General features: G+C 33.2%; 1 protein-coding gene across 3 annotated transcripts; it reads right to left on the reverse strand.

The window, feature by feature from the left end:
• Positions 1–24,728: 24,728 nt before the first annotated feature.
• Positions 24,729–32,162, reverse strand: LOC149565784 (sugar transporter ERD6-like 5). 3 transcript variants are annotated; one of them, XM_089819268.1, is made up of 19 exons: positions 32,031–32,162; positions 30,886–31,028; positions 30,702–30,764; positions 29,546–29,635; positions 29,407–29,466; positions 29,137–29,202; positions 28,913–28,978; positions 28,636–28,711; positions 28,385–28,449; positions 27,724–27,816; positions 27,449–27,529; positions 27,185–27,269; positions 26,891–26,937; positions 26,725–26,787; positions 26,581–26,640; positions 26,163–26,225; positions 25,991–26,050; positions 25,082–25,196; positions 24,729–24,980 (listed from the first exon to the last, which is right to left on the reverse strand). In XM_089819268.1, the coding sequence occupies exons 2-19, from the start codon at positions 31,024–31,026 to the stop codon at positions 24,865–24,867; spliced, it is 1,410 nt and encodes a 469-aa protein (XP_089675394.1). In that variant the 5' UTR covers positions 31,027–31,028; positions 32,031–32,162; the 3' UTR covers positions 24,729–24,864. The 3 variants fall into 3 exon arrangements, with proteins under 3 accessions (XP_089675394.1, XP_089675393.1, XP_089675396.1); XM_089819267.1 differs by lacking the exon at positions 32,031–32,162 and having other exon boundaries at positions 30,886–31,469; XM_089819270.1 differs by lacking the exons at positions 30,702–30,764; positions 30,886–31,028 and having other exon boundaries at positions 32,031–32,152.
• Positions 32,163–72,089: the final 39,927 nt, after the last annotated feature.

The following is a 72,089-nucleotide window of genomic DNA, read 5'->3' on the forward strand; positions in this document are numbered from 1 at the left end:
CTGAATGTCTACAGACTTGCATAACATTTGGAGAGTTGTAGTGTGTAATGCATAATTTTGTGTGTACTACTAGCCCTTACAGATTATTACAAGGCCAACATTAGGATGTTTCTCAAGTGTGCACCGAGACAAACATTCTCAAGGTCTACAAAAAGGCATTTTGGGGGCCCAAAAGGACACCTCGACCTTGAGAAAGACAAAATAGGCCCTTGAAAAGGTATTTTGACCCAAAAAAAGATGTTTTGGGGGCCTAAAAGGGATGCCTTGGGCCTTGAAAAAGGAAAAATAAGGTTTTCAAAAAGACGCTTTGATCCAAAACGAACGCCTTGGGCCTTGAAAAAGGCAAAATAAGGTCTTGAAAAAGGGAAAATAAGGTCTTGAAAAAGGCGCTTTGATCCAAAAAGGATGCCTGGGGCCTTGAAAAAAGGTGCTTGGGCCTAAAAAGGCAATTTATGGGCCTTGAAAAAGGCAATTGGGCCTAAAAAGGCACTTGATGGGCCTTAAAAAAGGTGCTTGGGCCTAAAAAGGTGCTAAAGGGGCCCAAAAAGGACACTTGGGCCTTTGAAAAAGGCACTAAAAGGGTAGCCAAGCTCTTATGCTTACGCCTACTTATCCTATGCCCCTAGTTGTATGAAGATGAAAGAATCCAATGGATATCGAGGCTTTTAAGATAGCATTGATATATTTGTTGAAGGTGGTTAGACTAATCGTGGCCACTGCAACTTAAATAAGACTAAAAATCCATCTTGATTCACATTAATAATGACTGCATGGAAGGAAGGTGACACTCAGCTTTGCAACATCTCTTCCGCTATCTGAGTTGTGCTAGATTTTCCTAAGCTTGGAATTATGTTTCAGGACATTACCACGCTTCTTCTTAATATCAATTTCTTAATATAAAAAATTGAGAGGAATTTTGGGGTGGTAAATGTTTCGAGCTTTTACAACCATGTTTGGCAATTTTTACCCCTTTTGAATGTATTGGGCTTTTTGTGGAATTTTTTAATATTTTTGGGCAATTTTTGATTTTTTTTGGCATTTTTAGGCAATTTTAGAATTTTTTTGATATTTTTGGGCAATTTCTGAATTTTTTTGATATTTTTTAGATCTATAGGGGTGAAATAGAGGATGTGAGTGAGATTTGGTGGAATACAGGGTAATTCGGACCACATAAGGTACCTAAAGAGGCAATGGAGGGAATTTATGATGCCAAGCAGGTTGACTGAGGGCTAAAATAAATATTGGCAATCATTGGCCAAAGTGGATAGCGTAGATGTGCATTGATTTTCCTGTAATTCATGTCTATGGTATCTCAATGCATAATCAGACTCCATATTTCCTCTAAGCCACAACCATTCCTTCTCTCCATCTACCCCTAATGCTGAGCAACCACTGATTGATAGAGTAGAACTTAAAACCCAAAGTGTTTGTCAATTGGGTATCTGTGAAATTAATTCTAGATCAAATACCAGCTTGATAGACTACTCTATTCCAACCTATAAGCTTCTCAGCCCCAGATAAAAAAATACTTTTGCACCAAATACCTCTGAATAATTCAACTGTAAATGCTACGCCTTTCGCTTATTCCTATCTTCTATTAATTGCAATGGAAAGCCACAAAGAACCAAAATTTGTCTCAGAGACAGAAAATCAACCATTCAACTATAGCCCTTTTCAGCATTGAAGGCGTTGTGTTGTTTAGGGAAGTCCAAAAGTGCTATCTCTTGCCCCTTTTTTGAACCAAAGGTGGCGTTCTTACTTCTTTTGTACCATTTTTTTTTTTTTGACTTTTTGCAATTTTTAGGATTTTTTTCAGGATCATAGATATGTACAAGATAGTTGAGCAGTAAGTTGTTAAGCATAGAACTTCTTTAAGTGTAGAACATTAATAGGTTCTGCAAGTTCTTCAGCTGCGAGAGTAGACAATTGATAAGCCCCAGACCCAAATGCTGCTGTGATAATGTATGAGCCTAACCAATTAGGTTCAAAATTCCCTTTTTGCTCCCTATGCTATTGATTTTTTGGATTTTCTCTAAGCACGAGGTCACCAAATTGAAACTCACGTGGATGAACCTTATTGTTATATTGAGTAGACATGCGCTTCTAATAAGCTCTCATGTGATCAAAAGCTGCCTTACGATGCTCATCAAGAGTCTCTAACTCATGTATCTGCATAGCTCTATGGTCTTCATCAGTTATCAACCCATGTAAAGAGACTCAGAAGGAGGGGATTTCTACTTCTAATGGGAGAATAGCCTCAGAGCCATAGACTAAAGAAAAAGGTGTGGCCCCTGTAGGAGTATGGATGGTAGTTCTATAGGGCCAAAGTGCTAGATTTATCTGTAGATGCAAATCTCTCCCAGACCTATGAACTGTACGATGAAAGATTTTTAGCAATGTTTTTTTGGAGGCTTTAGCTTAGCCATTCCCTTGGGGATAGTAAATAAAGGACCAATGTTGTTTGATTCAAAAATTTTTGCACAACTACTTTAGGTCCTTATTCTTGAACTGCCCTCCATTGTCTGTAACAATAGAGGATGGGATACCATATCGGCAAATGATGTGATTTAGTATAAAAGTGCAACATGTTTGCTTGTAGTAGCAGATAATGGTACAACTTCAACCCACTTAGTGAAATACTCTATTGCTGTGATGATGAATTTATGACTGCTGGATGAGTTTGGATGAATCTTTCCTACCAAGTGAAAGGCCCATTGCTGAAATGGCCAATATGTCACAGAAGGGATTAATTCTCACCCAGGAGCATGTATCAAGTTTCCATGGAGTTGACATTTCTGATAGGACTTCACATAGTGAACAACATCAGCTTGCATGGTGGGCCAATAATAACCCATCCTAAGCAGTTTTTGGGCAAGTGCAAGGCCATTAGAATGTGCCCCACAAATGCCTTCATGGACTTCGACAAGTGCCTTTTTAGACTCTTCTAGCTCTAAACACCTAAGAAATGTTCCATCTAGACCCTTTCTATACAAGTCACCAGAGACCAGAGTGTAATGTGAAGCATTACGAAGGAGTTGGAATTTTTGGTTGCGTGTGAGGGTTTTAGGGATAACCTGATCATGTAGGTAGGAGAAGATAGCCGCATAGCAGGAGGAATCGTGACCTACAACAATGTAGATCACCTAGTTATTTGAGGAATCATAGGCAGGATGACATAATTCTTCCACCAGGAACTCAAAGCACAATTCATGTTCTTACAGTTGGAGGATAGATGCTAAGGTGGCCATAGCATCAACAACCTTGTTTTCTGCTCTAGGAGCCTGTTGGAATGTTACAAAGGTAAAATAATTCTTGAGAGAATCTATCAACTTTTTGTAAGGGATCAACTTGTCATCCTTTGTTTGATATTCATTATTTACTTGGTTCACAACAAGTTGAGAATCACCATAGATGTGTAGCTTTTTTATCTGCCATTCAAGAGCCATTTTGATCCCATTGGTTAATGCTTCATATTCTGCCATATTGTTTGTACATGGGAACAAGAGTTTGTAGGACTTTGGGATTGTATAGCCATGAGGGGAAACAAACAAAACCCCTACTCCAGCTCCATTTTATGTATGTGATCCATCAAAAAACATCTTCCATGTTCTCTCTGTAATGTACATGATCGAGGCATCTGAAAGTTCAATTTGCATAGGTGCTATATCTTCAAGTGGAAGGTCAGCCAACTGGTCAGCTATGGCCTACCCTTTGATTGCCTTATGTTTGACATATTGAATGTCAAATTTAGAACGAATCATCATCCATTTAGCGAGACGACCAATAAGTGCAACTTTGTTTAACAGATATTTCAAGGGATCTATCTTAACAATCAAGTGAACTGTATGTGCCAACATATAATGTCAGAGTTTTTGAGAGGTAAATACTATAGCAAGGCATGCCTTCTCTATACTTGTATAGTTTAATTCATAGGCCACCAAAGTTTGACTGATATAGTATATGGATCTTTCTTTACCTGCCTCATCACTTTGGGCTAAGAGTGCTCATAGAGAAGAATTCGTAGCTGAAATATACAAAATCAAAGGTTTTCCCGGGATGGGTGGCATCAAAACTGGAGGTTTTTCCAAGTAGCTTTTGATTTGATCTAAACTCTATTGACAGTCATTGTTCCAAACATGGGTAGATCCTTTATGTAGATTTTTATTGAAAGCTTGAGCCTTATCAGCCAATTGAGAGATAAATCTTCTTATAGATTGGAGACGCCCTTGCAGACTTCTAAGCTGGCTGATATTCTTTGGTGGAGGTATATCCATGATAGCTTGGACTTTTTCAGGATCAACCTCAATGCCTTTTGCTGAAATGATATAACCTAGCAATTTACCAGAAATGACACCAAAGGCACATTTTTTTGGATTTAGCTTGAGCTGAAATTGTTCCATATAGTCCAATATCAGACTAAGGTCTCCAAGATGTGTGTCTCATTTTTTAGATTTAGCTAGTGTGTCATCAACATAGTCTTAAATGTTTTTATGCATCATATCATGAAAGATGGTTGTCATTGCTCTTTGATATGTAGCACCGACATTTTTAAGCCCAAAAGGCATGACATTCTAGCAAAAGGTACCCCATGCACATGTAAAAGTTGTCTTTTCTTGGTCTGTTGGGGCTATCTTGATTTGGTTAGACCTAGAAAATCCATCCATGAGAGAGTACATCTCATAACCCATAGTCATGTCCACTATCATGTCGATGTTTGGTAGTGGAAAGTCATCCTTGGGGCATGCTTTGTTGAGATCTCTGAAATCAGTACAAACTCAGATGGATTTGTCATGTTTAGAGACAGGCACAATGTTCAAAATCCACTCTGCATAATCAATGGCCCTAATGAATTTTGCACTCATAAATTTTTCCAACTCGGCCTTGACCAGTAGGGCCACATGTGGATGCATTTTTCTTAACTTTTGTTTGACAGGCTTGAAATTGGGGGAGATTGATAAGTGATGCATGATGAGATTTGTATCAAGCCCTGGCATATCAGAGTATGTCCATGCAAAGTTGACCTTCTTGTCTTGGAAGAATTGAGAAAACTGCGTCTTTTCTTTGTCTAACAAGGATTGAGCTACATGAATAATTTGAGGACATTCTTTTGTACCCAAGTTGATAGGCTGTGTAGGTTTAATTAGAACTGAGGATCTATCCTAAAAATAGCTTGGCAGACTACCAAGTACCTCATCCACAGGTGCCTCAGGGAGGTTTTCACCCTTAGATACGTCTTTATTTTTATTTTTTTGAGGATCAGACACCGCCACAATGTGTTTTTCGCCATCTGACCGCTTATTTTTTCTTTTAATTTTTTGACTAAGGTACTTGATATCTGATTCTGTCATGTTAAGCACAGGTTCACTAGTGGAAGAAGTGACAGGTTCAATGGCATTTAGGTAACAAGCAATCTCATAGTCATTCTGGAAAGATCGTATTTTAGGTCTTTGACTTTGGAGAGACCGATCTATGAGATCTGGGTGAATTAGTGAGAGTGAGGAGGAAGTTTCAATGTGATTGATACAAAAGGATTCATCTCTGGTGACTTGTGAATTAAAGCCTATAGAGAATGTTGCAAAGGAGTCCAGCTCAAGAATAGACCTAGAGGGACTAGTGTGTTCCATTAAGACATGGTGTGAGTCAAAATCATCCAACCCTATACTAGACCATTCGACTACATTTGGTTGGGTTGTATAGGCATGAATTACATCCACCCCTAACTCACAAGATGCATCTGATAGACTTTCCCACTCATACTCATGAGAATATGTACTCTGATCCCTAGCTATGAGATGAGCAATATTTTATCTGATTCATCCTCTATTCATGTCCTCAGAAGTAGATTCTATTGGTTCCTGTTATTGGGAAGTGGAGGCTTCCTCATCGTTATCAATGGTCAATATTTCTTCTCCCCAAAGGAGGGAAGTGAGAGGTACAAAGTCTTCATCTTGTGAAGTAGTAGCAATCATGGGAGGGTCATCATCCTCTGATTCACTAGATGTGAATAGTCTTTGACCACATGTTAGTATATAATTGTCTAGCCCAAAGCCTAGACTAGTAGTGTCTCGAGTATCATGACCTTGAGCATGACTTAAAGGTTCAACTAGAGCATTCTTATAACCAGTTAAGGACCCATGACCCTGATAGCCCATTTTTGTCAAAAATTTATAGCCTTTTCCATATCTTTTGGGGGAAATAGGAGTAGTCACTATAACTTCCTCATCTTCCTCTTCTTTGTAGATCCAATCTTTAATGGCCTGTTCTTCCTTTTCTACTTCTAGAGGTACTAAAGATTGTACAAAAGTGCCAAAAAGTGTCATAGAAGAAGCATAAGGCTTCTTTGCAGTAGTTGGTTTCCCATAGGATCGAGAGGAAACTGGTAAGGCAGCAATAGAGTCCAAAGTGTACTCACCCATACCAAGGCTCATCATTTTTAGCTTTTGTTCACACTTTGTGAAAGATGATGTTGGCTCCTGAGATGAGTGGTTGTGGGGGACTAATGTTTCAGTAGTGCTCAATGTGTTGATTGACATCGAGTTGTCACCGGGGACAATTATCTCAGTACCATTAAATGGGAATTTGATGCATTGATGGTATGTAGAGGGTACTTCTTGCATGTCGTGAATCCATGGTCGTCCCAAGAACAAGTTATATGTGAGAGGTATGTCTAGGACCTGGAAGACAACATCCTTTTCCACCAGACCCACTCAGATTGGTAGCACAATTAAACCCTTAGAAGGGCATTCAACCTCATCATAGGCTTTGATGGTGATCTTTCGCCTAGGGTCAATGGCAAATTTTGACATGCCCAATGGTTGGATTACCTAGAATGAGATAATATTTAACCTTGCACCATTGTCTATCAGGACTCGGTGGATGCAGGTACGAAAGATTTGAACTTCAATATGGAGAGCCAGGTTATGGGGATGACTGAGAGCTCGATCATCTTTTTCAGAGAATGTAAGGTGGCGAGGTGATGAGATGTGATTTACCATAGCTTGGAATCATTCTGCATCAATGTCTGTGGGTACATTGGCAAAGTGTAAAGCTTTTTCCAGGATATCCTTGTGCAAAGGAGATAACTCTAGTAACTCAAAAATGGAGATTTTTGCTGGTGTGCATTGTAGTTGGCTAATAAGATCATAGTTGGAGATCGTGGAAGTAATAGGTCATTTGGATGATGAAGCATTTTTAGGGTCATGAGAAACTTTTAGGAAAACCTTAGATTGCCCCCTAGTAACAGCGTTAAGTGGTTCACTCTGAAAAGACAAAGACTCAGCCACTCGAAGCACCACCTTGGGTCTAGTATCAATATGGTCTTGAGGAGTAGATCATGTCCTTAAGACCACTTTTGGTTGTTCATCCTTAGCATCATAATTTGGCCAGTTGTCATTGTTGGAGCTTTCCATACATATGTATTCAATGGGCTCAAGCATGCCTATAACATTATTAGTGTTAGTGTAAGCATAACTAATTTTGGCGTCATGATTCTTTTTGGCAACCACTGTTGAGGTCTCACCCTTTTCACATTTAGGTAATGGTTGTTTGAAAGCCTTATGATCAGTATTTTTAACAAGGCCATCTATGAAAACTTTGCCAGCTTCAATGGGGTCTTGAACCACATCTTTGAGCTTGAAGCAATTTTCTGTGTTATGCCCTTTACTTCAGTGATAGCTGCAAGTATGATCTTCTCTCCACCATGGAGGTCTTACTGGTGGATCATAAGGACGTGAGTTGTCTAGCAAGGTAACCAACTTGTTTGCAATTAAAGTTTTTAAATCACTTCATAAGGCTCAACCATAGGTGTGTAAACACGTCGCTTCTTTGCAAATTTAGAGCCTTTGTCAAAGGTTTGTGACTTTGAAACTTCTTGTTGTTTTGTTACATAGATGGCATTGGAAAGATTAAATGTAGGCTCCTTAGTCTTAGGAGTGTCCACTACTATGTCATTGACAACATACTTGTTTTTATTCCAAGGTTTTCCTTTGTCTTTGCCCTTTCCATTGTTAATTTTATCCTTGTTTATGACAATGTCCCCTTTCTTGATAGCAACATCCTCAATGCGATATGCATTCTCAACCATGGTGTTGAAGGATGTGAATAGTTGCTTTCTGAGATCAAAATATAGCTCAGGTACGAGTGTGTTGATAAAAATCTCAATTTTTCAGCTTCAGGAACTTGCCAAGGGTATCGTGAGTATAGAGATCTCCACCATTGGAGGTAGATGGCAAAAGGTTCCCCTGATTTTTTCTTGATTTGGCATAAGTCCAACACAGTCACAGGATGTTGGATGTTGTATGAATATTGTTGGATAAAGCATTGTGAAAGTTCATCAAATGTCTTAAGAGGGGGACTCAATTTAGTAAACCATTCCATGACTAGTCCTCTCAAACTTCTAGGGAACAGACGCATAAGAAAGGTGTCTTCATGCATAAAGTCCATGCTAAGAGCATTAAAATGTCTCACATGATTGTGAGGATCTCCATTTCCATCATATTTATCATACTTTGGAACTTCTATATCCCTAGGAAATGGCTGCATGCATAAACTCCTATCAAATGGTAGAGCACATATCGAATCAATGAAATAAGTCTTAGGTGGCTCTTTTGATGTTTGTAATTGTGCAAAATTTTTCATCATTTCTTGTACTTGTTCTCTCAAGATTTCAGTTTCAGTGGGTTCTCGTTTATGAATTATACGCTCTACATCAAAACCTTGGGGTAGCTTCCATCCCTTTGCTTCCATGTAGTGGAAGTATTGATCTCCATTCTCTTCTAAGGCCCTAAGCATTAGTTTTTGGGAAATTCCATCTTGTTGGAACCTGATCACGTCTTCGCTAGTTATTTCTTCATCACTATCATGATGAGAAGACTTAGACGATGAAGGACATGCACCCATGGTGGCTCTAGGAGTCCTTGGGGGACTATGGTTGCCATCATCATTCCCAAAAGGATTGTTTGGACAATTTCCATTATGTCCTTCACAACGTGCTTGATTGTTAGCACCAACATGTTGGTTTTCTCTTTCGGTAGTGTATATGGCATCCAAGGTTCTTTGTGTTTCATGTGCTTGTTCTTCTAAGCGACGTTTGATTTCATCAGGGTGCACCATAGTGGCTATACTACTAGTATCGTTGGATGTCTCAGAAGATGTACCAAATGGATTCTCAAAACTATAAAGTGGGTTGTGTCGAACGTTGACCATTTGTGTTTGGGTAGATTCAAGATTGTGATCACAAGGTTGCTTGCAAGGTCATTTGGGTGGTGTTTCCAATTGATGGAAAATGAAAGGTGTGTGGTTATCGTTATCAACTTGATGTCTAGTTGTGACCGGCATGTAAAGAGTTGTCTTTGTTTAGTAGGACAAGAAAATTGAGCCGAATTTGAAGCTTTTACAACTAGGACTAGTCACTTGTCAAAGTGTGATAGATGGCTTGTCAAATAGTGCTCAAGATCTTACAGCACTGGTGACTCAAGCCAAGCGGGCGAGCAAGAAGCTCAATGGCGAATAGCTAGAGTAGAACAATAACTGAATTTTGATAGGTGATTCATCAAGGATGTTTCAAGACTTATATTTGACGGACTAAACCCATCTTTTCGACCTAGGAAAAATTCTTCACACACTAATACATAGCTAGGATCAAGGGTGACCGATTTGACACTCCTTAGACCAAAGAAAAATCTAACTGCAGACTTGGTGTTTACCCAAAATACCTTGGGCGATACTTTTCTAGAGGTCATGTGGCAAAAGTTCAGCACAAAGTATTGCGTGATAGAACTTTGCACAAGGTGCAATTTCTCGACAGAAGGGCTACACTTAGTAGCCAAGCAATAGTTTGTAGGATGATATTGTGAACGATCTTTTTTTTTTAGCAGGTTGTTTTGTTTTTATATCAAGACCAAGCATAGCATTGATAGATTCTTTATCATGAACCAAGCACACAAGATAGCAATCAGGGATTTCAAGTAAACAGTCTTCAAACAATGAGCAAGGGGCAAAGCAACCTTGTGCATGAACAAGTATAGTGACTTAGTATTTCTACTCCTTAAAGGTTCTACTTGTGTATGTTCTTGACAATGTTTTAGTAGGCACTTAGAACAAAACAACAGCTTATCAAGTTGTCTACAAGGATATACATGGCTTTCTAAAAGGAGTCCTCGATATATGCAAGGTACATGAGGCCCAAATCCATGGATGAGAAGAATCTGAAATCACATAGCTGGGGGGAGACGACAACCCAAATCTCCTCCTTCACTTCTCAAAGGTATAAAGTTCTTTGAGGCTTAACCAAGAGTGATATCAAACTCAATTCCCAAGAGAGGTGTCATTGGATTCACCTCCTGATATTTATACTCCACTGGAACACAAGAGTTGAGGTCGTCCCAAGGGGTGATGAAATCCCCAAGCAGGCCTCCTAGAAATAAAAACTAAGTAATTCACTATCAAAAATATTTAAAGTACGAAAGGTGGAAGACTTAACTCTTCAAGTAAATGTGAAGTGAGTCCAAAAGTGGAACATTTAACCCTTTAAGATAATGTAAAACGAGTCCAAAAGTGGAACATTTAACCCTTCAGGAGAATGTGAAGTGAGTCCAAAAGTGGAACATTTAACCCTTCACACAAACTCAAAGTGAGTCCAAAAGTGGAACATTTAACTCTTCACACCAACTCAAAGTGAGTCCAAAAGTGAAACATTTAACTTCTCACATCAACTCAAAGTGAGTCCACACCTTAGAAAACAAGTGAGTTCCAAAAAGCACAAAAGGGTTGCCTAGTGGAGCAACTAATGGTTCTTTCATGTAGACCCCTCCCCCTTAACGTGGGGCTGATCTTGCAACCACGAGGCAAAAATGAGGGGCCGACAGATTAGTGAGTCCAATAACCCCAGATAGCAATCTAGATCAATCACAAGTAATCTAAGACTACTAATCAATACTACTCACAAATGAAAAAGGGTCGAACAATGGAATATTTAACTTTCCAAGGAAACATAGAGTGAGTCCCCAAAGTGGTGCATTTAATTCCCTATGTAAACAAGGAATGAATCCATGCCCTCAATCACTTAATGAGATATTTGATATTGGGACCAAGAATTGCTTAAGGTTTAAACACAAGCATTCTCTTACACAAACTTGTATGAAAGCAAATCTATGTTCATTCATTTCCCATTAAGAGCATCAATTGAAATGTGTTCTATGAAAGCATGTAAAACACTCAAGCCAAACAAATGAGGTTTAATTTTAATCCCAAATCTAAATGTTTTAGAATTCAAACAAAATACTTGATAATCCTTGCAACGTGTCTTTTCTTTGTTGTACCTTTCGTTTACGCTTGATCGCTCGCTTGCAACGAACAAAGCAACTAACTCATGAATGCAATTTATGTCAACTCATGCAAAACCAAGGTTAGATCTGAAAATCTAATTTTTAAGAGTGATGATAATCAACAAGTAACCCAAATGAAAGCCCACATTATGCATTGATTTATTGTAAAAATGAAATGCAAACTATTCATTAAATGCCTTTTTATTTCAATTGATTTTTGACTTAGTCATAAAGATTGGATCTACATGATATGAATTTGGATCCAAAACTCAAAATACAAAAAAGTAACCCCTATAAAAAATTAGAGAGCTTTCCAAAAATGCAAAAAAATTGAAAAGATCTTTTAATTTGTGCCCTAGGGAGTCATTTTGTCAAAATAGACTAGTTTTTGTAAATCAAATTATTGACCCCTAATACGACCTCTAAAGTCAAAACAAAAAGAACCAACTCTATTTAAAATTTAGAGAGCTTTCCGAAACTATAAGTTTTTCCAAAACAAATGCTGATTTGTGATCAGAAATGTGTTTTTATTAAAAAAAAAAAAACATCATAACTAACGTAAATCGAGTCAAAAGGATCCAAAAATTAGGCTGAGACCTGTGTGAGGCACCATCGACCTGTAGAAAACATTTTAGATTCAGACTCAAAGTAGTTTGGGAGATATGCTCGAATCTTTCAAAACAAGGTTTTTAGCCTTCAGATGAATCTGTACAAAAGGTTAGCCTTAAAGACAAAGTAAGAAACCTGCAAAACCACTTAGATCCAAGAAGTTTCTGTAAAAGAAAATAAAAAATGATATTTTATTCAAAATACAAGCAAGAAAATGGAGCTAGAAATTTTTTCTAGCCCCACGGTGGGCGCCAAAAATGTACACTAGAAAAAGGCGCACTTCTCTAAACTATTCTATCCAAGGTTCTCCATAGATTGGAAAACTCTAATGTCGACTTAGAGCTCCCTAGTCATGGAGTGCAAGGGGCATACAAATGAGCATATAAGAACTCTCAGCTGAGCCTTACAAACATAGCCCTTGCTAGTAAACCACAAAATGGGAGATTCTTTAGACAAGAGCAAGAGTGCTAGTGTCAAAGAACTCTTGGATAATGCAATGCAAAAATAAAACTATATTAGGATGAGATGTGCAATGCAAACTATGCTAGAATGAGATGGGAATGTTACAAATCCAACTATTAAGCTATGTGATCTAACTATTTGCAAAGAAACTACACTAACATGCAATATGATCTTAAGACTAATATGAAGTGGATGAAAGAATGAGACAAGAAATGAGTTCTCCAAAAGCTCCAAGAAAACTTGCAGCATAACAATATTCAAGAGTGTGTCCTCATATGAGGGGAGATCCCTCTTTTTAAAGAAAATTGGATGGTTGAGATCAAAAGACAAGAAAAGGTTAATCAAGGGTGGAGAATAATCCTTGCCTAATTTTTGACATTAAAATGTCCTTAGTCAAAATAAAAGGCTCCACTCATAGAAAATTATGCATTTTTGTAGAAAATGATTTTATTTTGTCACAATGGGAGGCTTCTCAACACATGCAAAATTACACTTTCATGTGTAGACAAAATATTTTGTCAAAATAGAAGGTTCTACACATGGAAAATTACACTTTCATGTGTAGACAAAATATTTTGTCAAAATAGAAGGCTCTACACATGGAAAATTATACCTTCATGTGTAGACAAAATATTTTGTCAAAATAGGGGGCTCATTTGTAGACAAAAAATGCATTTATTTTATTTATGAAATAAGAAATGTGTGGATGGATTTTTGAGAATTATATTTGAAATAAAAGGGAGCAAATTATTTTAATCAAATATGTTTTTAGAATATGATAGTCAAATTATAGGTTAAAATCAAATAAATTGATTTTACTTTATTTTTGTGATCAAACACTTGATAACATTAGCAATAAATGCTAGAAGGGGGTTTATGGTCTAGGTAACCATTTTTAGGTGATTACATCCAATACATTCCCTCTGATGATGAGCCTCTGATATAAAAGAACGAGTTGAGAGGTAAGAAAGTGCTATCTCAAGGGAATGTTGATGACATAGGTATCAAGGAGGCAGATATTGAAAGAGAAACTATGGATATGGACAAGGAACACTTGAATTAGAGAAAGGATTGTGGCAAACAAGGGTTATGAAGGGCATCCTTGGAAACCTGGGTGTGATGAAAAGGGATATCAACAGTATGAAGGAACAAATGCATGATATTAAAAGGGATTTTGATCAACTAAGCAAGACTATCAGAGGTGAGAGGACTCTTTGTCAAGATCTAGATATAATCTTTGATGCTATTGGAAGTGCGAATAAAGTCAAGAATTTAATGAAGAGAATCCCACCATTGGAAGCAAAGGATAGAGCTATGGAAAAAATCATGAAGGATATACAGAGAAAGATGGATGTCATGTGAAATAGAGTTGCTAACATGGAGAATGCAGTTAAAAAACTTGTTGACCAAAGTTGCTTCATCTTGAAGACTGTTGTAGATAACATTAAAACTCTACTGGACAAACTAGAACTGGGGAGAATTCAAAGGTCTCAAGGACATGAAAGAGGTCAAGTCGCACCAGGGCTAATTCAAAGAAGACATATGTTATGGAAGACAAAGAAATTGATGAGCTAAAGGCCTCTGCTATGAACATGAATATCCTTGCATACCAGGCTATTGATTTACTGAAGACTTTGTAGTTGTCCTGGTGTTGTCCTTTTGCTATATTTTCCAATTTGTTGTATTAAGGCTTCTTGTCGTAGTTTTTTTAGTTTTTTGGTGTAGATGCACAGTTCCTTGTGGGCTTTCTATGATAAGTCTATTTGATACTATGTAAAAGGTTTCAGGTCCTTCAAAACCTATTTTTACTTAATCAAAATAATGGAAGAAAAAGGGTATCATATCAAATTCTTGGATGGAAAAGTCCTTACTTGGCCTCAAAACTCTAACATCAAGAATGTATATACAATATGAGTTCATGATGAATGTTTGTATGAACTATGCAATGTTTAGAACCAAGCCTTGACCCATGATGTTTCCAATACAAATGAAATATGACATAGAAGGTTAGTCATCTCCACTTCCATGCCCTACCTTTCATAGAAAAACTTGTTACAAGACTACCTAAATTAAACCCTGATCATGGTGAAATATGTAAGGGTTGTGCATGAGGTAAGAATTCTACATGAACTTTTCATTCTAGTGAACATAAATCTAAAAAATGAACTTGAACTTATTTTGAATGAATTATGGGGACCAACGATAGTACCCTCCTTAAGGGGGATTTTTATACTATGTTATTTTTGTTGATGATTACTCTAGGAAAGACTAGATTTATTTTTTATAAATTAAAGAACTAAATGAAGTACTAGCAAATTTTAAAGAATTTAAAGCCTTAGTTGAAAACATGACTAGGAAAAGAATTCAAAAACTTTATAGGAAATTGTAATACTACTAGGATTAATAGGGAGTACAATGATCCATTTAACCATCAACAAAATGTAGTAGAAATAAGGAAGACCGTGACCATAGTAGAATTTTCTAAAGCTATGATGCATGATCAAAACCTTCATACCTCATTTTGGGAAGAAGTCTCTAATACTACAGTTTAAATGTAAAATAGATGTCCCCACTCTAGTCTTGACAAAACAACCCTTGAAGAAGCTTTGACTAGAAATAAGCCCAACTTAAGTCACTTAAGACTATTTTATTTCCCAATCTATATTCACATTCCTAAGGAGAAAAAAATAAAACTAGAACCATTAGGAAAGAAAGGGATATTTTTTGGATATAGTGGATCATCCAACTCCTACAAGACATATGTTCCTGGTCAAAAAATAATTGAACTAAATAGAGATGTAATTTTTGAAGGGGATGTAACATTTAAAAGATCTATAAACATTAGTGAGACAGCTGACGAGTCACCTCAAGAAATGGAAGAGGATATTAACACTAAACTTCAGGAGGAGATACTTGTAGAAAATAATGAGCCTATGAATTCTATTTCATAACCTTTTGAACTTGCTAATAATAGAAAAATACCAATCTAGGAAAGGAAAGTTAGTGAAGTAGCAAAAAACTATGTTGCACTCAAGGATACATTTAGAGAAAGCAAGAAGCAAAGAGGTTACTCAAATTACATCTCTCTTATGAATGAACTTATTAAGCCTAAGTGCCCAAATGTTGAAGAAGCATTAAAACATCAAGTTTGGAAGGCTTCTATGATCGAAGAGTACCTATCCATTTTGAAGAACAATGTCTGGGACATTGTACCTAGACCTAAAGGAAAAATAATTGTCTCATCCAGATGACCGTTTAAAGGCAAACACAAAAGAGATGGAAGTATTGAAAAACACAAAGCTATATTTGTTACTAGAGGCTTCTCTCAAATGGTGAGAGTTGATTAAGAAGAAAAATTTACCCCAGTTGCTAGGTACACTTCATTAAGGACCATAATTTCTATTGTCACCTCAAAAGGATAAAAGATACACTAGATGGATGTAAAGACTACATTTCTGAAGGGTATTTTAAAAGAGGAAGTATACCTTGAGGAAACTTGAAGGGCTTATTATTCATGATAGCACTTATCATGTTTATAGACTGAAGAAGTTTCTCTATGGCCTTAAACAAGCCTCAAGAGCCCAGTATGAAAGGTGGTCAATTATCTCACCAAGTTGGAATTCTACAAATTGAAGCAGATCCTAACCTCTACTTCAAGGTAACAAATGAAATCCTCATTCTTTATGTTGATATATGTCTACATGGATATATCAACTCAGTTTGGGCTAGAAATTTTGATTATAAAAGCACCCCAAGGTGCTATTTCAGCTTAGGATATGCCATAATGTCCTAGTTCAATAGAAAGAAATCTTGAGTTGCACAAATTTATATAGAAGCTGAATACATCACAACATCCATGAGAGCTTGAGAAGCTATATGTTTGAGGAAACTAATGTTATGGTTATTTGGACAATCCTTGGACCCCACTATTATACATTGCGATAATCAAGGTTGTATAAACCTTTCTATGGCTCCAATATTTCACAACAAATTAAAGCAACAACAAATCAAAGCACATTGAGATCCCCTATCATTACATCAGGGACATGGTGGAAATAAATGTCATATAGTTGAGATATATTAGCACTAATGAGAAAACTGCTAACATTCTGAATAAAACCCTCTCAAAATTAAAAATGAAACACTTTAGAGGTAAACTTGGTATGATAAAAATATAATTATATTTTCTAAGGTTGAGTCTCAGTCTTAGTTTTAATTTTTAAAGATATATGTCTATATTCTTTTCTTATCATGTCTACATGATTATACAAAATAATTATGAAAGGTGACGATCTTTATTAATGTTTGATTATGACTACTGTTGTAAGGTGATGATCTTAACGATAGTTAAACCTAGTATCATGGTAAATGCCATTTGATTGATCTCTATGAAGACCATGATATTACATATCTCTTATGTAACTAAGTTTTGTTGCCGAGACATGACATGGTGCATACTATGAGATGTACTATCATTTGAAACACCATGTGCATATATTTTCTTTGGTGGGATTCATGAGATTTGATGTTTATGCACATACCAAAGGAAATATTTAAGTATGGTGAATATCTTATGGATGACATTCTTGGATGTACTGTACTTGATGATACCACAAGGTACCATATAAATTATGAATCTATGTTTTTATCCTTAATTTAGAATATCATAAATTGAGATTATATTTCTTTCTCACTCCTTGAGAGTACAGTGTGTTGATCTTACAAATAATCCTCCCTAGCTAAGTAGGAGTATTAATGTTGTAGCTTGAGTGAAATTAGTTTGATCAAGAGATTCAATTTTTTTTAGTAATCATGTTTATTAGGTAAACATTATTACCGCAAGCTAATAATTATTAGATGAGTCACACACACATACTACACACACAAACTCATATAATGTTATTGACATTTAATAATAAAAATAAAAACATTTACAATGTTTGCAGGTTTGCGATGAAAGGTTATGCACAACTCGGGTACTACGTTGTGCATGATAAAGACTGACAGCGACATGGACCTCAAAGATGCTCAAAAGAGGAAGGACATCTTCAAATTCCTTACAAAAGACTAGGATTTAATGATATTGACTAGTGAATGGATGAAGACAAAGAGATAAGGAAGAGTCCCTCTATTTTTTGGTTTTCGGCTAGTTTTGACCTTCTCAGCCTCGTTACTATTTCTAGTTTTTATTATTTTAGTTGGGTCTAATACTTTCTTTAATGGTGGTGACCCTACAAAGTGTATGTTAAAAACTTTATTAGATCATGTCCTTGACACTATGGTGGAGTATTCTAATTTTTTGATCGATTTGTTATGGTTGCTACTACTCTTGTTAATATGTACCACACTAGTTTTAGATTCAAGTATGTTGTTTAGTTTTTTTTGGGCTGATTTTTAATGATTATTGATGTTAGGGTGCTTGTTGTTATTCACCTCTTATGGATAATATGTAGGTTCTTACTAAACTGTTGAGGTTGTTTGTGTGCTAATAATGTTAATCTATTATTAGTACCCTTGTTTTACTACATTAATCATCAATTTTTTAATATTTAAATAATATTATCAAATAAGATTTTATCACAATAAAGAAAAATAATAGAATTTTCCTATATATTAAAGTTTTAAAGTTTTTTTCAATATTGTTATTATTTAATATTTTTATTAAAAAATATAAATGATTAAGAATTTAAGATAAATCAATGAATTAAATGCAGTAATAATATTCCTTATATTAAAATATAACTTAAAAAAAAAACATCATAAAACAATTAAAAATAACCTTCTTTGGAGCTTTTAAAGTTTTATGTTATTTATTAAAAATGAATATATTAATTTTTTTATTACAAATTAAAATATAGCTAAAAATGAGCTTAGAATATGTGTAAAATACCCAAATTAATTTAACAAAATAACATATTTATAACTCATTGCAATAGTACTATGCTTAAATACAACTACGACCTAACATATTTTATATTACTTAATATTTATAGTTAATTTACAAGTATAATTTAATGATAATATATCATTTTTAAATTTTTTTAAAGCAAGAGACTACAACACAATGGCAACTTGTTCTGTTGATGTGCAAGGTAATTTTAGTGGCTAATATTCATTAATTGACTATTTTTAGAAGCTTTTAATTAAAAAATTAAAAAACTTGCTAATACAAATAATTTTATTTTTCAAAATAATGAAAGATTTTCAATAAATTGGAGGACTATTGGTTTTCCACTGTAGGCTTTATTGATCTATTAGTCCACACAAAGTTAGAAGATACCAAGGCTTTGGTGAATGTTCATTTAAATAAAATAAAAAATAATATAGCATAATATAACAATAACAAATTTTGATAATTAAGCCGATAGGCTTATGTGTGGGAGCTTTGCTCCCAGATTTTACAATTTTCCGACGAAAAATTGTTAGCCTTTATCGGATTACATATTTTTTTGACAATGGATCTTTCCTTTAGCAATTTCTATTTTCGAGTCCTAAAAACTATCACTTTTATTTCTAATTTAGTCTCTAATTTCTATTTTTTATTCAACTCTTCATTTATTAAGCCGATACGCTTATATGTGGGAGCTTTGCTCCCGAATTTTACAATTTTCCATCGGAAAATTGTCAACTTTTATCGGATTTCATATTTTTCTGACAATGGATCTTTCCTTTATCAATTTCTATTTTCGACTCCTAAAAACTATCACTTTTATTTCTAATTTAGTCTCTAATTTCTATTTTCTATTCAACTCTTCATTTAATATATTTTGTTTAACATTTGTTTATAAAAACAAACTTTTCAATCAAAGTAGAATAGTTAAATTTTGTGTGTGAAAGTTTTTCTATGGTGTGAGGAGGGTTTCACCTATTTTCAACTATTTGGATTTATAGGTGCAATAATGTTCAAAAATCCTTATAGCCTCATTTATTAGTTTAATAGTGCTGATTTTTCTTGGTTTTCTAATAGATTTTTGAGTTTTACACTGTGATAAATTATGTGAATCAATTAATCATTTTCTTTACACCATATTTTTAAAAATATGTTGTACATAAAAATTAGTCAATCATTGAATCATTGGTGCTGGAAAGAAGGTAAAAGAATGTCTGAGGATTGTATATTATTTTTGTGATAGATTATTCATTTTCAATTAGGCAAGAATCTTTTTTATGTTAATTGTTTAAATCAAGAGAGCTATATTTCCACACTCTATTCTATTTGGATACCATTATTTGATTCAAGTCTATTGAGAATCTACTTTTATTGATTACTTGTGATTATATATATAACAACAATTAAAATTGGGGTGTGTTACTTATATATGCAAGCAATAAGATTTAACAATAAGAGCTTTACTAAAATACATATTACATAGATTTGATATTGAAGACCTTGAATAGGAAAAATCATTTAAACATCTTCACAAGAGAGAAGTTCAAAAATAAAATGATAAATATAGAAAATAAGAAAAATATACATTTTTTAAAATAAAGAATGACTTGAATTAAAATAGAAAAAAATATAAAAAGTATTTATGCATCTAAATTTTACTTTACTATTTCTTGAAATTAAAATTTAATTTAATTTTTGAATATACATTGATTTGCATGAGGTTTATATTGACATTTTAGAAATAATTTAATTTAGATTAACTTTCTAATATGAAGTGATTTAAAGTTAAAAAGATGAATAAAATAGAAAGATTGCTATATTGTTCATATATCTAAATATTAATTTCTATTCTATTTTAAAATTATAATTAAAATATATTTATAAATATAATATAATTTATTTCTATTTGATAACTATTATAATTAAATTGATAATTTAACATTACATAATAAATATTTTCCAAATTTAAAAAGCTTAATTTTAATTTAATGAGGATTACATTTTATAAATTTAAAAAGTTTGATTTTAATTTAATGAGGATTCACCTTAGTTCAATTAGAAATAGATAAAATGAACAACTATGAAAATTTATAATTAAACAAATAAAAATTTATACAAATTATATTTTGAAATATTTTTAATTATGCTTTAGTAAAAATAAATATATAGAAATGTTTAGTTGCATAAAAAAATATAGGCTTGCATATGTCTAGATATTATTAATAAAAAAATTTAGTTAAAAATATTAGATTAAAAGTGTAGATTCATTTTTATAAATGTGCAAGTTTTCATTTGATTTTTATATGAATATTAAAAAATTGTCCTTTCTAATTCACTTTTTTTTTGTTTCTTAAATCTTTATTAAACCAAAATCTTAACTTAGATTATTTCTATTAATATTTTTTTAAAAATCTTAAGCTACATTATTCTATATGGTGGTTAGATATTTTAAATATCTTGTATAATAGATTCTTTCTATTTTCTTGAAGTTTCTTAAATTAATACAAATAATATTTAAAGATTTTTTTAAAATAAAAGCTTTTGTGAGTTTGTTGAGTTAAAATCTATTTGCAAACTATGAAATTAAATTTATAAAATAAATTTCCAAAATTTGTACAAAGATTATGTTTCTTGCAACATGGTTTCCCTCATGGACTTAATTGACTTTGTAGTTTGCATTTTCATAACTGATTTCAATATAACTTTTTGAAATTTGTGTATGGATGTTAGGAAAATAATCATAAATAGATTATGTTAATTGAACTGAGGTTTACATAGTATTTTTATTGTCATGAAAAAATTTATATGCAGAGATTTATATTACATTTAACAAAGCTAGATTGTTACTATGCAAAACAAATATAGTCAAGGTAAATTATGAAATGGTTAGATATAAAAAAAAATAAAAATTGTACTTTGATTTAATGATACAAGGTATTTATAACATTTATTTCATTGTATTTAGATGGAATTATTGATAAAAAAAATTTAATTACTTATATATTTTTTATTTAGTACATTTTAGATTTTATCTAATTAGTTATAAAAATGAAATATTTTCTATCGGCGCATTGTTGCATGCACAAAAGCATGCAACTGCTAGTGTAAAGATAAACTAAAGTCAATATCCACATCGGAAGAAAATGTCTTCAACCACATAAAAATACATATACTTTACAATTGGTAGCATCCTCACAGTGCCAAACTAGACCGTTATGACATGATATCAACATTCTTATTCTTGCTCATATTAGCAATGGGTCCACATTTCAAATGTTCACCAACTCTAGCAAGTCTAGTTATATTATGGTCTATATGTTTTTTTCTCTTTTATAATAAATGATTTTTTTCCTTAGAAAAATATAAATTGTAGTTAAAAAGAACTCAATAATATTGGCTAAACCATTAACATTTGAAATACATAATTTTTATTAATATTTTTTTTTATATTTCTTTAACACATTATTTTTACTCCTTTCATTAATATGGTTACATTTTTTTTTGACATAGTGCGTGTAAGGTATTCAACTTGTATTCCAAAATTCTACCAAACAAAAGGGTTCTTAAAATTTTTGTGTGGGTGGTGGAGAGATTTTATTTTATTTTTCCCTTTCCCCTTCTTGTTGCAATATTTTAAACTCAGTGGCTTTATGAAGCTTCAAAATTTAGGTTTAAAAATTGAAGGAATTTTGGGTCTGTTTCAAAATTGAAGGAATTTTGGATTATTTTTAAATTTTTTTTTTTATTGAAGCAGTAATTACAATTTTAGAAATATTTTCTTAAATTGATGCAACTAATTCTAGTTCTACCAATTTTTTTCAGCTCAAATAATTGGGAGAACATTCCAAATGATCACGTAGCAATCTGTTTCCTTCTTCCTTGAAAATAGAAGCTTAAGCTCTTGCATGGGACCTCAATCTAAGAATATTAAAATATAAGTTCAAAATTGATTTTTTGGATGCTTTCTTCAAAACTTAGATAACCCCAAAAATCCCACATTTAGCACATGACATCTTGATGAGAGTTTAATCCTTTTTCTTCTCATTTTTTTTTTCTAGTGGTGAAAAGCCTAGGCCAAGATTTTCTTCCCCTTCTTTCTTAATTTTAAGTTCCCATTTTTTTTAATGTGATTCCTCCTTTCAGTTCATGAATTTAACCATTTACAAAGTACACCGATAGTTGTAGGTCATTCTCCCTTTTGTATTGCAAATGATACCTTTCAACAGATCGTTGTTAGTTTAAACATTTGAGAACTTTTTACAAACCTCTATTACAAAGCTTCGTTAATACTATCTAAAGATTGTTGGCCTTGGAGTTAGGGGATTCCGTCAAAGGAAGAGGTGTTGCTTGGTCATTACTGAGTAGTTTTGGTTGCAGTGTTAACCAAGGTACTCGGTTTTCTTGGCGGTACTTGGTCAATGAAGGGGTTTGGTTATTTGGCAGTTGGTGGAGCTCAACAATGCTTGTGGTTTTGCTGATGCTCGGAGGTTGTTTTTGACACTCGATTTCTATGTTGCCCGAGTTGTCTGGAGTCGATTACTATTTAGAGCCAACCTTGGTATTTAATTTCATCATATGTATTTGATTTCTATTGTAAACCTACACATGGCTTAAATGTGCCTTTAATGCAAGGGTTTATTTAATTTGTAACATACTAGGCCGACTTGTGACTTAGTTGGGTATAAGTAAGAGGTCTTATGGAGTTTTTAGTCATGATCATCCAGATTGGAGAAGAGGATGTGGTAGAAGAGCGAACTTTGTAGGGCTAGTAGCTGAGGCTTGGGAAACAAGGAGATTGCTTGGTGGGCTTGCGAGCACAAGTTTCGATCTTCCTTGGAGGTTTCTACCAGAGTGTGGATATAAATTTGCTAGTGTTTGAGTTGGATCTCAAGGATCTTGCAAAACTGTAATTGTAATTGCTATTGGATTTGGTCATAATAGGGAAGGCCTTACAGCCCGACACATTGCATGTAATCAGTTATTTTATGAATAAAGAGTTGTGTATTGTGTTTCTACTGTGTGATTATTTGTTGGGGGCTATGACATCTTCTTTGACGATTCCCCTGCCTTGTATTACATCAGATAGAGTTAGTCATCTTCTGATTTTGAATCATCCATTTCTAAGATTTTAGCTATTAACCATTTCTTCTTTAATATTACAGCTTCACTATTTACATCTTCTAATTTAGAATTAGAATCTTCAGAAAAGATTTCTTCATTGAGACCTCATCATCATCGATAGTAGTTTTGGAAGTTAGATCTGAGTTAATTCTAAATTTTTTTATCTATCAACACTTTTTGTTCTCATTATCATCTTTGCAGCATTATGAGGTTTTTATTTCTCCAGTTTCCAGTGAAGTTTGTGTCGGCTTTCTCTTGTCAATTAAACCGCTCTAGATTATGTATCTAAAGATGGCTCTATTCAATCAGTGGAAGTGGAATCTCTGAAGAGGCTCATTTTATAGAAAGTAGTGATTTTTGTTTAACTTTTCGAATATACCATTTGATCATCATACAAAAATTCTTAGGCAATCAAAAATTAAAAAACTCTACTCTCTATATTTAACAGATTGTGCATATCTGCTCACTCTTAAAGAATTTTTTAAACCATGACAAACATAAGGAACTCTGAAAATTGTAAACCAGTAAGAGATGGATAGGTCAAAAGGGGGCTGCAGGGCTTGACTGGTGGATAAGCTATCTAATAGAAGGAGGATTTTCTCGATTTTCTCTCCCCCTCATTTGCAACCCTAAAAAGATAGCAGGTCAGAAGCTGGAAGAGGGAAAAATGAATAACAGAGAAGGATCATCATCAAGAAAGAAGGGGAAGAATTGTTGTTATAAGGTCGCGGACGCTTTTGATGGAATTTTTATTTCAGTGCCCCAAAATAAAGATCGTGTTGTGGAAAGTAGGCCAATTAGGAAGAAAAGCTGCAGGGAAGATTGGGGAGCAATTCGAGACCAATTCCAGTGGATTAAAGCATGTTCACAAGGGTGAATTTGAATCGTTTTCTGATTCATAAGATAATTCTCAGAAATTTTGGTTAGACTTTTAGAAATTTTGTCCATATTGGTTTAGATTTTGATTCAGATAGTTCTTAGGAGTTATATTACATTTTCTGCCCCTTTGAAGCTTGTATGCTTATTCTTATCGGAGCACAAACACATATTTTAGTTTTCTCCGTGGCTTGTGATCTCATTATGATCTTTAGATAAAACGATCTTTGCAATACTTGTGTAAACTTCTTACAGTATTGAGTAATTCAATCTTTGATCTTGGCCTTTTGCTGATTCAATTTTATTTTTTTAATGCTGGTCCCAGGAAAACCTTTAATTCTCTTCCATTATGAATTAAGTGAATGCTGTTATTCAAGATCTAATTTTGTTTATTTTCTTAAATGATTGAATCCAGCACTGACAGGTAGCATTGTCCAAAGAATAAATTCAAGCCCTTAAACCAACAAAATAAATAAATAATGAGAAACCTATACATAGGTGATTTTCCACAGTTTGTGGAATTATATGAAATATTAAAAGAACAAACATGAACCATAACTGCCAAACTGTAGTTTATTCCAACTAGAACTTAAATGAGGATTGTATTTCTTCCAGAGTTCTTCCTTTTGTCTCTGGTACCATCTTCGCCACAAATAATACAGAAAGAGCTGACAAACCACAAAATATGAAAAATGTACCTGCAATGCATAGATCGCCATCCTCAGTTACCACAATTCTAAAATATGTGTTTCATGTATCAAAATAGGAGAAGTTGAGCGAATTATTTCATTGATCTAACCTGCTGGACTCCAAGACAAGAGAGAATTAAAAGTGACTGTAACAAGCCAACCACCAAACCAAGCAACAAAAGACACCAAGCTGCCAGCGTTGCCCTTCATATTTATAGGAAATATCTGCATCAAACCAAACACAAATAAATCTACAGATCATGAAATTCATATAAATTGATTGTCAATATAAATAAACCATTGATTATTGATATAATTGCTTTTAATATTTGGAAGGCTGGGTTTAATGTGACCTAAAGACTAAAGTTCAATTACCAGATTTTCATTGTAGAATTGTCTTTTTGGTCCATATTAGTGGTGTAAAACTTTTGGAGAACTCTGTTGCAAGCTCCAAAACTAATTGGTTTACTAAATTGCTTTATCTGTTTCGTAGTTAAGGATTTGTTTTAAATTAATGTGGCCTGGTGATTAAGTTATAACCCATGTTTCAAAGCTCACCTATGGATAGAGAGATTCTATAGTGGCAGGGTACATGCATCTGTAGCCAGGGGCAGGCATTCCTAATGATCCAAGGATTACACCAGGGTGTTGAGAACGATTGAAAGTGGGATATAAACATTAAATGCCTTAGAGAATGTAAGAGTCTGAATGAAAGAATGATTTAGAAGAAAAGCTCTATAGATATTTTCAAGATGGGTCAGGATGAGGGTGTACAGAGGAAATACTCCCTAAGCCATTGGGTCTTCTCATTAAAGAAAAGTCTCTTTATAATGGTCACGAGGTCCATTCTTCTCAAGAATAATGTCTAGCCTCCGGTAATCAAAAGAGTTGGGTACTAAACTCCTTAGAAGAAATGATAAGGTAGGAAGTTTTGATTCATTAGTGTTTACTGATTGATTGACTTCATCTCTGCATTTTCTTCTTAAGCTAGTCAATTCACTCTTCTAATGAGAACTAACCTCAGACATTATAACCCATGGAATTCCGCCAACCCCCAATGAAAATGTTGCAATATAGGCCTGTACAACATAAACACAAGAAGATGTTATAAACAATAATTTTTATTGGAAATGGATGCTGAATTATTGAGATCTGAATACAATATTGCCTAGTTAATGATGTAATACTCACCAATAGACCAATCAGAGCTAGCCTACTCCCAAGCAACTGTAAAACAGATTGTGTAGAGTGTTCCTGTAGAACAAGGTAGACCGAAATAATTCAAAATAAACATCATAATTTTGATGTTCTATCTAATTGACATTTTCTGTAATTTATGTACTTTGTAATTATGTTGAAAAATCGGCTGCCAACTTGTGGACTAAAGTAACATTAGAACTCAATTATCAAATAGAAAATATATGCTTGTCAACAATAGTTCCATTTTAAAACACATTGACACAACAATGGCATTCCCTTTATATTCTTGGATGATTTAACAAGAGAAATGACTACTTTCTTTTGCATGAGCATTAGGTAAATGAAATTAAATCCCATTGAATTGAGTTAGTGGACATAAAGTGTTATAATGACAGGAAAGTGTAATTACCAGTATGTAGAATGACAATCCAACAATAAGGCAACTGATACTCATTCCTCCTGCAGCAATCTAAAGAAAGTTTTCTTATTATTGTTCAAATTAATACACAGTAAATGTCCTTATAATACTCTATATTCAGGACCTAACTCATACCATTAGAAGCGGTCTCCTACCAGATTTGTCCATCAACAATGCACCTACTGCTGTCATTGGCACCTGCCAAGCACCACTTTCTAATTAATAATTAAGATAAACGTGTTTGATCATTGAGAGGAACCAAATCTAGATATTCTTATCTGGAATTGACCATTGTTGGCACCTGAACTATAGCAATTGCAACTGATGCTGTCTGACCCGAAGAATAGCCTACAACAAAGTCCAAATTAATTATATTACATTAAAGTCCAAAAGTCTTTTGACCTCTTATGAATTCCTTCTGCTTGTAGTTTTGACTTGATATTACTTTTTATGATCTTGTTGTTTCTTTATTGTACGGGTTTGAACCCTATCCCACTTTATCTAATCAAAACAAATATACATCTAAAACAGAAAAGAACACATTTATCAGCAGAAATGAAAGAGAAACATCTAATATCCTAACGTGACTTCTCACCAGCAGCCTCAAAGATTGCACTGGCGTAAAATATAACACCATTGATTCCACCAATTTGTTGGCATACCGCTAGGCCAACACCAACCTGATACAAAAAATACTATTGTTAAGTTGTAAAGGATGACTGGATAAACAATTAAGATTCAATTTCATCAAGTACTGTACATATTATGAAGTTGCAAATGATGAATGGATTATTGGAAGGAACTGTGGATGAGTAGATAAATAATGGAGAACCAACAAATCGTTGAGTATATTGCTTACAATGACAGCAGGAGCATAGTTTCTGTGAAACAAATCAAGTATTTTGGTCTTGGGCAGATTTTCCAACTCCTCTATATATTCCTGTATAATATATTCAATAGATTGATAACCTAATATCAGCAGCAATCATTTTTTTTTTTTTAAATGTCTTCATTGGAACTGATTACCTCCAAATTTTACTCAAATTTCAGCTTAAATTGAAATTGGAAGCTGATCTAGTTGATACCAGTGAATAAAAAATAATATATATTTCTATAACAGACAAAGATACGCACCAGGATTTCAGTTGCTTCATATGACACATCACATTGGCTTCCCCTAAGAGCTTGCAATGCTTCTTTAAAATCTTTATCACGACCAGCCTTTGCCTGGAATGCATTGACAGCAAATGTATTAGAAAGAGTACCACATTTCGAACATGTAGGGTTTTTAAATCAGATATTGTACAGTTCTTAGATGGTCATTTTAAAACATCTCACATTAATATCAAAATTGAGTGTGAAAAATAAGACAATTTTGACTATTTAATACTTTTAGTTTAGAAATCGAGTCTTAATATGTAATGTTTAAACCGTCCCTCATTAGATACCCCAAACTTCAAAGTCATTCCAAGACTATAACCTTCCCTAGTATATTATATTTAAGACAGTGACAACCTTGAGTAGTGGATCACTGATAGTACTTCAAAGTTTTTCAGACATGATTTGAAACTAGTTTGAAATGCAAAACAGATACAAACACATGCTGAAGTTTCTGCCTGAAAGTTCCATAAACTATTGGAGATAATTTCATGGCAAGAATGGTTTGTATTAGACGTGCATTTGACAGAGTACATGAAAAAGCTCCAAGTCGTAATCTTCTATATGGTGGAAGTTGGCATAAGCTACCTTTATTCACGGTAATGATGGAACACCCAATATTATGAAGAATACTCACCAGCCATCTTGGAGACTCGGGAATAAGAAAAATGCCCGCTGCTAATAGTATGCTTGGTATAGTTCCTGTCAAAACAGAGCATCAGAAATTAATCAATTCTACAGCACACTTATCTTATCTACAAGGTAATTGCACATCATATTGGCCCATCAATGATAGTCAGTTACATGCCAGCCTTAAATCTTTTTGCCTTAACATTTTCAAAGCATCAAATTTTTCGAAATTGGATTTGAATTTTATAGCCGGCATACCAATCAGGGCAACAATCCGCCAATTTAGGACCATCCCCAGCAGATAAACTATCAATGTGCCTGTCGTTATCAAAAGCTGTCGTTTGGAGGAAATAAATAGTTCAGTAATAGGCCATCCATAAAATAGGAAATCCCTGATTATCCTTTTTATTACAAATAGAAATTAAAATGGGAAAAAAAACAAAAACGTTTTGAGTTGTGAATCTTGTGGTTAATAACAGATTGAGTGGTTATCTGCCTCTGATGGTCTTATAAGATATTTAAATTAGATAAGAACCTGATTTGTTGTTGTTAGCCCTCCCCTCAAGTTCTTGGGAGATATTTCAGCTATGTAGATAGGCACCTAAGGAACAATTTCATAATGTACAAATTGGATTAGTATAATGTCAAAATTTAACACATTCCTTGATTTGTATTACACTATTCCTTATTCAGTAGCCAACGACCTCATTGCAAAAATCATTCCCTCTGTAATCCACCAGTTCTGGACAATGAACTTACTGTATAAGAAGTAAGTCCAACTCCAAAACCGATCAGTAGCCTTGCAATATCCAATGGCACGATGTTCTGTCCAAAAAAATCTCTCATTGATTAAAATCATAATTAAGAATGTTATCTGTTTTCATTCGGGTGGCTTAAACATCATATATTAAAGCTTAATTCTTAGATTAAAAGTATTAAATAGTCAAAATTGACTCTTTTTTTAAAACTTAGTTTTTATGTGATCTTTAAGAATGACTGTTGCTACAGATAACTGAATCGAAAGAGAACCTTTGAAAAAGCCGTGGTGAGCCATCCAGCAAGGTAGAACAATGAACAGAGTCTCAAGGCCTGCGTTAAGAAACAATGTAAATTTAGCAATGTATAGATCTAGTGTCGAGAAAATAAGTGTAATTGTGTAGAAACGTACCCCTTTTCTGCCAAGAAGGTCTGAAAGATAACCACTTATAATTGCACCGATCATGGCGCCAACAGTCAATAGAGAGCCGAAAACAGAGTACTGCAAAAGTACATGAATTTTAGAAAATAACGTTATCCTTACGCACATGAATTTCAGAAACAGTATAACAAAGGTACAAACAGCGAAAATATGTAGATAACAGGAACTTTAACCCATTGGAATCGACCTTGCTCATTAAGGACAGAATCAGAAGAACAACAGCGACCATCATGACACTAACTTTAAATAATATGATATCTTAGTGAGTTTCTACATTTCATAAGAATTTTTCAATTATACTTTTAAAAATGATTGTAAAAAGATTTGTTTCATCAACATTTCAAATCACACTATAACACTAACATGATCACACACTCCGTAATCACACACTGCGTGACACTAACATGATATCTTAATATATTCCTCCTCGAGATAAAACTAACGTAACGAATAGGTAGGATTCTGTTCGAATCGTAAACTAAATGAACATTTGCACATGCCAATCTATATTGATAGACATCTTCTAGGTAATTAACTTTAACCCAAGTGAACCAGGCAATATGCACTTTCATAGCAGTGAGCTCATCAGACTACTTTTATAAACCAATTGAACATGCCCATAAGCAAATTCATGGTAATGAACTTCCAAACGCTTATGAGAAATAAGCCAAGCTAGTTTATTGCCAACATTTTGTTCTTACTTGTGACAGCCAATTTGTCACATCTGAATTTCGACATCAAGCTAGATCTTCTTTACCTTTTTCTCTATGAAGAGAAAGTTGTTTTTCTTATTTCTACCAGAGCTCATCCTAGACTTTACTTTCTCAAGTTAGCTACAATCAACTGAACTGCTATTTTCCATTTTCAAGCTACATAAAAAATCGATCTTAGCTGTTTTCTTGATTTCCTTGTGTACATCCTATTTTCCACTCTCAAGCTACATAAAAATCAACCAAATCATTGTTTTCCATTCTCAAGGTAAATAGAGCATCAACGCACCCAAGTAGCTTCTTTCTTTCCCAATGTTTATCATGTTCATCATTATCTGGGTATTCACAATTTAAAAGTCCTGGCCAACCTGAGACATATTTCTAGAGAATTTTCATGTAAATTTTCATTGAAGTACCTGAGATGCGCTAACGCCAAGCTCCTCCATTATTGCAGACTCTGATGGAGAAGAATATCCCACCTGAGACAAATCATTCTCGTTCGCTTAAAACTGAACTTCTACTTAAGTATCTAACGCAATCTATCAATGTAATTTGCTTTGTTCTATAATAAAATAACCAAAGATGGTTCGGGATACTAACTCCAAAGCCAAAGTTGAGTGAACCCATCACAGCAACAAAGGTACTGATAACAACAACCAATATTGAGCTCCCATGGCTATCTTTTGCAGTAATTAGGGGACAACCGGCTTCCAGTTTTTCATTATTTACTTCTCTCTCCATGTCTGTTATAGTTCAAGGAGCTCAATTACTCAAAAGAATTCAGAAAACTCGAGGCATCCTAGTAATAAATGCAGCAGAAAACTCGAATCCTTATACAAGTCTTTACAGTTTTCACACTCTTAAGATTCTCCTTTCAAGGGAGAATAGCTTGAGTAAACTATTGAGAAATTCTAGATAGAACTAGCATTGTTATTAGATTTCTAAAGGAGAGATCTTTAAGAGATAGGTGGGAGAGTCCAAGCATTCGAATTTATAAGGTAGGAGCTCAAAAACAAAATGATCAGATTGTTTACAGCTGTGCAACCGACTTATGCTTACAAGTACGTTTTGTATTTTTGGATCTAAACCCTGTACCCCGTTACCTACTCTACTGTTACCACTATTACCTAAGAGTGGATTTTAATCTGCAGCCTAGAAGCCAACACTAACAACACTTCAAAAACAAGCATTCAATGTTTGTAGTTCAATTATTAAGGATGATGGTAGGGCAATCCAACAAAGTTCATGTTTTCATAGGTGCAATACGGCCAGGATCAAAATCTTATAGGTACAATTTGATCAGGCTTAATTCTGAGTGATTTAGAGTGATGGGATCTCCTGCTTGCTTATATTAAGGACAAAATGTTATTTATATTTTATGCTTATCTATTATATAATCTACAATCTACTCACTTGAGAAAAATAAAGTAAAAATGATGCTAATATCTATATAATCCAATTGTTTTTAGGATCAATTAATCGAAGTATATACAATATCAGAAACCATGAGATTGACATTCATCCAAAGTGTCAATCTAATTGGAATACGCTCGCTGAAAGTGATGCTCCCTGAAATTTAATCCATAAAAGCAAGTGGGCATATACAAAACATCATGATCTTCTCAATCATCAGTCTTTGCTATGTGGATTCCATGACTACTAAGATTTACACAATCCAAATCAGCTATTTTCACCCCACCTACTTGTCAAACCAAACTAAACTAAACTATTCTTGGTCAACATACAAGAATCCTCTTCAATACAACTTGGCCAAGACAGTGTAAACTGCAACTGGGCTTTGCTAATTCTTGCAAGAATGAGAGTGCAACATACACGAGCTCAGTTAATAGATTGAAATCTGATTCAAAAACATTAGTATAATGGACAGAAATATGCTTCAATAAATGGGAACTGGATGTGATGATGGTTGTAAAGATAAGAACACATCAGACATTTGTTTCTTTCGTATCTACTGATCACATCGGCTGTCTTTTCAATTCTCTTTATTGCTTGAAAAATGCTCAAAAGGTAAATTCGGGAGTAGAAACTGTTGCATTTTCTTTCTCCACCACCCTGAAGAAAGCAGAGCGAGGAGGAGTGATGAGCAAACTTAAGTAATAATGTTGCTGGCATTTGGCTGGAAGACAGTGACATTTTAGACTAGCGAATGGTCCACATTTAAGTAAAGCAACTTACAGAATAATTATAATGATTTCAAATAGACATTGGATATCACTCATATACAGATAATATTTTATTATGAATTAATAATTATTATAAAAGTGGATATAATAGAATATGTTATAAATTTAATATATTTGAAATGACATGTGAAAGAAAATTATTTAGAAATGTTAGAATATATTTATTTTGTATATTTTCTATATTAAAGTTGTAATCTGGATTAAATAAGTACGAGATATTTATATTAGTTAGATATTAAATTTATAATATAATTTTTTATGATTTAACTTTTCTTTGGTTATTTGTATAAGAGAATTTTTTAAATGTTAAGATATTTATACATTTCTTTCTTAATGTTTATATTAAATGTGATAGATTATATTATAATTGTGAAGAACTTAAAATATATACAAACACAATTAACATTAAAATGTACTTTTCCAAATATTTTATTGATGATAATTAATAAATTATATAATATAAATTAGTTTCATTATATATATATATATATGATAATATTATTAATTTAATACTATTTTAAATTTAAATATTTAAATAATTAAAATAAACTTATAATTTATTAATTATTAACTTTTAATCTAATTGTCCCTTTCCACCAACTTAGTAAGGTCTTCCTCTTGGTCTGAAGTCAATGATTCCTTTAGAACATGCTCATTTTTGTGCTTAGCCTTTTCAAGATCTCTTCTAGGTATGTTGAGATTATTGAAAGAATTCAGGGGTAAGTTTTCTAGTCAAGAGTGGAAGAGAAGAATCTGTCTTCCTCTACTTGCTTGGGATAGTGTTTGTGAGCATAAGAAGATGGGTAGCTTGAGTATAAGAAATATTAAGCAGTTTAATAAAGCTCTCTTAGCTATTCTAGTGTGGAGAGCCTTGAGGATCCTAAGGAGTGGAATAAGATTTGGAAATGCAAATACCTATCTCAATACTTTTGGGTAGATGATTTTAATAACTCAGATACTATAGAGAATGATTCTTGTATTTGAAATAACATGCAAAAAGGGAAGGATGTTGTAGCCTTGGGATTAAGGTGGAGTGGAGGAAGCATCTAATTTGGGAAGATAAATGGCTAAGAGAGTACTTGTTGGATAGTCATGATGATTATGAGGGTTGTACAGGGAGGTGTAAGGACCTCTTCGGGATTGTAGTTTTTGATTATTGTCATGGTCAATATGAACCAATCTATCCTCTATAGATCAGAGACTACACCCTATTCAAGTTTTACTTAGTTATGTCACTTTTAGTGGGGGAATTAAGGACTATAATATATAGGAAGTTAATCCTTCTAGGAAATACTCTATCTTCTCTACTAGCTACCCATATTTGGCTAACTAAAATGTTGGCAGGCCACCCTTCTGGTGTAAATTTTGGATTAACCTTCGCATTCCTAAAATAAACATCTTTTATTTGACCTTCATTCAAAAAAAGACTCTCGCTAAAAAAAACCTTTACAAAAGGTTTTTATTTATTGCCAATAGACGTAATTTGTGCTTTGAAGTAGAAGAATCAACTTCTCACTTACTCTTGCATTGTTAATTATCTATAGAAGTTTGGACCAACATCTCCAAAAAGTGGAAACTTTGTTGGGTTTTCCCAAACTCTATTCATGAATTTTGTGCTCAATGGTGTTTCCCCTCCTCTAATTAGGTGCTCAAGGTTTTTTGGTCCCTGATTTCCTTGCATGTCATTTGGGGCTCTCAAAGAAAAGGAACAACACAATTTTTAGGCACTGTATTGCTCCTTTGATAGTGGTTACAAAGAAAATTTGTATGGATTTGGGAGAAAATATAAGCCTCCTCCTTCCCTACATAGAGAAAAAGCCAACTAATCCCTCTAATAAGGATGATATCAACATTTAAAGTTAGGGATAGTTGAGTTTAGATATATTTGGATACCTTGGCAAAGTAAATAAAATTAGATAAGGTATGGTTTGATTGTTTCCTCTAGCTAGTTGGATTAAAATTAACTTTGATGGGGTGACAGAGGGAAACCATAGGATGACTGAGTGTGGAGGAGTGAAGAAATGAAAATGGAATTAGTTAGGCTATAGTGGCACTTACCATGGGAATTTAGTCTAATCACTATGTAGAATCCTTGAGCACTTAGCAAATCATAGTCATTGCTAGGTGCCTTAACTACAAAAATGTTTAGATAGAAGGGGACTCAAACAACATTGTAAAATGCCTACGGAGGAGGTTCCTTCTTCTTGGACTATAGAAAATCTCATAAGGGAGTCAAGAAATATTAGAGAGGGCTATGAAAAATGTTATGTTGCCTACTTCTATAGGAAAACTAATAAGGTGGCAGATGGGCTCACCAAACTTGGGATCTATTTGAATGATGATATTTTATTGAAGGGAGAAGGTAATTTTAATAATGACATTATAACCCTTATTCATTATGACTGTATCCTTGGAAAAACCAAAATAGTGGAGTTTTAAAATGGAAAAGAGGAAGAGGCTTTCAAATTAGTGATATGTGTGGTGATTTCCCTTCGAGGTTGATTTCCATGATTATGATTTTTACCTCACATGCTATGTGGGTGATTTTTCGGCCTATTTTCTTTGGAAGCATACTCATTTTTGGTAATTGCATGTTGATTAGGAAGATCAATTGTTTGGCTATGTTTAGAATGGGGGAGAGAGATCTAAAGTGGTTTATAACTACAATATATGCAATATGGAGGAGGGATAAAGGGGTCTAGATGATGCTAATGAAGGGAGAGATTTATCCTTATGTAGAGAAATAACATGGATATGATAGAAATGTTATGTATATCTTTATTCAAGACTAGGAGAATGGTGTCATTTCTTTGTTTGGAAATGAGTTCACCATTGATGAGAAGGTTATAGCGGAGGTTACTACAATGACTTTGAAGGGAATGCAAGTTTTTAATGAATGCAAAACCTCAAAAAAGGTTGTGAAGCAATTCATGAAAATGGAGGAGCAAGAGGTTAAAGGTAATAACTCTTACTTTGACCCTTCTTAGTTGAAGCCATTTTGAATAAGGATTGCACATATTGTTATCGAGTACATTACTATTCAGGGTAGATTTAACCATGATAATAATTATCACTTTGTTTTTAAAATTACTTTTGGCACAAGATTATGGCTTTATTACCTTTCTTCATATACACTTCTCTTATTTAAAACTCTTAAGTCAATGCTCCACTATGGGCCTATTTTATTTCTCTTTATGAACCTTTGGGATTAGATTCTACATTTCAATTGGGTTAGAGTTTTGAGAGGAGAAGGTAGGGCCACTGTTGGGCAAACATTTTGTATAAAGAAGGTTCTAGATGGAAGATGGTAATGACTAGGAGTGTTTTAGGCCTAAAAAAACCTAAGCTTTCTCCTAGGAAAAAATTCAATGCATAAAAGCTTGTTTTTGAAACCTGGATGAAGGGATGCATACTGAGGACAGTGATGAATAAGATCTCCTTCCTCTATCTAGTTAAAATTTGAAGCTCAATTCCTACTTTGTATTCTCTTTTCTTATGGTTTAATTTCTAGCTTGGTGACCGAGAAGGCTAGGAAGGAGGTTGTGGGCTTGGGTGTTCCTTTTGTGTCTATGAAAAGGTTTAATGATGCGATGATGCCAAGAGAATTATTCATTAGGGGTACTTCAATTGCTACCACTTTCCTTGTTCTTTTTCCTATTGGTAAGTCCACTTTCTCTAATGCTGAGAGCGGTGAAAATAATCCTGAAAGGAAATAGATGTTATTGCTGAAGAATTTTTCTATCTTTATTATTCATGATGTTCCTATTTCTCCCACTGAGTCTTAAGAGTCTAGGAATATTCAGATTAGGATAAACCTAGGAAGGTTTGTAATGACCTATGGTTTGAGGATTTTGAGGATAAAAGTCAAGTTACAATTGAGGCATTGGAGACTACAAAATATAATCTCTTTACCTTTTTAGGATTATGAAGTGGGATTTTCATGAAATTACCTAAAGAATCATACCCTCCTAACTAAGTTTGAGATGCAATAAGATATTGATGCAATGGGAGGGAAATAGGCTTTGGACCCTTTTACTTTTTTCCTAGTGACCTTTGAAGAGAAAAATATTACTCTAGATCCAATGAAGGTTGAAGGAAAATATAAAGAAATGATAAAGAAGATGTTGGATTCCCAAAGTGGACAAGATTAATGAGACCCTCAAAATGATTATAGAGCATAGTATTAAGGTTGTAAACTCTACTAAAGACAACATGAAGACTCTTGTTCCCAGAATGGGGTCCAACTAAATTAAGAGGGATACTATAATTGTAGCAAGAAAAGGATGCATTGGTTATTGAACCCTAAGTTTCAAGGAAGAACACTAGGGTGAACATGAAGAAAACGTATGTTTCTTTGTCCCTCAATATTGAAGACCTTAAGAAGATGTCTTGAAGGATGAGCTAGATGGAGGATGATGATACCCTTAGTAACTACCCTCAGTAACCTTTTAATAAAGATAATTTCTCTTTTGTTTTGATGTATCATTTGGTTATGGTTGTTTTGTCCTATGTTGTTGGTTTGTTTCTAGTTTTTTGATTCTTTTGGTGCATGAACTTTTGCCTTTGTTAACATGTGGTTCCATGTGTCTGTCAATATTTAGTCTTTTGATCTAATATGTTGTAAAAGGTTTTGGAGTCCCTTCAAAACCCATTTTTTTAAGTCCAAAACTTTTGATATAATTGTTATTCACACTTAAAAATATATATTAAATAGTATTAATGTTTCCAAGAATACTTGCAAAGCTTATTGTTTATGTTGAATTTCTTTTATTTTTAATATATAAATAAATTTTAAGATTTATTTATTTGTGAGTGAAGTTATAAATGGAGTATCTCTATTTGATCTAGTTTAAGCTACAAACAAGAGATCATACCTCTTCTACAATTACTTTCAAAAATTCAAATAGTTAAGTCCCAAGTATGTCATCAAAGGCTTGAACCTTGGTGATAACAAGAAGAATACGATGCCTTAACCATTACATTATGCAATGAACACCAAAAATATTAATTTTAAGTTAAAAAATTTAAAAATTAAAATTTAATATTATTATTTTGAATATTTATTTCAATATTTAGTATATTAATATTTAGTATTTTTTTAAAATAATAATAATATATTTAGTATAGTTATATGTTTACTAATATTTTAGAATTCAATTTTATTCTAGTTAAAGAACGAATGGTAGGTGAAACTTTTATTTCAATTTGAAAGATTAATTTTGACAAAATCTCATTTCATAAGATTTGTTTTGGAAAATTATGAATTCATTATGGAAGGCTCTTCTAGACTTTTGGTCTTGTATAATGAAATTGAAGTCCAAAATTTAGTTTTAAGTCACTAACTAGCAATTCATTATAAGCCAAGAGACATTTAAGAAATATTGAGAGTGACCTATGATTATTTTTCATTCCCTTCAAATTAAAATAATCTTAAAATTAGAAATTGAAAATATTCTACAACCAACTCTGAACTTTCTTAGAAACTCTAGAAAATTACTAATAGATTTCTTGACAAACGATGATATGTAGTCTATGGAATTCTAAATTGATTATATTTTAAGGAAATCAACTTATAGAATAACAAAACTAATTTAAAAAATATATCTGTGTACATAATACTTTATTATTAATTAACAATTATTATAGAATTATATATAATAGATGTGTGTTATAAAATAAATAAATAATTTTTTTTTGAAATTAAGAAGTAGCCAAAATGGGGGCTAAACCATAATAGAAAAGAATAACTGTCTAAAGATCAATTGTTATTTACTACCACAAGACTACCCCACCCACTGTCAAAATTTTAAAAAATCACCCATAACCATAATAGTAAAGTAAATACTACCATAAGTATTGTGTGTCTTAACAATATACAAAATCATGGCCATCAGATAAATATTGGCCCTACTATTAGTCTAGAGATAAAAACCAAAAGGGTCCCAAAGGCTCAAACTATAACTAAGCATCACAATGAACAAAACAAAACATAACCACACCAGCGGGGGAATCATCAGTCATTGCTTGGATTTTCCAATAGTAATCAAAGCCAGTCATCAGCCAAGAAGCCATACAAGGCACAATGTGTCTCCACCTCCTTATCATTGATCCCTCAGTCTTTGTTGGTTTACATTAGGTAGATCATAGTGCTTTCCAAGTGCATGATGCGAATCAAGAAATTATCCACACTATCAAACTTGTCCTCTAGGTCCTTGTTCTATTTCACTAACTGGACAATTGACTTTTTTAGTTTCTCCACCACCTAGTTCCCTTGCTCAATGTTCTCATTTTGTGCCATAGTTTCTTTCTACTAAGTGTGATCTCCCCCCTGCTCATCCCTAACCTCTTATTCTCCCCTAGTGCTTTCTGCCTAGGCTTGGCTACCCATAGTTCCCATCTTGACCAGTGAAGTGACCATGCTATGCTTGACATTCTTAGACCTTCCAAAATCTAGAGTAATATTTTTAAATGGGTCTGAAACCTTGGAGTGAATTCTTTTTATTAATGGTGGAATTCAGTTTTTATGATTACAAAGGAAACTATTGGAGTGAATGTGTTTTTTGATCAGAATCAATAAGCTAGAGAGTAAAAACTCATCCATACCCCAAAATGATCGAGGAAATCAAAGGCTTAAGAAAACAAGAAGCTGGAGTATATCTTAGAAGTAGAAGATCACCTAGTGTTTGGTGGAGCTAAGAAAAGAGTCTAGGATTGACAAAATTGAACTAATATTGCATAGCTCATGCTTTCAACTCTATTTATTTTTCTATTCAACAAAATAAGAAGAGTTTGTATAGAAAAAAAAAATCATTTTGTGTTGTAATATCTACTATGATATGTTTTTGTAAAATTTGTTGCGAACTTTGCCCATTTTTCATGGTCTGCATTATTTTTGTGCAAGATCTTGAGGCAAGTCACTTAGCACGGGTTGAGTGAGTTTTATTGTTTTATTATTTGGGTTTTGGAATATGTATGCAACTAGATCATTTTTTCTATTGTGTAGATAATATGTAATAAGCATCTTAAAAAAAATCTCTCTAAATATATAAAGATATATGTTATAATACGTTTTTATAAAATTTCTAGTGAACTCTACCCATTTTTCCTAATCTACATTTTTTATGTAGGATCTTGAGGCAAGTCACTTAGCACAAGTTGAGTGAGTTTTATTGTTTTATTATTTGGATTTTGGAATATGTACATGTAGCTAGATCATTTTTTCTATTGTGTAGATAATATGTAATAAGAACCTTAAAAAATATCTCTGAATATATAAAGAGATACATTTTTATAAGGAAATATAATGACATACATGTTTAGAAGGAAAGGAAAAGAACATTTACATATGTACTTCTTCTTTCCTTGGAAGAAAATCATAGAGCAAGGGCACAATATGACAATGAAATCGCAGAGCAAGGGAACGACACAACAATGAAATCATAGAGAAACTGCACGACATGACAATGAAATCATAGAGCAAGGGAACAATAATTAAATGTAGAGATCACAAGGGCACAACAATCAAATACACTGATCACAAGGGCCATGACAACTTTCACAACACTACACCTCTTTCGTGCCCAACTCACTCCACCTCTTTCACACACAACTCTCCACAATCAAAATCAAATGGAAAATGATTGTCATATATATATATATAGTTTATGCTCATGAGGGTGTCACAATTATGACACTAACATTAGTATTACAATGGTGTCAGGGACAATTGCAAAAAAAATGAAAAACACCAAAAATTATACCTCTCTCTCTCTCTCTCTCTCTCTCTCTCTCTCTCTCTCTCTCTCTCTCTCTCTCTCTCTCTCTCTCTCTCTCTCTCTCTCTCGATTTTAGTAAGTGACTACATAGGGATTTTTTATAAAATTATAAGAGTTTTGTACACCTCTAATAATTATATTGTATTGTCAAGTTAGGATCGAAATAATTGTACACCCCTTACATAATTTAGAATATGTGAGAATTCATAGAAGATTAAAAATTGATTACCATATAGTCCATGCCTAATGCACTTGTTGTTTCCTGATAGATTATTACATGGGATTATACCTATTATGAGATCAAAACCTCCAATTGAGTTAACTATTTCAAGTCTTTCTTTTCTCAAATTCTTCACATCCTCTACCTTAATCAAATGATCCTTTTTATGTTTTTTTATCCTTTAGCTTGTGAGGATAATCTTATTTTATTTGAAAATTTTAGTAGATACAACATATTTATACTGAGTTTTTGGATTAGATTATGTGAAGATTTTTTTCATCAACATTTCGAATCACACTACGTGATCCATCATCAGGATGAGAGAGCTGGAGATGTAAAACAATGTGATACATTGTGTTACACCTCCAGCTCTCTCATCCTGATGATGGATCACGTAGTGTGATTCGAAATGTTGATGAAAAAAATATTCACGCAATCTAATCCAAAAAATCAATATAACTATCATGGATTGTGGAAATCTGATCGCATTAATAGATACAACATAATTGAGTGGTAAGGGGTCCTAAGGGGTTGTGCGGGGTCTTAATGGGTGATAAAACACATTAATATGTCTTATGATCTATTATGACCCATTGTGACCCTATAGGACCCCTAAGATGTATTCTTACGGATCTCAAAGGTTCATAAGGGGTCATAAGAGGTTCTACAACCCTTTAAGATCCCTTAGTGTATTCTAAGGAGTACTAAGAGGCTATAATGGGTCCCATGAAATATTAATGTATGTCAGGACCTTTTAGAACCCCAAAGAAAACATCTTATGGGTCCAAATGTGTTGTAAGAGATCATAGGGGATCCTAGGACATATAAATGAATTCTAGGACCACTTAAGACTCCTAAAATGCATCTTTGTAGTCTCAAAGAGTTGTAAGGAGTCATAAGGGGTCATATGAAATATATTATGGAATCCCACACAATAGTAGATGGAACCTTTAAAAAAGTTGTTGATTACAAGTGTGCATTAGTCATAAGGGATAAAATTATTGAGAGGGAGGGTGAATAAGTAATCTACCAATTATGTAAATTTTCAACCACTCAATGCCTTATCTAAACATAAACTTAATATCAAAAAATGACATCATTAAACATGTAAGCACATCCACAAAATAATGTAACACCTAAGAAAAATATTTTATTTGTTGTCGAAACCCAACTTGGTAAAAACCATAGTGGTATTTAGTACTCACACACTGTGCACTCTTGTGAAGTATTCCATGTTAGGAGCTTAAGTATGTTAGGACTTTACAAACACATTAGGGATTTACCTGTATCCCTGTTAAGAGCTTTACTCTATCAAGAGTATCCTTTTTAGAGGACTCGGTGTTAGAAAAATGAAGGGGGGTGAATTAGTTACAGTCAGTTACCCTACAGGTTGTTATAACATTTTTTAGTACTTTAACAATCACAATAAAAATATCCAACTTCTCAATAATATCAAATAAATATTCGTAGTAAAATTGTTAACTTCATGTACCATGTATTAGATAAGACTTCATGTATATACTTAGTTCTAACATGAAATAATAAAAATGAAACAAAATCATTCACACATAAATTGACAAAAGTATATTAACATGGAAATTTTATAAAGGCAAAAACCACTTGGAACTAGCAATCCAAAATTTTCACTCTTATGAAGTGAGCTCTTTTAGGAGCTAAACTTGTTAAAGGTTACATACACATTGTTAGGGGATTTTTACCAAAGATCATCTTGACCTTATTACTCCTTAATATGAGCAGACTCCTCTAAAGGAGTTACAAACATTCAACTCAATGCTACCATAGAAATTGATTGATAAATAAGATTTTTTATGTCCACTTAGTTAAGAGATTTTCTACTACAATGATTAGAGTGTAACAACCAATGATCTATTAAAAATTTCAACTCACTTTTCTTGATCAAGTATCTATTTTACTAATTCTTTGTCCTCAATTCATCCTCTTCATTTCTTTTGATTGAATCACTCACATACACATCAACTTCACACTTCTCTTTCTTGATCTATCAATACAACTATACTTAGTTTCACATTGTCTATCAACATCAAGAACAACTTGATCAACAACAATGAACAATTTGTTCATCCCTTAAATAGACAACTTATTGCCACTTTATCATATTATTTAAAGATTTTCCACTTAATCACAATCATGTAATCTTCAGTTATCTTAGATTCATTGAATCTAGACAATTAGGTATCATGCCTTCACCTTGAACTTTGAACTCCATTTCAAATCATTAAATCTCCTTCATCGGATCTTATTTGAATTTTTCCAGTCGTAGATCTCACAACAACCTTCATCCTTATCTTCAAAATTTTTTGAATAATACATATTTTCATCAAATGTCAACTTTCAATTTAATCTTCCAAAATTTGTTATTCTTTCCTTAGCTTGGTTAACATTACATTTACTTGGTCAACACTATGCCCAGTTTACACAATTCTTGTTCAGTTAATACTATCCATCCTTCATTAGATATTGAAATGTGCTCGATGAAAACTATGGTAGCTCAATAACAACTACTCCTTCATTTAATGACCTCACTAACTAGCTCAGTGCATCTTACTATTTCTTTGTACTATTACTTCATGATATCGATGCTTAATTAAATCATGTAGAAAAATCAAATTGACATTATACTGTCAAAGTCTATCTCATCAAGTGCCTATTGAAATCCATACACTTTATCAATACTTTCTTCCATTTTACATTCTTCAAATCCTCTTCATCAATCAAATGATATGGAACTCTACTGAATTAGAATAATGTCTTATGTATTTAGGCCTGACAATCAATGACAACATAAAAAATGATACGACTCTTCACATATATCAGATCTTCCTTATTTACAATATTATTAGTTGGGGCTAGCAATCTCACCCTTTAGTATTAATGGAAATACATTATTACATGTTATTACACTATAAACTAATTCATTAGATATCAACATAAATATCTTCAGCTCTAACTTCATTAGGTTCTATATGCTTTACCAAGTTCTCTTCTTGGTTTTCAACTACTCCCCCTTTGGATATACTTCACTATGTAACAATTTGTAGAATCTCTTCATAGTCATTCTCCCCTTTGGGTATACAACATATTCTACCCCCCTTTAAATATCTTCATACATCAACAACATTTTCATATCATATCTATTGAAAATATAAGAGGAGTAACTGAGAGGGGAGGGGTGAATTAGTTACCACTAAAAAATCTCCAAATCCCTTAGATGTCAATACAAACTTCTTATTCACTCAAATCCTTGCACAACTTGGTTAGAACTATATATTTACTATAATTCAGTTAACAAAGAAATGTTGAGATATTAATGTGTATTAACCTTTAGTAACTTAGTTACAAAAAGATAAAGCAGTAAGAAAATAAAATGAATACATGAGACACCAATATTTAATGTGGAAACCCAATTTGGGAAAATCACCAATGCAACTAGTTACAACTTTTCACTCTTCTAAAGTGAGCCCTATTAGGAGCCAACCTTGCTAAAGGTTACAAAATACACTATTAGGTGTGACCCTATTAAAGGATTTGACTCACCCAGTTAAGAGTGGCCTTGTTAGAGGTCTTAAGACACTTCAATCTAGAAATGCCACCTTGTTAGAGGATTTACAATAAATGATTGTTAATTCAACTTTGTTAAGAGATTTCATTAATGCTACAATTGTTAGAGAGTAACAATGACTGACCTAATAATGAAGCAACTGAATTACAATTTTGGATCAGTATTTTGGCTTATCCTCTAGATCCTTCTTGATCAAAATATTCTTTGCATCTCCTTGGATATTCTGCCCTTTATCATACATCCTTCTTTATTCACATCTTATCTTCTTCCATAGCTTGACCTTTCATATATATGAAACCCAAAGTCAATCCATCTTCAATACCCTTGCAAATAAATAATTAACATCCACTAAGCCAACTTGCAAAAGCAAAATAAATAAAAAATTGTTTTGTTGCAGGTCAGCTAATACTAAAACTGTGTCACTCGGTTACCACTGAGTTCCTTGGTAACTGACCTAACTCAGTTTACATTGAACACCTTTGGTAATTGAATTGCCTTGATTTACTTAGAAATCCTTTAATGACCAACCTATCTCAGTTAACACTTGATCATTGAACTTGGCTTCTTCTGAACTTTTACTCAGTTGATACTGGAGTCTTCTAGGCTCAGTTACTACTGGAAGTGCTCAATTGGAGTGTAACATTTTTGTAACATCAATGACATTATACAATGATCTGCTTTATTTCATATACACATCACTCACACTCAATACTTCTCAACTACAACATGTTTCATACATACATATACCCCTTTGACAACAGTGCCAAAGGTAACTCTACTTCAATGAGAAATTTATAAAACCTTGTAGTTATACCTTGTACCTTGCATGTACTAATTACATCTTCTGTATCATAATATTTTTTTACAACTCTACGATAGTTTTCATAGAGTGAGCTCTTGCATCAGATCCATAATGATACTCTGATTAACCATGAATTGACGCAACATGCATCTTCAATTAATGAACATTGGATATGGGAAGGAACCTTAATTTACTTCTTAGATACTCAAAATAATCCTTAGACAATACATTTGTGAATATATAAATTCTATCTCCATCTTGGACTTCACATACTCCAATCTAACTTATTTTTTCTTGAACTTTCTCTCCTAGGTAGTGATACTTCATAGATATGTGCTTTTTTTGCATGCATCAATAGATTATTTGATATGTTAACTGAACTTGTATTCTCAAAATAGATAGTAACATATTCTTTGACTTCATCTTGTATACATTTTAACACTCATTTGATCCATATAATATTTGAACAATTGATTGCAATAACTACATACACAGATTACGTAGTGGGTTGTGAGATACAATTCTATTTCTTGTTTATCCATGTCACAAATATTTGTCCTAAAAGAAAGCTCCAATACTCATGTTCTTTTTGTCATCAATTTTTTCCTACCCAATCAAAATCAATGTACTCTTAGCTCAAAATCTCCTTCTTTCTTGTACCATAAACCATATTCTTTAGTTCCCTTCAAATATATGAATATTATCTTTATTGTAATCATATGTATCTCTTTTGGACTAGATAAATTTATTGCTACTATTTCAACTCATGTGCAATATCAGGTCTGCTTTGAGCTACATAGTGTAACTTTCCAGTCATAGATCTGTATAATGCCTTATTTACTTCTACTGAGTTGTTTTCCTTAGACAATTTACATCTAGTGACCATAGGGGTACTAACTAGTCTTGACTCATCGATGCCAAATGTTTTCAACATCTCCTTGATTTATTTGGATTGAGGAACATATATTCCACCTTTAGTTTGATAAACTTGTAAACCAATGAATTTTTTTTTCAATAAACATAGAGATATAAAAGTCTTTACTCATCTAATAAAAAAATGATTTACATGATAATTTATTTCCTTCAAATATAATGTCATCCAAAAATATTTCTCCCATCAAGACCTTATCTTCAACTTTACTCTTCAAATATAGATTATTGTTATCACTAGTTCTGACAAAACCAGTTCTAATAAAATAGGAACATAATCCTTCATACCATGCTCAAGGTGCTTACATCAATCCATACAAGGCTATATGTAGTTTAAATACCATGCCTTATGATCTTGCTCCACAAATCCTTTAGGTTGATCAATGTAGACTTCTTCTTCCAAAATTCCATTTGGAAATGCAAGCTTGATATCCATTTTGTAGACTTTGAATCTTGCATATGCAACATATGAAAGTAAGCTTCTCACCCCTTTTAACTGTGAAACATGGGAAAAGGTTTCTCCATGGCCAATTCCTTCTTCTTATGCATAACCTTTACATATGAGTCTAGCTTTGTCCCTCACAACTTCCTTCCATTCAACTTGTTTCTAAAAATCAATTTTGTTCTAATCACATTCTTGTCTCTAGGTCTCAGTACCACTGTCTATGTGTTATTCTTCTCAATCTGGTCTATCTCTTAATTTAGTGCATTGATCCAATCTTCATTTTCATGTGCACCTTTCACAATCTTAGGCTCAAAATTAGAAGTCAAAAATGTGTTGTCTCCCAACTTACTTCTTGTCATGATTCCAACGCTCTTGTATCCAACTATCTGGTTTTTTGAATGGTGCATTCTAACTAATTTAGCTAAAACATGTTCAATTTTACATTATTCAACATTTTCAACACCCAATTGGGTCTCATCATTCTGCTTGATGTGCTCTACCCATGGCTCAAGTACTGTACGATGTTGCAAGGTAGATTTCTATTGTTGTTTGGGAATCCTCTACTATGGCTTGGTTTTCTTCTTGGGTATAGCATCAGGTTCTCCTTCTTGTACATAAAAAAATCTATTGTATTCTTCAGGGTATGTGCAGGATCATGGTGTGCCAAAAGTGGCGATCTAAAAAATATGTAGTTTTGAAATGCCTCAAAGAATTTCAAATCTATTACAACTTTTTTCCTACCCATCCTAATACCAAACAAAAAATTAATACCTTTATAAGGCCTATTATATCTTTGGATAGCAGCCCTACATGTTCAACTTAAAAAATGTCCTAACAATGTATTTTTGGCAGACTCTTGTCTGTATTTTACTTCAAACATGTATCTGACGACCATTTTTTCAGCCAAATTTGATGAAATGAAAAGGGTTTCTTAATAATGTTCTTAGCTTTCCATAAATGTAATGTTTTTCAATTTACAAGTTCAGTAAGTAATTATTACTAATTTTCTAATGGAGTTATTATAAAGTGCTAATTGATAGAGTAATTGAATATCAACTATAACTTTCAAATGGCACAACATTTTGAAATCCAAAAGATGCATCACATTTTATACTTCTTCTACTATAAGGGAAAAAAAAAGAAATATTAAATTTTGTAGAGTTTTGAATTAGGTAAGGTGGTTAGAAATGAAAGTTTTTTTAATTCTAAAAATACTGTTGTAGAAAATTAATAATTAATAATTTATTTAGAGTAAAAATGCCCAAAAATATTTGACAAATCCATGCATGAGTCTACTTCTTATATCTATAATCTTATTAAAAAATATTATCATTTAATTTTAAATTAAGGTGGTCAGACATATGTCTACTTATTTGTGTCCTGAAACTTTTGTACTATTGCATTGAAATTAAAAATTTTGACCTATCAATTTTAATTTTTTTTTATTCACATAAGGCCTAATAGTTTAGAAGCTAAGTTCAATTTGGTAGATATTATTTTCTCTCAATTTTTTGATAGAAAATTCATAACAAATTGAAAATTGCATGTCAAGCTGACATAACCATGATTTGCTAATCTTTCATTGCCACTTAAAGGCATAGTTTGGTTGACCATGATCCTGCACATACTCTTCAAGTTCTTTCTTGGTATCCTCATCATTCTTATCTGCAAACTCATCAATTCTCACATTTTCACTTTCAACCACATTGTCAGTCACTTTTTATCAAAAAATTATTCTTTAATGCGAGAAGAGTAACCTAGTTATATCCCTTCATATTCTTTGAATCAAACTTTCCATTTCTAGCATCCTTATGAATATAAAACCTACTTCCAAAGATTTTTCAATAACTTGGATTCAATGTGTGACCATACCAAAGTTCATAGGGTGTCTTGTCTGTACCTTTCTTCAACTAAACTCAGTTGGGGGTGTAAATTTTAATGCTTATATCTTCTCTCTACAATATTTTAACAACTCCTTTGTCAATAAACAATATTCTAGCACAATCAACAATTGATCTCTTCCTCCTCTCAGCAATGCCATTGTGTTGTGGTGTTCTTGGTGTAGATACTTGCCTTCTAATTCCGTGCTCAATTCAAAAGTTCTCAAAAATTTCAACTTCTTACTAGTTTCTTTCTTAACTCTTTCCTTATTCCACTTGAACATTTGAAATGCATAATATTTAACTTTTAGAAACATTATAGTCATCATTCATGAGTAATCAACTACAAATAAAGTGAAGTAGATCTATCACCATTATAACTTTCAACTTTCACAAGACCACAAAGATTAGTATAAACCAAATCCAATGTATCATTGGATGAGTGTGACTTGCTTGAGAAACTTGACTTATTCATCTTACTAAGTTGACATTCTCACATAGCATTACCAAGTTTATGCAAATTTGGTAAACCTTTAACTTTCTTCTTCCTACTCAATTTAATCATATTATCAAAATTCACTTGATATAGTCTCTTATGCCATAACCAAGCATCTTCAAATTTAGAAAACATGCATTTATTTATAGTAGAATATATAGGTAAAATAGGTTACCTCTTTTTTTTAAAACTAGTTCTAATTCTTGTTTCATCATCATCAAATATTTTCACCTTTCTATTTAGAAACTCTAGCCGAGACCTGTGTTATTCAACTGTGCAACACTCAACAAATTGTATTTCAGACCTTGAACCCAATAAGTATCATCACATCTAATCTTGTCATTTAAAATTAGTGAATCTCTTCCTTTCACATGACATGGAACATCATTTCCAAGCTTAATGAATCTACCATCATACTCTTCTAATTTATCAAACTTATTAGTATTGTGAGTCATGTGAGGTGAATAGCCACTATCAATAATCTAATTTCCAATTTTACTCACATGAGATATAAGGTATTTTCCTTCTTCATTCCTTTTCTCCTCTAAGTTTTCTTTCACAACAACATACACAACTTCCTAAACTTCATTTTCATTATCAATCTCTTACTCAGTGTGTTCTTCCTCAATAATGTAACAGGACTTCTTTCCTTTATCTCTTTGTAATCTTTATGCCTATTGTATTTGTTCTTTGTTATTTCATTCTTGTCATTCCTGCTCTTGTTAGGACATCCAGATGTAATAGGACCACCTTCATTACTTTAAAGAAACAATTATGACTAAAACATATTTTTTATGTCAAGAAAAAGAATACGAAATTATGAGCCTCTCATTTGGGAGGTCTTGGGTTTGAGTCTACTCTATCTTAACACATAATAATAAAAACCCATTAGAATTCTCACTATTCTTGGTTTTGAAAACATAAATTTCATAGTGATATGGATATTTTTAACTATTTCGAAACTATTTATTAATCATTAGTGGCACCTAAAGATAAAATAGTGAGACTCAATAAAACTTTAATATTTTTTATTTTATTTTTATTTTTAGGTTATTTCAAAAATAAATTATAATATAACATCAATCTACATATAGTTCATAAAAGATAAATATTTAAATAATGTATAATGTTGATAAATTTATGGTCATACACTAAAAATTTTTGAAAACATACTTTACAATCAAATAATTAATTAAAAATAATAAATAAATAATTAGTTGAAAAATATGGTCATCAATACTTGGTGTTTTAGATATCTTTCCCTAAAAGATTAAAAAAATTATTTATTTAGGTCAAACTATAGTGATGGTAAGTGAGTGTGGTATGATCCTAATACATACTTTTTGAAAATCTAAATTTTAAACATGTTTAGTAAAACATTTTTTTTACCATGTAGATATTGAAATAATTTACATATGTAAAATGTAAAACTAGACTTCATCCATTTGCCAACTCTTCTAACTTCTCTTTCTTCTTATCCTTTTTCTTTTCATCTCTTTTTTGCCACTAGTTTCCTATCATCTATTTTCCTTTTCTTGTAGGAGGTGTTTGCTTAGTTCCCTTGCATTTGGAGATGGTTGAACTTGTTTTGTTGCAATGCTCATTTTTTTTTCCTCAAAATTTGGTAGGTGGAGGATTTTCACTTGTTCCTTCAATTTCCATAGGCTTCTTTGCAATAGCTGCTATCCCAACTCTTGATTTAGGCTCCCTTCAACTATTTAGGTTTGATATCCATTGATTGAGCTATATTCTCCACTACCTTTCTTACTCTCTTCATTGACTTAGATCCTTGGAATTTTATATGAAGGTTAAACCCTTTCCTATTCTAGGCTCCAAATCTTTCCTCAATTGGATTTCTAGGCTTCTTAAAAAAATCATCAATATATGTAATCAATATGTAGTCTTCCACCTCATAGCCCATATGCATTATCTAAGAAGTTCTTGTCTCTAACACCTGCATCAAAAAATGATTAGTATCCATGATAAAGTAGTTGGTATCCTTATACTTGTCCACAAAAAACTTGACTCTATCTCTAAACCACATCTTCTTCTTAAAAAACCTATAAGATAGCCCAAAATGTTAAAATATTTAATGCAGTAGGTCGGTTGCCCTTGGAGCCAAATGCCCACCTACCACCCTGATAGCCTTCACAATAGTTAGAAACATTGAATGCACGGTAGGTGAGTTTAAATAAGAAATGTGAGGGAAAATTTTTTTTCCAAGAGACAAAAAATAATGTATTTTGATTCATTCGAGTAGTTGTAGAAGAGTAGAAGAGTTGGATCTATTGCAGAGCAGAGCATAGAGAGAGAAGGAAGTTGATCAAAAAATCAACTCAGAGTTTAGAAGATAGAAGGGTTTCAGTTTCATGGTTGCAGTTGCACATGTTGGATCTTTTGTCATTTTGTAAGTTCTTATTGATTCAACCTATAAAGCAGTGATTGCTCTAGGCATTATTATATGCAACCATTAGAGTTGTAAGTTTGAAGTTTAAGTTTTATTAGTTTGAAAATTTTAGAGTTTTCTGGTTGAAGCTGAATGCTCCTAGATTTTGTAATAGTTTTTTCATTTAATAGAATATAAGCAAGAAAGCAAGTAGGCATACAAATCTTCTTGTTCTCTTTTTCTATTCATCATTACATGATATTTTTGTATTTTTGAAGTTCATAATTGAAAGCTTCATCCTTTGACTCTCTAAACTTTGATGGTGAAAATATCCAAGCTGTAAGTCTATATTATAGCCAACTCGGCTTAGTCTTTGATTGAGAACTCTCTCTGTTATTACTGCCAAGCTCACTCAACATCCTCTTTTTCTGAGCATTACATTTCAATGAAGACCGAACTCACTCAACATCTTCACCACCGAGCTCACTTGGCATACACTATGCCGAGTTACCCTTAGTGCCGAGTCACTCAACTCCTTCTTGTGCAAAGATTACTCGACACCATCTTCCTATCACTTGACACCCTTTAGTGCCGAGAAAGTCTACCACTCGACATTGGTTGTTGTTGAGAAAAAAATTATTAAGTTGTGATTTTTTTAATACATGGTATTAGAGCTTTGAGGCGCCACATCCAAAGTGAGTTAGGGCATTTTGTTTCTGAGATATTTGACATGGTAGCAACCATCGTCCTTTAATGGACATAATTATGATACATGGGCAAAGAAGATGAAAACCATAACGGCAGCTAATGACTTGTGGGAGTTTGTGATCAATGGGTTTAATGATGTTATAGTCCCAACATTGTATGCTGCCCTCACGAGCCCATAAAAAACTCAATTGAAAGAGTCAAGGAGAAAGGATGCTAAGGCACTAAGTTTAATTGAGGCAGCAATGATAAAAACAAATTTTCCCAAGATTGTAGCAACAAATTATGCAAAGGAAGCATGGGATATCCTTGAGACGAATTTCAAGGGGACTGATAAGGTTAGAGTAGTAAAGCTATAGATGATCAAAAGAGAGTTTGAAAACCTTCAAATGAGGGACAATGAGCCTATTATAGAGTTGAATCCCCACTTTGATAAAACAACTCAAATAAAATGGAGAAGATTATGTAGAGTAGAGGGTTGTGGAAAAGATAGTGAGGAGTTTACCTCAAAAATATGACAATCTTGTGATGACCATAGAGGAAGCAAAGGACCTCACCACATTGACCATGGATGAGTTGATGGGAATTCTTCAAACCCATGAGCATAAGATAAACAGATCAGCAACAACTTCCCAAGAGTAGTCTTTCAAGGCTCAAGAGAATTCAAGAGTAGGGGAGAGGAAAAAATGACTCTGGTAGAGGCTCAAGAAGTAGAGTTCATGAAAGGAATGGTCAAAGGAATGCGGGTGTAGAAAGCTCAGGATGAGCAAGCAACCAAGAGGGAGCAAGAACTTCTTAAAAGAACTCTAGAGGAGGTAAGAAGAATTACAACTCCAATAAGAGCAATGTTGAATGCTACTACTATCATAAGTATGGACATTATGCAAGTGAATGCTGCAAGAAGCTGGGTGATCAGTCAAAGTAGAATGCTAATGTGGCTGATGTGAAAATGGAAAATGCAATCAATTCCACAACCTTTATCATGTGTAACATTGGCAAAGAAGGCAACCTTGAGGTATGGTACCTGGACAATGGTTGTAGCAACCACATGAGTGGTAATGAAAGTTCATTCTCTTTCATTGATAAGACTTTTAAGTTTGAAATTAACATGGGAAATAATGGAACCATTCCCATAGTGGGCAAAGGATCTATTATGGTCCACATCAATCAAGGTGAGAAGAAAGAAATATAGAATGTGTATTTTTCCCCGATATGAAGCACAACTTGATGAGTGTTGGACAACTCATTCAAAATGGATACAAGGTGCTGATGGAAAATGAAAAGTGTGTCATTCATAAGAAGGATGGGAGTAATAGATTACTTGCAATAGTCCAAATGACAAATAATCGAATATTCCCATTGAAGATAGAGACATGTTTCTCTTCTCAAGTTAGTACTGCACTTCCCAAGCATACATGTACAACAACACATTAGCAATCAGGTCTTAGGAGTGTGATTGAAGACCCCTCCAAACTTTGGCATCTTAGGTATGGAAATCTTGGCCTTGCTGGTTTAAATTTGTTGTCCAAGAAAAGAATGGTAGATGGCTTGCCAAGCATAGTAGATTTTTATGGCAAGTGTGAGGCTTGTATTTTGGGTAAGAAACATAGGCTTCCCTTTAATTCTAGAAATTCTAAAAGGGATAGAGCACCATTAGAATTGGTAGGCCCTATGCAAACCATTTCTATTAGGGAGAGTACTTTTTTTTGTGGCATTCATAAATGATTTTAGTCATAGGACATGGGCGTATTTTTTGGAAAAAAAATTCTGAATAAATTTGTTGAACTTAAGGCCCCGGCTGAAAAAGAATGTGGACACTATGTAGAGGTCCTTAGATTAGATAGAGGATGGGACTATGCCTCCAATATGTTTGTAAATTTTTGCAGGCAAAATGGTATAAAGAAAGACCTTACAACTAGTTATACTTTGTAGCAAAATGGAGTGGCTAAGAGAAAAAAACAAGACCATTGTTGAAATGGCTAGAAGCATGATGAAAGCAAAAGGACTCCTAATTGAATATTGGGGAAGCTATAGAAATAGCAGTATATTTGATCAACAGGTGTCCCACAAGGTCAATTTGTGACAAGATTCCTCTTGAGGCTTCCTCAAGGAATAGATGGACAATTGAACACTTGACAGTGTTCAAATGTGTAGCATACGTACATGTACCTAAAGAACAAAGACAAAAGTTAGATGACAAAGGTGTGAAGTGCATCTTTACAAGGTACAACTAAGAATCAAAGGCTTATAGACTATATAATCCAATCACCAATAAAATCATCATCTCAAGAGATGTGGAGTTTCTTGAAAATTAGTCATGGAATGGCTCGATAGATGAATCCTCAAGAACTTCAAGTAAAGTGCCTATTATCGAAGAGGAATAAGATGACATTGGTGATCAACAAGAATATAGAGTAGCAAACATAGATTGCAGACAAGGAAAAAAGGGAAGCAACCCTTAACATGTTGAGAAACAACTCCAAGCACATCAAGATAACCCTAAGCTAGTATGCAAAATAGTAGTAGTAGTAATACAGAGAATTTGGATCCCACTTTGACCTCCCTATTACCAAGAAAGACTAAGAGTTTAAGGGAGATATACTGAGATAAAAGGTATGAGGAAGATTATGATGAAAGTGTAAATTTTGCATTATTTTCTCATAGTGATCCAATTTATTTTGAGGAAGCTATAAATGAAGACAAATGGTGTAATGCCATGGATGAGGAAATAGATACTATTGAAAGAAATGAGACATGAGAGTTAACTACTTTACATCCCAAGAAACAAGTAATTGGAGTGAAATGGGTTTACAAGACCAAGTGCAATGTTGAGGCAAAAATAGATAGGCATAAGACATGATTAGTAGTCAAGGGGTACAAGCAGCAATATGACAGAAATTATGATGAGACATATGCCCCGGTTGCAAGAATGGAAATTGTGTGTGCTATCATAGCAATTGCAGCCCAATACAAATGGAAGGTATATCAAACGGATGTGAAGTCTGCCTTCTTGAATGGTGTATTGAAGGAAGAAGTATATGTGGAGCAACCACCTAGTTATGAAGTTTTGAGTGAAGAACACAAAGTAAGCTCCACGGGCATGGTACAACAAGATTGACTGATATTTGATGAGCAATGGCTTTAGAAAAAGTGATGGTGAGCCCACACTATACGTTAAGGTAACAAATAGTAATGAGTTGATTGTTTTAGATTAAGATAAAAACAAGTTTTGAAGGGGACCTGAAACCCTTAATAGAAAAGTAAAAGATAAACCATAAAGCACTACTAGGTTTTACAAGGACTTGAAACCTACAATTTAATAGTAAAAAAATTAGGTTTTATAGGGACCTAAAACCACATAAAAGGCCATAAAACAAACCTAGATTTTACAAGGACCTAGAAACTAGTTTTTACAACAGAACAAAACTAGATAAAATAACCAAGATCAAAGACCAATTACCAGGACTAATACAAAAATAGAGACCAGATACCAATGACACTACTAGTTGCTATTGTAGCTCTTTAATCATTTTCACCACCTCTTTGCCTACCTCCACAATGCTTTGGATGGTATCAACAATAGATCCTCCAGTAACCTCGACTGCCTTTTTCCTAGAGCTCTGTTTGGTTCTTTTACTTGGTCCACCTGGAGACATGATTTCTTCATTGGTTTGCTTCCCTAAACTTGTAGAAGTTGGACAAATCTTGGAAGTAACTTGCTCCATCTTATTGCCACTTTCTTTTATCAATAAATGAAGTTTATGTTCAAATTCCTTTAGTTTCTCTGGTATATTACCCACCTGAACTTCCATTTGATTGATCTTTGCACGGTCAATTTCTTGGTCCTATTGCACCTTTTCCACTTTTCTTTTCAAACTCATTAATTCATTATACATACATGAGTCAACTTGCAGAGAGGTATCAACTTTAAGCTTTGTAGTATGTAGGAAAGAAAGCATAGTATCCCTACCAGTAGATTCATTCTTCTCCTTCCCCATTTCTTCCCTACAAGTAGACTCATCTTTCTCTTTCCTTGCATCTTTCCTCACATTCAAAAAAACCTTATTAGAAAGGTCCTCCTTTTCTTTCACCATTTCTTCTTTTTCATCCCTCACTCCCTGGGAATTTTCACTTTGATTAATTTCCTCTTCACCAACATTACCCAACCCTGTATTTTTCTCATTTCTTTCTTCCTCCTCATCCTTACCAATCTCACCCTTACTACCTAGGTAGCCTTCCAAATTGGAGCTAAAATCTCCCACATCCATATTCTCCTCCTCCTCCAAATTTTTCTCATCATTATTATCCGAGTTATCAGACTCAGTAATCTCTTCCACATTTTTTTGAGAGGTTTCTTGGGTTTCTTACTTCAGACTCCTCCTCTTTCCCTTAACCCCTTCATCACCCTTACTCTTCCTAGAGTAAGTTTTGCTAAAAGAGCCCTTCTTTTTCTTAGAAGGAGGGGAAGACACTATAGCCTTATTTTTATAGTAATCCTCAATAAGTAAAATTAACCCTTCATGTAATATCGGATGAGACTCTTTTTTTCTATGAGCTTGCAGACTTTGGAGTAAAGAAAATCTCAGATAAAAAGGAAATGAGAGCCTATCCTTGTGCCTAAAGTGATTGAGGAACACAAAATGAAATTTATGAACACGATTAGCTCTACCATCTAAAATAAAATACTCATGGATGTAAGAGAGCACGTCCTACTAGATAACCTTAATCTAAACTAGTTCATAAAAATTACCATTCTTCTCCAAATTCTTTTCCTCTTCATCTGTTTTGGGAAATTTCTTAAATGCAAAATTTGAAATACTTGTTTCTTTATTGAACTTTATGCCTTTCTTAGGCAAACCCATCACCTCAGCTATGAAACCTTCAGTCAAATGCACTATCACCCCATGCAAGGAAACCCTATCTTCAATCCAATTTTTGAAGAATGCCTCTGTAATATGAGGTTTAAATCCATGAAGGTGCTCTAGATAAGTGGTGGCATTACCCTTCTATAGAATTTTCCAAATAGAAGCTTTGGCCTTCCATGCCTTATAATTTTTTGGCTCCAATTTTCTTGGTTCTCTGCCCATTTCCAAAGGCTTCGAATTATTGCAAAAATCCAAATTTGAATGGACACGAAGAAAAGATGATTCAATCAAAGACAATACATTCATTAAAAAAACTAAGGCACACGTTAAAACATATATGTGCAAAGCCAGGATAAAAATCACATTAATGTACTTCCTTGGGGAGAGAACACTAACATCTATAACCTCACTTCCGTATATCATTAAATTGCTAATCTTAGCAAATTTTTCCCTCTATCGTGTGAGCTGTATCATAATTAATAAGGGCCTTCAAATCCACATTCCTACTTAAGTCACCATGCCATGTTATCTTATACCCATTTTGGACAACCTGGTTGGTAATCTAGTCAGTCATCACATTACCTTCACAGAAAGAATGAGATATAATCACTTTTTCAAATTTATTCATTAAAGATTTAATTTCCATAACACTATCTTCAATTGACCAAGTAATCAAAATTTTACCATTAAGCATATCGAAAATGTTTAAGGAATCTCCTTCCATCCAGAGGTTCCAAAAACTAGTTTTCACTACTAGCCTTATTGTATATAGAGCTATAATAGCCTCAACTTTATGACTTTTAGAGATACCAATAGGTATAGCAATAACATCTATTATATTACTTGTCTGATCTCTCAAAAATCCTCCACAACTTGCTTTGCCCTGGTTTCTCTTAGTAGCACCATCAAAGTTCCCTTTAAGCCATCCAATAGGGGGAGCTTTCCATCTAGACCTCAATCTAGGGTCTTATTTTTTTATATTAGAACCTTTGGATAACATTAGATTGTCAATTTGAAAATCTTGATCACATCTTCTCTAAGACTTAAAAATTTTCTTTATTGCTCTGACAATATTTTGGCTGAGCACCCACCTTGACATTTCTTTATTTCTAAAGATTATGTTATTTCTTTCTTTCTAGATACCCCACTAGAGATGGGGGAGAGTAATCTTCCATAGAAAATCAACATCAGTATCCTTAGATGGATAACTCCAACTTTTAAAACAAAGATCAACATTATTTTGATGAACCCAAGTTATGTTCCAATAATTGAGAATAGAGCTCCATACTTGTTGACTGTAAGAATAGTTTAAAAACAAATGATCTCTGTCTTCAAAACCTCCTTTACATAGACTACATCTATTAACCACATTAATGCCTCTTTTTGGCAAATTATCCCAAGTGAGAATTTTATTTTTAAGCAAGATCTAATAAAAGATATTTATTTTTGGTATGAGACCCGTTATCCAAGATTTTTTCTATAAAGGTTGATTACCTTTCTCCTTAGATTTAAAAATAGAGGAAACTTTGAACTAGCCACTAGGATCAATAGTCCATATGATCTTATCCTCGTGATGGGGATACAAAGAAAATACATTCAACATAATCTAGATGTTATGAAAACCCTGGTCAACATCAACAAGGTTAACCCAACTATTGTTATGCCAATAATGTCCCAAAAAGTCCGATACAATTTTTTGCATCTGTCAACTTGGGTTCTATCCTCGAAGTCCTCAATCAGGGGAGGATCCATTAACCAAGTATCTTCCCAAAATCTTACCTTCTACCCATTTCCAATTTTCCATGAACAACCTTTGGTTAAGGTACTCTTAGTTCCCTAAACAACCCCCCAAATAGAAGAAGGGGAGAGAACATCAGAAGATGGTAGAAAATCAGATAAAGAATTAGCATTAAAAAGATACTTATGTTTCCATATAGTACTCCATTCCTTATCATCATGATAAACTCTCCATCCTTGTTTAGTCAAAAGAGCTCTATTCATACTTTGTATTGACTTTCAAGATTCCCAATCCACCTTTTCTGATGGGCTTACAAATTTGATCCCAGGCAATTAGAGCCATTCTCTTCCTTTCCTTAGTTCCAAACTAGAGAAAATTTCTTTGAATTTTATCAATAGTATCTGCAAATTTCACTGGTATTCTGAAAAGACTCAAAGCATAAATAGGGATACTTTGGAGACAAGCTTTAAGGAGGGTAATTTTTCCAGCTTGACTCAAAAGGTGACCTTTCCAACCTACCAATTTCTTGTTAAATTTTTTTATGAGATCTTCCCAAAAAGAATTAGGAAATTTTGGTCCCAAAGGAAGACCCAAATAAATACAAGGAAAAGATCCTATTGAGCACCCTATAATTTTTTAAATTTTGTTTTGTCTTGAAATAGGGGTATTAATAAAAAACAAAGAGCTCTTGTCCCAATTAATTAACTAACCAGAAGTAGAAGAGTAGAAATTAAGGGCTTGCTTAAGATTTCTAGCTTCCTTGACTTTAGCTTTACCCATGAAAATAGTATCATCAAAAAATTGACCATGAGAACAAGTAAGAGGTTGAGAAGAAGGCTTCAAACCTTTAATATCCCCTTGTAAAACCAATTTCCCAATATATCTCCCCAAGCAATCAACCATACTAATAAAAAGAATAGGGGATAAAGGATCTCCCTGTCTCAATCCTCTAAAAGGACTAAAAAATTTAGTAGAACATCCATTCACCAAGACAACTATAGAAGTAGTAGAAATCAACTAATAAATAACTCTTACAATCTTATGATCAAACCCAAAGGCTTGTAAAATCTTAACAAGAAAAGCCCATTCAACTCTGTCATAGGCTTTCGCAATATGAACTTTCATGATAAACCCTGATTGCTAGAACATGATAAAGAATAAATATTCTAATGAGAAGCAATGACATAATTAAGAATTTTCCTACTTGGGATAAGACCATTTTGTTGGAAAGCAATAAAAGAAGGAAGCACCAACAAAAACCTGGATGTGAGGACTTTTGAAATAATCTTGTAAAAGGAATTACAGAGACTAATAGGCCTGAATTGGTCTAGAGAATCAGCCCCAATCTTTTTAGGAATAAGACATAAGAAGGTAGAATTGATTTCCTTAATCATTCTTTTTTCCCCAAAAAATTCCTTAACAACATTACAAACATCTCTTCCAAGTAGCTTTCATGCCTTCTGAAAAAAGAACATGGGAAAACCATCTGGTCTTGGTGACTTATCCCCTCCTAAGGAGCAGAAAACTTTTAAGATTTCTTCTTCCTTAGGAATGAAGCCTAACAATTTATTCTATTCCTCAATAATTAGAGAAGGAATCACCTTTAAAAATTCAGCGTGGTGAGTAGGATCAATTTAGGGTTAGTTGTCATTAAAGAAGAAAAGAAGGAGACCATCTCTTCTGAAATATCCTTTTCCTTAGTAATCTTCAAATCACCCTTTTTAAGATATGCGATACAAGTTTTCGCTCTATGCTTTAGAGTAGAAAGATGGAAAAACCTAGTATTCTTATCTCCTTCATTTAGCCAAATCGATTTGGATCTTTTCCTCCAATAGATTTCCTCTTTAGTAACAATGTCATGATATTCTACCAATTTTTCATTCTCTTATCTTACAAGGTCAAAAGTATATCCTTCCTTCTGTATCTTGTCCTGGATATTTTGAAGATCTTCCTTAATACTTGCTTTACTCTAAAAAATATTACCAAAACATCTTTTATTCCATATTTCAACCTCCTTTTTAATATTTCTTAATTTTGAAGCTACTCTAAAAAGAGTATTTCCTTCAACATCTATATTCCACCATTCCACCAATTTACTTTCAAACTGTGGATGCTGCATCCACATTTTTTCAAACCTAAAAGGAATTCTTTTTTGAGATTTATCTTATCAATAGAAAAAATCAAAGGGAAATGATCTAACCCAATGTTTTGAAGATCCTCTAGTTTGCAAACAAAATCCTTAGCCCAATAAGGAGAAATAAGAGCTTTATCCAATTGAGCCTGAATGCAATCATTACCTAGCCTCTTATTACTCCAGGTAAACTCAATTCCATGAAGATCCATGTCCATTAAAACCTCCTCGTTAATGAAGTCCCTAAGATCCATTCTCCCTTCCAGCTGACTCACATTACCTCCCTTTTTTCCATGGTCATAAAAAGGAACATTAAAGTCCCCATGAAAATCCATTGACCAAAGTAAGCTTTACTCTTTATATGAGAAAGAGTATCCCACACATTTTTCCTAAGATTCTTAATATTTGGAGCATACATATGAACAATATACCAAACATTATTCTGATCAATGCTAGTAATTTTAACCACCATGAAATGTTTACTAGCATTCAACACAGTTCCTGAGTAATAAGATTTCTTCCATAACACTAGAGTTCCCCTTGAAGCTCCTTCTGAACTGCTTGCTTTTAAACAATAATCTTTAAAAGATTTAATTTTTTCAGCTCTCTCCTTTTCCATCTTTGTTTCTTGTAGTAAAATAAAATCCGGTTTATACTTTCTAACAAGATTCCTAACAACATCAAGTCTATGAATGCTATTCAAACCCCTAATATTCCAAGTAATAATCTAGAATAGTTGTCTGTCTTCCATCAACAATATTTTGCATACTTTCCATTTCTCTAGTTCTCCTAGAAAATTTCCTTTTAAGTTTCTCTAGAGTACCAACATTTGGTTTCACCTTGGCTTGCTGCTCCAATTTACTACTATGAGTCTCCACTCCTTTAGGAACTGTATTACTCTTCTTTTCTATCTTTTTCCTTTGACTCGGTCTATGTTTGAAATCCTTACCTTCCTCCTTTATCTCCTCAAGTTCAAATTCATTCCTATAGGGAACAATTTCTTTGCACAAAGGTGTTTCGAGAGACTTTGGAGTGACATTTTGATTTTCAATCAATTGGAGATTCTGGGAATCTTCTGGCACCATCAATTTACTAAAGTCAAATAGAATTACCCCCTCCTCTAATTCGTTCATCTCAACTAGATCTTCCCAGTTTGCATTAGTCTTCTGATAAATTACTAGTTGTTTCATCATATCCACCATATATTCTATATTTTTCTTAGGTGACACAGATTCAAGCATCATCCCAACCCCCTGATTTTCAATGCTCAAGTTTTCTTTCAAAGCCAAATTTGACATTTTACCAATATCTTGAAATTTCAAGTTTAATTTATCCTTCACATCTTTCATATGAGTAACTTTAGGTTTCCAAACTTTCTTTTGGAATTTTACTTCTTTCTTTTTATCTTCCTTTTTAGTCTTAGGATTGTTCTTGCCTTTATTAGGCTAGTTTTTCACCCAATGGCCCTATTTTTTTACAAGCAAAGTAGGTATTTGGAAGATCTTCATATATAATTTCCTGTATTCTTTTTCATAGTTTTGAAATTAGTTCCACTTTTTCTAGAAGGTGATTCAAGTTTGCCACTTTCACATATAATCTGGCACTCTAAAGTTTAGATTTTGAAGTCATTGCATTATCCAAAGCAACTAGTTCCCCAAAGAAGCTAGCAATTCCTTTAAAGATATTTTCATGCCAAATTTCTAAAGGAAGGCCAAGGAGTCTAACTTAGATCAATGTAGTTAAGAAGAAAGCATCAGATAAATCCATATTTGGCTCCCATTTTTTAATAGTGAGAGTACTTTTTCCAAATGACCATGGACCTCCACAAAGAATCATATTCATATCTTCTTTACAATTTAAAAAAAATGAGAAGAATATGTTCAACATAGGGGCTATATCGACTTGACCACAGATAACCCATTTCTACTTAATCATTTTTTCAAAGTTTCTATATCTGGTCTAGCCCCCATAAATTTTCCCACAGGAGTAAACTCCATAGAAGATACAGAGAAATCAACCATTGGGTCCAGAATAAAAATTTTGAACTCACCTTTCTCCTAGCAATATTTTGAAGTGACCAGAGGGAAGGATGATTTACCACTAGGTTTCCTACCAAACAGGGAAGACCATGTCCTTTGATCACTAAACCCTTTCCATGACCCTTTTGATTTCCTATCAATATTGACCTCCACATTCTCCAAAGGATTCTTTTCATTCTCGAATACCTGACCAGACACATGATTTGTAGTGGAAGAATCCAAAGAAAGGTCCTAGACCCCACAACTAGTGGTATCAACATCCGTAGTTTTTTTAGTATTAGCCAAATTATCATCAATTCTTCCTTCTATCCCATCAAATTTTGCTAGATTTTCCTCAATTCATCCTTCTACCCCCCAGGATCAGTACCTCTTGTTAGATTCTCCCCTACCAATTTCTCACCCAGCAGGGATCTAGCCAATTCAAAAATACTTAGAGCACCAATCATTGATTAGAAAATGTTGTAGTGCATGTATGTTGAGTTAGAATCCTTAGCTTGGAGCTTTGTAATGAGTTGATTGTTGTCTTGTATGTTGATGACTCAATCTTCATTGGAAATGATAATTTCCTAATTGGTGAGTTTAAAGAGCCCATGAAGAATGATTTTGAAATGACAGACCTAGGTCTCTTGGAATACTTTCTATGCATAGAAGCAAAACAAATGCATGATGACATCTTCATCCCTTGAGAAAAATATGCAAGGCAGATCATGGAGAGATTCAAAATGCAGAATAGTAAGGAAGCCCCAATACCAACATCAGTAGGTTTAGAGTTGAACAAGGAAGATTGTAGAAAAAGTGTGAATCCAACACTATACAAAAGTAGGGTTGGAAGTTTGATGTATTTGACTGCAATTCAACCAGACATAATGCATGCAGTAAGTTTGATTTCTAGATTTATGGAAACACCAAAGGATTCCCATTGGCAAGCGAGAAAGAGGATTCTAAGGTATGTGAATGGTACCAACGGATTTGAGATTTTGTATACTGTAGATAATGATTTCAAGTTGTTTGGTTACACAGATAATGATTGGTTGAAAGTTTAGATGATAGGAAGAGCACTTTTGGATACATGTTCTATATGGGATTGGGTGCAATTTTATGGGCAACTAAGAAGCAACCTATTGTTGCTCAATCTACAGCAAAGGCTGAATACATAGCAGCAAATGTAGTAGTATGCCAAGCTATTTGGTTAAGGAGGGCCTTGATAGATTTAAATGAAAGACAAGAGGATGGAGCCACAATCTTTTGTGACAACATCTCCTTGATTGCACTATCTAAGAATCCAGTCTTCTATAGGAGAAGCAAGCATATAGAGATCAAATATCACTTCATCAAAGAGTTGGTGGAGAATGGAGATATCAAGATGGATTTTTGCAAGTTTGAGCAACAACTAGTAGACATATTTACTAAGCCTTTAGGCATCAGAACTTTTGTGCACGTAAGAGAATGTCTTGGCGTAGTTGATTTGGATCAGAAATGATCGTTGTTTTGTTTGGCTCAGGACAAAGTGGGAGTGTTGAAATACTTAATGCAGTAGGTCGGTTGCCCTTGGAGCCAAACACCCACCTACTACCTTGATAGCTTGCACAATAGTCAGAAACATTGAATACATAGTAGGTGAGTTCAAATTCAAAATGAGAGGGAAAACATTTTTGCCAAGAGACAAAAAGGAATGTATTTTGATTCATTCGAACAATTGTGGAAGAGCAGAAGAGTTGGATCTGTTGTAGAGTAGAGCACAAAGAGAGAAATAAGTTGATTAGTAGATCAAGTTAGAGTTCAGAAGACAGAAGGGTTTTAGTTTTGTGGTTGCAGTTGCACATGTTGGATCTTTTTGTTATTCTGTAAGTTCTTATTGATTCGACCTATAAAGCAGTGATTGCTCCAGGCATTGTTGTATGCAACCATTAGAGTTGTAAGTTTGAAGTTTAAGTTTTATCAATTTAGAGATTTTAGAGTTTTTTGGTTGAAGCCTAATGCTCCCAAATTTTGTAATAGTTTTTTTTTAAATAAAATATAAGAAAGCAAGCAAACAGGCATAAAAATCTTGTTATTCTCTTCTTCTATTCATCATTGCATGATATTTTGTATTTGAGAAGTTCATAATTGAAAGCTTCATCCTTTGGCTCTCTGCACTTTAATGGTGAAAATATCTAGGCTATAAGTCTGTATTACAACCAACTTCGCTTAGTCTTTGACTGAGTACTCTCTCTGCTATTACTGTCGATCTCACTCAACATCCTCTTTCAACGGAGATCAAGCTCACTCAACATCTTCACTGCCGAGCTCACTCAGCATACACTGTGCCGAGTTGCCCTTGGTACCAAGTCACTTGGCTCCTTCTTATGCCGAGCTTAGTCGACACCATCTTCCTATCACTCGGCACCCTCTAGTGCCAAGCAAGTTTGCCACTCGGCATTGGTTGTTGCTGAGTGAAATTTTATGAAGCTGTGATTTATTTTTCACACAAAATTGCTACTACTCTTACAATTTTATGTGACTTGTACTCTTGTACTATAACCGGCCTATCAGTTTCCCAATCAAGTGGACCAACACCTGAGAATTGTTTCAAGAAGTAAAAGAAGAGACAAAAGACAAGGGTGTCAAATTTGAAGATGCTCTTTTTGTTCTCCTTCATCTTGTCCAATTTTTCTAGCAAGTAGAGTCTCATGCTTTCACACAAGTCATGTAGTCCTTGTTTTCCATTAACATCTCATGGGAAGTGTATGTACAAAGAATTCTCCCTATTAGAGTGATAGACCTTGCATCAAATAACGATTGCAGGATATCTTACATCATCTTCAATACTGTCGATGATAGAGATTCCTCTCTTATTCGTTGTGGCTCCCATGGCATCATGTACTATATATATCTGTCTTGATTGATTTCAGCGCAAAGAATTTTACCAGATGCCCATAGACCTATTACTGCTTGAATCACTTCTTTTGTGATGTTGAATGTTTGTACGGTTGTGCATGGGTAAGTCACATGAACTCCCCGTGAATTCAGCTCAAAATATATCTTATCCATTCAACCACATCTATCAACGCAGCTTTAAGAAATTGATCCAATTTTTTTGTCCCCTGGGTTTTGAATTTTGGCTCTTCCTTTGAAGTTCCACTCATTTAGATTTTCTATATACAAATCTAATTGTTGTCCATGTTTGTATTATGGGGATGTCTACAACTACCTTTCTTTTTCAATTATCGTTCATAAAAAGTTCTAAAAAACGATTGCATATGTACTAATAGCTGATCACGTGCACTAATCACTTATCATTTCTTTAAAGTTTTCCTAGTTGCTGATTGTTACATTTGTACAAAAAGTACTATTTTTTGGGTGAGCTGCTATTATGGAGGTCTTAGTGGTGGGTTTGGGAAGTACGGTTTAAAATGACTCTCTCACACTCTCGTACAAAAAGTTCTATAGAGAGCTTCTTAAATGCTGAAAGTGAAAGATTAGCTTTAAGCTCTTTACTCATCTACACTCATCTACAGAAAAATTTGATAAATTTTGACATTACCTATTAGGAAAAATTGAATTTTTATGAAAATGTTTACAGTTTTATTAACATTACTATAACCAAGAAAAACCTTTGATTCAATAATATATAGATAAATTAAAAAGAAAAAGCTTTGAGTCAATAATATAGACATAAATTAAAATGTATTTAAGGTACACTTTTAAATGCTGACATTTGAAGTAATTAAATATATATGTGAAAAATCAAAGTATATAGTTCTTAGTTTTGAAAATGAATAAAGTTTGATGTACTCAATCAAACTACGTAGTTTTGGTTTTAGAAAACGAATAATGTTTGATGTACTATTGACATTGGATATTTTAGTGTAGAAAAGTGTGATCATAATTGTCTCTGGAACACGAATCAGAATATTTACTGTTGTGCAACAAACTTATGCTTACGAGGACAAGTATATTTTGTGCTTTTGGGCAAGGGCTGAACCTTGCACAGTGTCTTCTACGCTCAAGAAAACCTATTCAGACTTGGGTCATTTAGTCAATGATTGCATATCAATGAACATTACCTATCAAAATTTAAATCTTGATAGATACAATTGGTCAAAGTAAGTCAGGTTCAATTTTTGAGTGATTATTTTATTGAATGGAGCAAAAGATTAAATAAAATACATTAAAAAAAGGCACTAATTGTTGTCAAAATTTTCAGTGATTTTGACTGATGGGATATTTACTTAAAGTTGCTTAGTTGGAAGGCAAATTTTCATTTAGACCTATCCTTATTCATCATGTAGCTTATTTATTTACAAAAATAAGTAAAATATTACTTATTCATCATGTGTATTATTCAGTGGCAGAAAAGAAAAGATGCTGATTAAACATCATGTTTATGTTTATCCAAAAAAAGGAAAAAGATGTTGATATCCTTACAAAATAATTATTCTCATAAAAGACTATTTAAATGATAAAAGCATAATTGTACGAGTTGACTTTGAAGAATACTGACAAACCCAACATTTTTTACTCCAAAACAAATTCTACGAAGTACTAAATCATAAAATCTCATTTTTTTTAAAAGAAAACCTCAATTATAAAATATACTATACTAAAAAATGAAGACTCTGATGTTAAAAATAGATTTTAATTGCATTATTCTTTTATCTTTATAAAATAGAGGAACAAAACTTGTATACATTTATCCCATAGCCAGAGAGCAGTATTCACAAATTAGAGAGTTATAAACTGTAGTTCAACTATAAATGACATCCATTGGAAGCGTCTAGATAGTGATGCTCCATGAAAATTAATCCATAACAGCAAGTGGGTATTTAATTTTCCAAGCTCTTTAATGCTATGTGAATACTATGTCTACTAACCAACTCAACTATTCTCACACACCTACTTGTCAGACCAAACTAATCTTGGTCAACAGGCAGGAATCCTCTTGATATTTCTTCTAATGATCATGAGCTTAATCAATAGGCTGAGATCTGATTCAAACAAATTGTATTCGATTGGTAGAATAAATGTGATTCAAACAATTGTCTTTATTCATAGACTGAAATCTGACTCAAACACATTGCTAAACTGATGTGATGATGGCTGTAAAGATAAGTACACAGCAGACATGAACTTCATGTGGTTCTTTTATGTCTGCTGATCATCTTTGGCTGTCTTTTCAGTTCTCTTTATTGCTTGAAAAATACTCAAATGGTAAATTTTGGAGTAGAAACTGTTGCATTTCCATGCTCCACCACCCTGAAGAAAGCAAAGCGGGGAGCATTGAGGAGTAAATGTAAATAATAATAATAATAATGTTACTGCTATTTAGCTGGAAGACACATTTTAGTCTAGCTCATGGACCACATTTAAGGAAAGCAACTTATAAAAATATTGTAATGACTATATATACAGAGTATTTTATTAAAACCTAATACTTAAATAATTGCATTTAATAGAATACATTATTAATTTAATAAATTGGAATGACATTTGAAAGTAATTTACTTAGAAATGTTTGAATATATTTTTCTAAATATTTGTTAGATAGGAAATTTATAATATGAAATTTGTTCATACTTTAAATAATTGGTCTTTTTGAATTGTACAAGAAATTTTTTTACATTATAGATGTGATTAGAATGATTCTTTGTACTAAAACTAATAAATTATATTATAATGTTGAAAAATTCAAAATAAATTCAAATATAATTAATTATAAAATTTACTTTAATAAAGTGTCTTATAGATATATTACATATATATTAACTGTGGTTATATAGAGAGAGATGAAGATCATTAATTATTTCTAACAATTTGTTTTAAATATTAGTTTTAACAAAATATTAGTAGTTAAGTATATTTTATATTAAATAAAAGAAGAATAATGAGTAGTTTTTCAATTAAAAAAAATATAAATGTCTAGATTATATTTATTTTTCTTATGTATAATTTAAAATATTTTTATTGTTGTTCTTTTTTCATATATACCAATTAAAATATTATTAAATGTTAATGGGTCATTGGTCTATCGATGAAGTTGAAAGGTTCTTAAAGAGCCCACTAGGGATCAAGTCATGTAGATTATTTTGGGACCTTTTCCATTTTGAAATTATTGAAGCATTAGTGTTGGTTGCTTTATAGAGGATAATTCTAAACTTTTTGTTCAAACAACTTTCAATAGATCAAATAGAAATGTTGAAGCTCAACAATTAATTTTAAGTGTAAAAATTAAATAAAAAATGATCTAATAGTTACTTTTCATGTCATTCAAAGTATAGTGATTGAAAAAACATGAACATAAAAATTTATTCTAGAACAAGATTAACCTATCTTGAACACTCTAGAGCATTACACTTTTTGTTGATAGCATAATAGGGTTATTGATAGTTATGCTATGAAATTTATTGAATTCTTTAGTCATATACAAAAATACATAGATGGAATGACAAAAGTGCACTTAAAAACATTAGAGATAATAATTCGTGTAAGTGTGAACATATATGCACTTTGGTCTAATTATCTCTCATTTGTCATTTTGTATATTATTTTATTCCCCCCTCCTATTCTTGCATTGCTGATTTGGATTTATCCTGCTTAAGGTGAAGTTTTTGTCAGAACTGGTTACGATTCCAACTATAAGTATTGAGCTAGTTAACAAGTCATGTGAACCATAGTCATAATTTTCTAAATGTTAGAAGAATTTAATATGAATGTTGAGGATGATAAAATAAAAATAAAAATTGAGAACACACAAATTATGCAAAGATTCATTGTGGTTCACCAATTTGGCTACATTGACTAAAGAGATTTTTTATATCTTAAATTCAATCATTATAGCTTACAACTTGAGTGCATAAAGCTTTGCTCTCATATTTATGCAATAGTCTTCAAAAGAAGATAAAGAGAAAAACAAGAAAAATATGAAGTGAAAAGTCATAGAGGCAAAAATGAACAGTTGGACTTCACCTCTAATAATCTCCCACTTAAAGTTCATCTTATGCTATGTAACCTTACATTTGAATATCCTCCCACTTAACTATACTTTCCCTTACCAATCCAATGGAAATAACTTTCTATAAAGATAATCTCCATGGTTGGAATATCAACCTCAACTAGTTGTTAATCATATCCAACCAACCATACAATGTTAGTAGATTCATAACCACATAACCAAACCATAAAATAACTCACCATAAAACAAAGATACCATCTTCCAACAAAACACACCAAAAATAATTAATGTGCAAAAAATTAGAAGATCATTATAGAGAAATCCAAACTTCATGAGCAATGTCAACTAAAAGTTGACCCAATCTACTAATTATCATATAGAAGGTGTGTAATTAACTCGAGGTGATCTATAAACCACAACTAGCAAACTGCAATATTTCACATGAAATCTTCCCAGTCCTCATGAAAAGCCACATACTATTGTTTTAAGAAAAAACTACAACAACAATAAATGACCTCAAAAAAATCTTGGAAGGAACACTCATGCAAGTCATAACTCATCTTCTACCAACACCACCAAGTGTTGACCTATGCCAAGTATGATATATTTTAACTCCCCAAATAGGAACATTTATTACACCCAACCACCATGGATGAAATATCCTTTTAAATAGGAAGATCAAACTCAAAAAAATTCCAAAAATATGAATAATCTTAAACCATCTCCTAAAGTTAAAATGCACAAGAAGATAAATATATTGAGTAGACCAAGTCTAGGGAGTGAGAATGCTTCTCCTAGATACAACAAGTCACAATAGATCTTCTCCAAGAACAATCTCCTCTAGATCCATCATAAACTCGTATCAGTCCATAAGTTTAAAAGTCTTGGTCTTTATGTTGAAACCTCCTAAGAGAAACCATCTCAACAAGCATTCTCTAAACCAAAAGAAACATGCCTCATCCAAGTCTCTTCACTTTCAAGAGCACCTTCATGGTCAATCCACGAAAATACTTGATACCAAGAGAACTACCCAGACTAAATGTCAAAACTCCCACTGTGCATTTTCTTTACTTTAGAACACAACATGACAACTTGATCTTCACATGTAAAAATTACATGTTCCAAAGAGAAAAACCTATCAAGAGAGCCTATATCATGCAACCACTCTAATGTATAATCAAGAACTCATTATGGAACAATTAAAAACATCTCCAATCATATGGATATAACCATCTCATGACAACAAAATTATTACTAAAAAATCCAAAAAGTCCATTACAACATGACTCCAAACTATTAATGGCATCAAAAACAACATTTGAAAAAAGATACCAAATATCACATTGAATAATTATACCTCAATCTACAAAAATTCGATAATCTCCAAAGATAATATGAAATCCTATCATGTCCATTCTCTCTCTTATTTTATTTTTCTTTATTTGAACTCTATGAATCTCACAAACACCATGTATAGTCCTTAAAAACCTGTACCCATATTTTAACATGCTAATGTTGAATTAACCTTCACGCCTCTCATAAGATCTAACATCTTCTTCTAGAATTATCACCTCAAAAAAAACCTACTTGGATTGCATACTATTGTAGAATATCATACCTTATAAAACATATAGCCATCTACCAAAAACATCTTCTAATAGTCACAGAATCATTAGGCTTTAATGTTATCCACACACACTTTATTACCACCCATCCCCACCTCCACTCAAAGAGGAATGAGGGGCCTAGGATAGTGGGGTCTATGAGTGGTATGCAGAGGAGTTGCAGTCATGTTGGTATTCACATGGAGGTAGAGTGTGATCAATAGAGGAAGTAGTTGTGACACCTAGGCCATCGTATATTGGGAATTTTGAAGACAGGCCAACTCTACAAAAAAGTTATTTTCCTACAGTTGAATCTATAACATTATATTATTATAAATACATGATTTAGAGCACATAGAAACACAAGTATCCATAGTAACTTGATTAAGAATGATATTATTTCTATCATATTGACAACATAATTATTAGCACTCTTATTTTAGCACATGGTATCTACAACATAATTTTGCGTACTACACCTTTGTAGGCTTATCCTTTCATCATTGCACTAACTTTTATGCTTAATGAAGGATAATCTACTCCTAGTGGACATGTGCCTCATTGTAAGACTTATCAGTGTGTTGACTCCTAGTCAATCTAGAGGCCTTTATATTTAGGCACTCCTAGTGTACTTCTCAATCAATTGAATATCATATTGTTATTCTAATCATACTCTTTTGGTCTATTTGTGCTTGTGCTTGAGTTCCTTAATCTTGGGTGAGTTCGCCCTAAGAAAAATTCTTACATGGTATTAGAGCTGAGGGAATTTCTCTTCACATAGCCATTCAAGACCATTTTTTGCTTCACCTCTTGAAGGACCTCGACCTAGATCCAAAGTATCATAGTCATTGGGAGCATCTAGAGACAAAATGAAACTTGCCATTGTGTTTGGAAGGTTGATTCAATAAAATTTGACTATAAATTTGCCTATCCTAGGCCATAGTCAATTTTGAGGCAATTTTTTTTTGCAAACTAGCACCCAAAGGCCTGATTTACAAGTACGGTATGATCTATTAGATTTTCAATTTAATTTGTTTTAGATCGATATTTTA

Source organism: Cupressus sempervirens, chromosome 3 (assembly GCF_028749045.1).
Source record: "Cupressus sempervirens isolate cs-2001-9-10 chromosome 3, ASM2874904v1, whole genome shotgun sequence".
NCBI lineage: Eukaryota > Viridiplantae > Streptophyta > Pinopsida > Cupressales > Cupressaceae > Cupressus > Cupressus sempervirens.

Coding starts and splice junctions, on each gene's coding strand:
- LOC149565784 (XM_089819268.1), bottom strand. CDS start 31,026: ATGGAGAGAGAAGTAAATAATGAAAAACTGGAAGCCGGTTGTCCCCTA. Junction 29,636..30,701: donor TTGGCGTTAGCGCATCTCAG/GTACTTCAATGA, acceptor GTACTTTTGCAG/TACTCTGTTTTCGGCTCTCT. Junction 27,530..27,723: donor ATGAAGCAACTGAAATCCTG/GTGCGTATCTTT, acceptor TATATTATACAG/GAATATATAGAGGAGTTGGA.